At 36.6% G+C, this 72,089-nt stretch overlaps 1 protein-coding gene across 1 annotated transcript; it reads left to right on the top strand.

The window, feature by feature from the left end:
- The first annotated feature begins 2,294 nt into the window (after positions 1 to 2,294).
- LOC109254473 (uncharacterized) lies at positions 2,295 to 58,969 on the top strand. The gene is made up of 5 exons (XM_053901819.1): positions 2,295 to 2,434; positions 49,818 to 49,936; positions 54,746 to 54,826; positions 56,268 to 56,679; positions 57,505 to 58,969. Exons 1-5 carry the CDS (start codon positions 2,295 to 2,297, stop codon positions 58,967 to 58,969), a joined length of 2,217 nt encoding a protein of 738 aa, XP_053757794.1.
- The last annotated feature ends 13,120 nt before the right edge of the window (positions 58,970 to 72,089 follow it).

Genomic DNA, 72,089 nt, shown 5'->3' on the forward strand with positions numbered 1-72,089 from the left:
CTGAAGGTGCCTTTAGGTCTAAAGTGGGTTTCTTGTAAACAGCATATAGATGGATCTTGTTTTCTTATCCATTCTGTTACCCTGTGTCTTTTGATTGGAGCATTGAGTCTGTTGACGTTTACAGTGAGTACTGAAAGATATGAATTTATTGCCATTATGATGCTTGTGAGTTGGAGTTTCTGGTGGTGTTCTCTGGTCCTTTCTAATCTTTTGTTGCTTCTGGTATGTATGTATGTATGTATGTATGTATGTATTTATATATTTTTTCATCTTTTCTCCCTACAGAGAGTGCCCCTTCAAATTTCTTTCAGGGCTGGTTTAGTGGTCACAAACTCCTTTCATTTTTGTTTGTCTGGGAAACTTTTTCTCTCTCCTTCTATTTTGAATGACAGCCTTGTTGGATAAAGAATTCTTGGCTGCATATTTTTCTGATTCAGCACACTGAATATATCCTGCCACTCCTTTCTGGCCTGCCAAGTTTCTGTGGATAGGTCTGCTGCAAACCTGATCTGTCTTCCCTTGTAGGTTAGGGACTTTTTTTCCCTTGTTGCTTTCATGATTCTCTCCTTGCCTGAGTATTTTGTGAATTTGACTATGATATGCCTTGTTGATGCCTTGTTGAATCTAATGGGAGTCCTCTGTGCTTCCTGGATTTTGATGTCTGTGTCTTTCCCCAGGTTAGGAAAGTTTTCCGCTATGATTTGCTTACATAACCCTTCTACCCCTATTTGTCTCTCTTCCTCCTCTGGGACCCCTATGATTCTGATGTTGTTCCTTTTTAATGAGTCACTGATTTCTCTAATTCTTAAATAGTGCTCTTTTGCCTTAATCTCCCTCTTTTTTTTTTCTGCTTCGTTTATCTCTATAAGTTTGTCCTCTATATCGCTGATTCTCTGTTCTGCCTTGTCCATCCTTGCTGCTGCTGCATCCATCCATGATTGCATCTCAGTTATAGCATTTTTAATTTCATTCTGGCTATTTTTTACTTCTTTTATCTCTGCAGAAAGGAATTCTAATCTATTTTAGATTCCAGTTGTATTCTTATTATCATGATTCTAAATTCTGGTTCAGACATCTTGCTTGTGTCTGGGTTGGTTAAATCCTTGGCTGTCGTTTCTTTGTGCTCTTTCTTTTGGGGTGCATTCCTTCGTTTTGTCATTTTGAAGGAAGAAAAGGAATTAATGAGGTAGAGAAATTGAAATTAAAAAACTTAAAATTAAAAAAATACTAAAATAAAAATTAAACACACACACACACACACACACACACACACACAAATCGATTAGGTGATGCTAGATCCTAGGTGTGTTTTGGTCTGGGTGTAGAAAGTGGTTTGACAGATAAGAGAAACAAACAAGAAAAAAGCAGAAAATTTTTTTTAAAAAAGGGGGGGAGAGAAAAAAAGGAAATCGAGAATTTGAAGAAATGAATACACTAAAGTAGACTAAAATACACAAAAGTAGAGAATATAGTAGAAAAAAATTAAAGAAAAATATTTTTAATAAAAATTAAAAAGGAAATATGATTTTTTTTCATTTTCTGTATTTAAGAAAAAGAAAAGAAACAAAAACAAGAAAAAAGATTGAAAAAAGAAAAGAAAAAACAAAAAAAGAAATTGAGAATTTGAAAAAGTGAATACAATGTAGTAGACTGAAATAAAATGATGGGAGTAAGGTATAATTTGAAAAAAAATTACATAAAACAAAAAATATGGTAATAAAAATTAAATAAAAATATTTTTAAAAGAAATTGAAAGTAAAAATGAAGTTTTTCTCTTTTGGCATTCAAGGAAAAGAAAAGAAGTGAAAAAGAAAAAAAGAAAAAAAAAGGAAATTGTTTGAAAATTTGAAAAGGTGAGTAAACGGAAGTAGACTAAAATAAAATGATGGAAGTAAAGTAGAATTTGAAAAAAATTACACAAAAGGAAAAAATATAGTAATAAACATTAAAGACATATTTTTAATAAAAATTGAAAATAAAAATGAGTTTTTTCTCTTTCTGTATTCAAGAAAAAGAAAAGAATTGTAAAAGAGAAAAAAGAAAAAGAGAAAACAAAATTGAATAGATGAACCTGCTAACAGATTGAAGTAGGACTGAAATTGCTTCATTTACCCCTAGAGGTCAGTCCATGTAGTTCTTTATAGTCCATAAATTAAGCCGGCGGTGAGGTTTGTGTTCTTGAAGAGCGAAATTGGCCGGCCCAGTTGCGCAGGGCTCAGTGTAATGGCTCTGCTCTCCACTAGATGGCACTGCCAGCCTACTGGGGTGGATTGTTGCCGAGCTTGTAGGTGCGCATGCGCCGCGGGAGCCTTGAAAAATGGCACCATCCAGCCATCCAGTCTGTTCTCCCAGATCGGCAATTGAGCACTGGTCCTCCGTCTTCAGCTCTCGTCCACTCCCCGCTTTCCCACTCTCCGTGGCCAGGCCCCAGGCAGTACCTCTCTCCCGAGTGTTGTCTCAGATGCGGCTGTTTTCCCGGCTGTTTTGAAGGGCTGCGGCTTTGACCTGTTCTGCTCCTCTGCGGGAGGGTCTCACTGAGCAGTGGCCGAATGAGCAATGGCCGAATGTCAGCAGCACCCAGGAACGCTTGCTGGACCCTGCTGCTGCTGGTGCCCTGAGACTGCAGCCAGGTGCCAGCCCGCCCCAGAAAAAGTTCGCGAGACAGTGTAGCAGCAGCGTTTCAGGGATTATGGAAAATCACAAGCCACATCTGGCACCAGGCTTCACCCTCAACAACCTTGCCCCAGTACCAGCGAATGTGGCTGCCTTCCAGGGTCTGCTGGGACCAGGTGGCTTCAACAGTCTCTACCAAATGTCCTTCCAGCAGTGGAACCGCTTTTCCCCGCGTGGCCCAAGAACCTTCCGGACCCCACTCTGTTCCTGGGGATTCACCTTTCCCACCAGAGCACCACCAGGTATCGAGCTGTGGAGTTGCAGCCTTTGTGTTCCCCTTGTTTACAGTCTTAATGGAATTTAAGCCCTCTCCTTTGTCCCTTTTTAGTTTAGTCCCTGTGGCTGTTTCCAATTTTCCACTTTCTCTCCAGCTGCTTTTGGGGAGGGGTGCTTTTTCCGTATTCTCCCCTCTCCCCAGTCTCTGTCCTCTCTCTGCCCCCCAAAGCAGTTCCCTACCTTCTGCGTCTTCTCACTCCCCATGTTCAGCTCTTCGTGTCATGTACTTGCTGAATTCTGTAGTTCAGGTTGTGCAGATTGTTGTGTTAATCTTCCAATCAGTTTTCTAGGTGTGTAGGATGGTTTAGTGTTGGTCTGGCTGTATTTCATGGACGTGAGACACACAAAAAGCTTCCATGCTGTTCTGCCATCTTGGCTCGTCCTTGGCCTATCCTTTAAATGATGCTATTTTTAGAGTCTGATTTTAGCCCCATCTTTGCTTCATATTAAAAAAAAAAAAAAAACCCTGAAAGTAAAAATAAAATATATCCCTTGACAATCTCATCTATTTTTATAACAATTATTGTTTATGGTTAGATGATTACTGAGTATGCATCTACAGACCAGGAATTTTGAAGGTAAGGGTGATGATCTTATCTCTACTTTTATTGAAACTCTCTAAGTAAATGTTGTATGATATCATCAAAAAAATATGTAAACACAGACTTCATTCTTTAAAACCAGGGGCTCAAGAGATTTGAGATATTTGAAATGTGTGGGCAAGAAATTGTTTTAAAAGTTCCAAAACAAGAGAGGAAAATTAGGATTTTAAGGCGAGAAAAAGGAATTATGACCTCTTTGGACACGTATCAAATGGAAATTATAGAAATGGAAGATATAGCTATTGAAATATAAAAAGAAAGCAGAAACCTACTTTTAATAAGTGGGTTAAGTGGTAGATTCCACTCAGATGAAGATAGAATCAAAGATTTGAAAATAGACTTGATGAATTCACTCACAATCCAATATAAGTGTATAAAATATTAAATATATATATGAATACATATGTGTGAATGTATTTGGGTATATGTCATGTATTTGTAAACATATACGTATTTGCAGTATATATGTGATATAATATATTAATATAGAATATATGTTACATACATACATATAATACACACATATATTATGTATAATATAGATGTCCATTTAGGACATAGAAGTAGAGTATAAACAGCTAACAAATATGTAATAAGAGTTCCACAGAGAGAAAATAGAAATAATTTGGTAGAGAAATCTTTGAAAGATAATGGCAGAGGGATTTCTGTTGTCTGTCATAATGAAGTAATTGGTATTGAACATGTTCTCCTAACACAAATAAGTTTAGCACAAGATAAAATATGTGAAGCAACTTTTTTCAGACATTTATATGCAGGCATCTCAGAAAAGTGATCCTTGAGAAAAAAAAAATCCACATTCACCTCATTCAAAACGTGGGCACTTTCTGGACAACAGAACAGGAAGGTGGAGTCTCAGCTCTAACTTGCAGTTGTTGAAGTGGTTCATCAGGACACTGGAGAGGAGACATCTGTGAAGCAACATGACTCCATAAGTCTGTATAGCAGGTCTTGCATGTGTGGACCAAGGATTAGGAAGAAAATTAACAGACAAGGGGTCCAGAAGAGAGTGGCTTCTTTGGGGCTACAAGTTGAACAGAGATGCCATAGGGTGTTATGGCTGGAAGGTGTTGGAGTTGAGGTCTAGTCAGATTTGAGAGACCTCATTGAACAATTTAGTCATTCAGTTGGTACATCTCACAAGGTCACACTTTGTGAGGTATTTCCTAAGCTGTTTCATGGTCTACCACAGAGGACAAAAATATTCTAACATTGACAGATAATCTAAGCCTAATGGAGTCAAGAAGATAACCCTGCAATGTAAGTACTTATCAAATAAGAACATCAAACCCCTCGCAATTGTTCACAATATCAATCACACAATAAAAGCAGTAACAAAGAACCAGATGTTACAATACCAGATAAATGCCTTAGGACAAGTATTATAAGAATGCTCAAATGTAAAGAAAAACATTGCAAAAAATGGAAATTATAGAAAGAAATCAAATAGAAATGCAAGAACGAAAGAATAATAGCTAAAATTAAAATTAAAATATAATGCTTTAGTGTCAGCTAGGTTTTGAAAAAATTGAAATATGCATTATAGACAACTTCATTGGTGCACCACTGTGGAAAGTGGTTTAACCAATTTTTTTTTGTAATTAGTCACAGGGACACCTGAGTGGCTCAGTCAGTTAAGTGTCCAGCTTCGACTCAGGTAATGATCTCAGTTCATGAGTTTGAGCCCCGCATTGGGCTCCATGCTGACAGCTTGGAGCCTGGAGACTGTGTCTTCAGATTCTGGGTCTCTCTGTCTCTCTGCCCACTTGTGCTCACTCTCTGTCTTTCTCTTCTCTCTCTCTCTCTCTCTCTCTCTCTCTCTCTCAAAAATAAATAAACATTACAAAAATATTTAAAAAAGAAAGAAAAGTTAATCATATACCTACAGATTTTCCAGCAATTCTACTTCTAGATATTTACCCAGGAGTAATGAAAATGCATTTATACACAGAGACTTGCACACAAATATTCATAGATATTTTATTTGAAATAGCCCCAAACTAGAAACAATTTTAATGTCCATTAACAGGTGAATGAATAAACAAATCCTGCTATTTCAGTATCTATTGCTGAGGATACAATAATCCTCAGTAATAAAACAGGAATCAAGATACATACAACAGCTTATATCATTCTCAGAATTATTATGTTGAGCAAAAGAAACCAGACAGTAAAGAATACCTACTGCACCATTTTATTTGTACAAAAGTCCAGAAAATGCAAACTAATTTATAATGATGTAAAGCAGATCAGTGGTTTCAGGGGATGAGAGTGGAGAGAAAGATGTATTACAAAATGGCATGAAGAAACTTGGATGGAAGAAGGATATGTTTATCTTGATTGTGGTGATGATCATGCAATTTTATACTTATGTAAAATCTCATTAAGTTATAGTTTTAAAATATGAAAAATTCATTATACATCAGTTATAACTTAACCAAACTGTAAAGCAGAAACAAACAAAAAACGTATTGACTGGCTTAAGAGTAAAATAGGATACGTGAGAAAAAAAAGCTTAGTGACTTAAAGACAGATCAACAAACTGTATCCTAACTGAAGAACAGAGAGTGGGGAGATTTAAACAGAACCTCAGTGACTGGAGGACAACAATAGCAAGTAGTCTAGGAATCATGCAATTAGAGCTCCACAGGAAGAGACAGGTGATGGGGAAGAAAAGTATGTAAAAAAATAATGGCAGATAATTTTCTAAATCTATAAAAAAAAAAAAAACAACCCTGCAGAAGTCTAGCAAATCCCAAGGAAGATGGATACAAAGAACTTTCATAATCAAACACTGCAAAAACCAACCTAAATAGAAAATCTTATATCAAAGAAAAATGAGCCATTACATACAAGTAGTTTGTTCATGTGAACAATAGGCTACAACTATGAAGCAATACACTAATTTATAAGGCTTATTTTAGAAGGACATTTTACACAAAAGTGAGATTCAATATTTTCCCTACATATGATTCAAAAGCATTTCAATCAAAATAGTAATAGATTTTTGTAGAAGTACAAAAAAATTCTAAATTTTATGTAGCAATGCAAAGGACCTAGAAGAAACAATATAATCTTGTTTAAAAAGGGGGGAAAAATGGAGACTCGCACCAAATTGGCTTCAAAATTCGTTATAAAATTGGTAGCAGGAAAGACAGATTGATCAGTGACACTGAATAGAGAGTCCAGTAATAGGTCTAAGCATAAATAGTGAATTGATTTTTGACAAGGGTCCCTCATACCAATTTCATACAGTAATGTAAAACTCCATATTTTTTTCTGAACAACTGATTAAATGTATAGAAAAACTAACCTTGATTTTTAACAGAATGTACTGAAAAATTAATGCAAGATGTGTTAAAGACCTAAAACTAAAACAAAAAAAAATCTTTTAGAACAAAATAAATAAATTCCCCATTAATAAAATGGCCTGAATACAGGAAACCCACTGGCAGGTAAATTTTTGTAACAAGTTCTGAAATAAGGCATTGATATTAAAATTGGGATGGGCCCAATGTAGTCTCAAAGATCCTTATAAGTTAAAGAGAGAAGCAAGAGATTCGGAATCAGAATTATGCAATGTGGGAAAGACTCATCAGACCATTGCTGGCATTGACAATGGAAGGGGGCAACAGGGCAAGTAATGAGGGTACCCTCTGGAAGCTGGAAAAGGCAAAAAAAAAATGGGTTCTCCATCAGAGCCTGTCACAGAGCAAGGCCTTGATTTTAGACCCATGAGACCCATTTCAGACTTCTAATTTCCAGAAGTAAAAGGTAATAATTTGTGTTATGTTAAACCATTATGTTTGTGACCATTGTTTGTGGTAATTGTAAAGCAGCAGTAGCAAGCTAATACACTACAATTCTAGTTGTTATTCTCCTCATAGGCACTATTTTCCTAGATACAGTGTTGTTCTTTTTACACTATAGTCACACCGACTTGCTGGACTCCTCCTGGATAAGAGCTCTGTGCATTCAGAATTCCCAAATCTTTACTATTTCATTCCACCTTAGAGCTTAGTCTGCAGTATACACAGCACTAGTTCTTTTCTAAAACTATCCTTAAAATTATTCACTTTAGCTCTTGTGAAACTTTTCCCTACTCCAACATACCAAAGAACCAGTATTATTTAATATGGGAGTTAGGATAGACGGCAAAGGAAGCATTGTTTTTACTCATCAGGTGTTTGCTTATATCTACTGCTCATGCTCAGAATGAACTCCAATCATGATTTCAACAGTAACCATTTAACACTCAAAAGTTGAAAGTAGCTCCTATTTTTCTTTTTCGAGTGTCACAACCTCCTCCTAAGCAATAATTTGAGAATGTCAAAATGTTTGAATGTAAGAAAGGACATAGGCTGAAAAGACATAATTGGTAATTAATATTAAAAATATATTTTGTATGAAATTTTGTTAAAAAGTACACTTACATTTTTCTGAGAATAATTTTCAACATACGTGTACACATATTACTTAAATTTGATATTCGAGATTGTATTTTTCACACTCTCTTCTTTTAATACTATTGTTTTCTTCTTACTGATCTCTGAATGATGAAGAACAATGCACTCACAAGTGTTCTCACTTGAAGAAGTATAATGAGGGCTACATGCAAAAATCAACAGGTGAATGGTGTTAGCTTCTAATTCATGTATTTTCACATTTATAAAACTATAATTACTAATCACATCTAGCTTTAGAATAACATAATTTATGTCTTCCCTTTAGTTCTTCTATTTAAACCATTTTATTCTTCAAATATTACCATATTCAGCAATTGAAACATACCATCTAAATGTTAATAAATATTTTATTGGGCATAATCATGTTCACAATCAAATTAACGGAATTAAAAGCCCTCCCAGTATTCAGAGTATAAAATTAGCTTCCAAATACATATGTTGAAAATCAGAACACTTTCATATATTTTTTCCAAGTTACTAGTCTTCTAACATGCTATTCATTGTTTGCCAATTATTTCATTCCAGTTTTTATAAATTCATATCCCTGATGTTTATTCTGGATGGCTCATATGCCTTCTCTGTCTTTCTTAATTTTGGGTGGAAGTACTTTTTAATGTGACAAAGAGGATGTTAAGTGGTAGTCAACCATAACCCCATTTTCATTATTAAGATTTATTTCCAATAAGTTCAAGTGAGGGAAGCAAAAATCACCATGACACAAAAGTATTAACTGATAAACTGACCACAATATAAGCTAGTTTCTATTCAAACACAGGTCTTCTTTAATATCAGTACCCTTTTTTGGTCTCTCTAGGGAAAGTTTCAAAAACCAGTATCCTGTTAACTAACAAAAATGCAAATCAATTACAAACTGATATAGTTTATTTTTCAGCAGAAGAAACATTTCATAAAGTTAACTACAGTGGTTTTGAAAATATTCTCATAGCAAATCCAAGGCTGAAAATCAGCTGAAATGAACTGGTTCAGTATCTGCTCAGATGCTACAGCTCCATGTCATTCCAGCTATAAATATTTTGCATAAAACTATTTAAAAGAACCCTGGCAGAGATAGACTAGTGATCAACTGAAAACGAGAAAATGGACAAAGATGTTGATAGTAGATACGCTTCTAAAGAAAATCATTTTCTTATGAAAAGGTTAAGAGTGATCTTTGGAAAAAGTGATAAAGTTTCAGTTAGTTTGAAGTAAATGACCCTTTTATGATCATGTTTTGAGAGCCTCCTGTAAAGATGATTTATTTTGTAATTATATAATTTCTTCTGAAAAATTATCTACAAAATCAACTTACCTCATTTTTACTCACTCATTTGTTTATTTGTTCATTTACTCAGTACGTAATCTCAATTTGAAGAAATATTGTATTATTTATATACATTTACAGAAATGTTTTTAATCTCATTTAATTGTTTGTTTGCTTTATATTTACAATATAATTTTGACCTATGCCAAAGAATTTACTTTAAGTAGCCTTACTCAAGTAATAATTTCCCATGATTGGTAAGAACCTCTTCAAATGACAAACTGTGGTAAATAAAGATAAGGGAAATATTAAGAATTAATGGAGAAGATTTTTAGGGCAGTGAAACTATTTTAGGGCACCACTATAATGGTGGGTATATGTCATAAATTTGTCCAAACCCACAGAATGTATAACGCCGAGAGTGAACCTTCTTGTAAACTCTGAACCTTGGGTGATAATGATGTCAATGGAATTTCATCAATTGTGACAATTGTACCACTCTGGTAGGAGATGTCAATAATAGGGCAAACTATCCATGTGTGGGGCCAGAAGGTATATGGGAAACCTGGGCACCTTCTGCTCAATTTTACTGTGAACCTAAAACAGCTCTAATAAATAAATTCTATTAAAAAGAAAATCCATGGAAGCCTCCTACGGAGTAACCATTCTTAATCATAGACGATTGGGACACCTCACTGAGAACGTTTTCATTAGGCTAAAATATGTATGCTGAATAAAGCAGGAACACCATTCAGGAAGATGCAGCATGATCTTCAGAGAGATAGGAGCTTGTGGGAAAACCTGTTGGTAGGACTGAGCACAGTACATTTAGCAGATGGAAAGGAAACAACAACCTGGCCACAGCATGTAACACAAGAAGCACAATACAGAGAAGTACAAAGAAACCAGGTTTGAAGTGTACTTGTAAGTGACATTTTTAGTTAGTGTATTAGCTAGTGTAGAGAAAACAGAATCAATTATATAGCTGTATTGATAGATAAACATATAAATAAAGATTTTAAGGAATTGGTTCAACACAATTGTGGGGGCTGGCAAGTTTGAATTCTGCAGGTCAAGCTGGGAGCATGGATCCAGAAAAGAATTGATGTTTCAGCCTTGAGTCTAAAGCAATCTAGAGGCAGAATCTCTAGAGGATCTCATTCTTTTTTTTTCTAAGGCCTTCAACCAATTGGATAAAGCTCACCCGCATATGGAGGGTAATGTCTTTTTTTTTTTTTTTTTTTTTTTTTTTTTTCAGTAAGCTGCATGCCCAATGTAGGGCTTGAACTCAGGACCCTGAGATCAACAGTCACATGCTCCAACAGCAGAGTCAGCCAGGTGCTTCATGTAAGGTAATCTCTTTACTCAGTCGATTATTGATTTAAATATTAATCACTTCTAAAAAACACCTCCACACAGGGGCGCCTGGGTGGCTCAGTCGGTTAAGCGTCGACTTTGGCTCAAGTCATGATCTTGTAAGGTTTGTGAGTTCGAGCCCCGCTTTGGGCTCTGTGCTGACAGCTCGGAGCGTGGAGCCTGCTTCAGATTCTGTGTCTTCTCTCTCTGCCCCTCCCCCACTTGTGCTCTGTCTCTATCAAAAATAAATAAATGTAAAAAAACTTTTTTTAATTACCATCACAACCAGTAATGGAGAGGAGGAGCTATAATGTAATAATATAGGTCTACAATCTCAAATCTGAGTCCTGGGGTCATATGTGTTTAGGAATTCACACTGAGGGGGGTCGTGATTTAGAGAGATAATAAGTTGCATATACTACATATTTTATTTATTACATTGCAATCAGAGTCCAGGCATGGAAACTCATAAATATTCAAACTAAGTCAGAAAAATAAATAACATTGTGTCAGCTAAGATAAAGTTTCATTATTAATGGATTTTGGCAATCAACTTATAAAAAAATATTCCAGATCAAGATTATAAACAAAAATCCACATTATTAGGCTACATTTTTTCTTTCCCTCTCTCTTTCCTTTCAAATGTGTGTTTCTTCTCTGGCCATATTATGACCATAAATATTGAATTCTACATAACCACTACTCTACTCTTTTGAACTCTTGACACAATTAACATTTGGTAACTTGGTTTCTTCAAACTACCTCCATCATATGTCTCACTTTGCTGAGTGGAGTTCTGTTTACAATTGTGCCCTCTTTCACCTTCAATACATTATGTAGTGGCACTATTACTAAGTCAAGCAATTAATCAAAGTATTTTCCCCAAGTATTGACTTTTTTTTTCCATGTGAAATTCTGATTCAATTGGTACTTTAATTCAGTGTTCTTCTATTAAAGTGACTGGGGTACCTGGTAGTGGAGATAGAAATTAGAGGTGTATTTGTAATGTGAAACATGAAGGACCTAGGGTGTTGTAGTTAAAAGGGAAGGAAATTCTTTTCCTTTTCAAAGTATCACCGAGACCAACGTGAGAAAGTACCCCAGCCGGAAGCCCCAAAGCTCTGCTGTCCCTTTCAATACAACTTTAATAGATTCTTTCGTAATCTTAGTGAACTCACCCTGGTCTGCTGGAGCTGCTTCTATAGGCTGAATAATGGATAATGTTGCTTCAGATATAAGAAAAAATCTGCTCCAACAGTTTGACACTAACAGGGTTTCTCAATCAAGTTAGCAACAAAAGAAGATGCGTTCTTAGTATATCAGATTGGAATTCTGAATGCAATTTTCAAATGATTTATTCAGCAAATATTTTGAAATATCTATTGATATACTAGATCTATTCTAGGATACGGCATACTCCCCTGCTCATGTACCACTTACGTTGGTAGGGAGAAACAGGCAATAAATACTATACATGTTAAATGTGTAAACTGTATAGTACTTAAGGAGGTAACACATGCAAGAAAAGTTAAAAAGTAGAGCAGAACATATTACTCAGGATGCCCACAGGAAAAAGAAATGATGCATTCAGAAATGTGATTAAAGAGAAATTGATAAATGGGCTATTACAAAAGAGTGGACATGGTTATGGAATCATGTTAGGGACTAGCAATACTAGAAAGGCTTTTCCACATCCAGGACTAAAGTAGCCAGGGAAGACAGCCATAAAGCAGTATGTGTTGGACGCTATACCCATGGGAATATGGTTTACCCACAGAAACCACAGTGTTAAACTAAGAAAGCACCATTGCAAAACTAGGGTTTAGAGAGAAAGAAACCATGGGAATAAATATTCTGGCCTTTCTCTCTCTCTTTTTTTTCCTAATCTCCTGAGAGTCCCACATAGTAGCCAGCCTCAATATGGAGCTTTAAGAGAGCCTGAAATGCCAGAGCACAAGGCAATCCAGATATATGGAGAATGGAAGAGTAGGGTCTCACAAGGCTGGAGTTATTGAGAGAGTTAGTCATCGTGGTATGGGTAAATTACAAGTGTAAATAAGTAAGTCCAGGGCCATCTCACTATTGAATATGTTAGTCATGTTCCAAAGCATTGTTAGCAACACACAAATTAAGCACTATTATATATTGCATTGTTTACCATAAAACTTAGTAGACATGAAAAAAATGTTTCTAGTGGATAACAACTTCTGTTTATCAACACTTGTTTGTGCATACATTTTTATGATAAGCCATTAATAAGTTGGGTATTTAGGATATTTAAGCCCTAGAAATCAAATTATAAATTCTTATTTTTGATAAGCTATCAAATAAACAGTGTGTTTGTTTTGTTTCATTTTGTTTTTTTAGTTCACTCATAATATAACTGTGCAGTTTGGTGAAAGCTTTTCTAGCTTCAAGAGTTAATATATAGAGCAGGAAATATTGACAAAAGTGACCTAAATTAGATGTGACTAGTCCATCATAGACAATGTGATAAAAAAAAAGATTTTTTTTCTCATTTTCAGACTTTACTATCCTAAATTCAAACATTAAATTCAATATTTCAATATACTAATTTAACTATAAATTATGGCCAATTAAATGCACTATAATTTTGTGGCCCAATGAAGCTCGTCTACAAAGCTAAACTAAATTGTTGTTCATTTAGTATGTTCTACATTTATGCAGTAAATACCTGAAACATGGGGCAACACATTTAATACCAAACTGCCAAGAACAGTAGATTGGGATGATATCAGTGGTGGTGATTTGAATAATTCCCTGAAACCAACTTTGAATGTCCAACTTCCTGAAATATCACAAGAAACAATTAAATCTCTTCCTTCATTCAGGAAGTTTAGTTGGATTCTGTTGTTTTCAGTTAATGACAAAGCTAATGGATGCAACAAGCTTGGTCTAACAGGACAAAAGTACATAAAAGCAGATGAAGATAAAACACTTGCAATGATTTAACATGTAAAGGTATGGTAATATGGATTTGCTGATGATGGTACTAAAGCTTGGTTTTGAGAAGAAGAAAATTTTGTGTTAAAGTTACCTCATAGTACAGTTAGTTGGATAAACTAGAAAACAAAATTTTGGGGAAAGGAAACCATTTGAGCAATGCCAGAAAGGTGAAAAACCCAACTCTGATAAACCCAACAATTGGGTAGGGAACCCAATAAACGTTGTAATTGCTGGAGATGAATGTTAATAAAGAAATAAGCCTAGAATGCTAAGCAAAGGTAAAATCACAGGAGGCAGGAGCACCTGGGTGGCTCAGTTGGTTAAGCATCTGACCTTGGACTTTGGTTCAGGTCATGATCTTGAGGTTTGTGAGTTCCAGCCCCCACCCCGCGTCAGGCTCTGTGCTGACAGCTCCGAGCCTGGAGCCTGCTTCAGATTCTGTGTCTCCCTCTCTCTCTGCTTCTCCCTTGCTCTCGCTTTGTTTCTCGTTCTTAAAAAAAATGAATAAACGTTAAAAAAATTAAAGATCACAAGGAGCATTTTATGTTCTGTTAAATGGAAAAAAATATTTATCCTGTGGAATTTGGGAAATAATGAATATTTTTTTAAATTTTTAAAAAATGTTTATTTATTTTTGAGAGAGAGACAGAGCATGAGCAGGGGAGGGACAGAGAGAGAGGGAGACATAGAATACAAAGCAGGCTCCAGCCTCCAAGCTGTTAGCACAGAACCCAATGCTGTGAGGCTTGAACTCACAAACCACAAGATCATGACTTGAGACAAAGTGGGATGCTTAACCAACTGAGCCACCCAGGAGTCCCTAATGAATATATTTTTTTAATTGTCTTTGACCAATTATCCACATTTAAGAAATGGAATAAAAAGATATCAGGAAAAAAAGACAAAACACTTAAGGGTAATATGATAAGAATTAAGAGAGTTTAGTTACATAGCAGCCATTTAAGCAGGGGTTTCAATAATAATACAAATAACCGCTCTTAAATTTTTGTGTATAACTTTTTTAGTTTTATTTTTCTCCTGTACCTGCATTTTCTAGTAAGCACTCTGAAATCTACACTGAATACATTTAAAATTAGATTGCTAGGGATGCCTGGGTGGTCAGTGGGTTAAGCGTCCGACTTCAGCGTGGGCATGATCTCATGGTTTGTGAGTTTGACCCCAGCATTGGGCTCTGAGCTGACAGCTCTGAGCCTGGCACCTGCTTCGGATTCTGTGCCTCCCTCTGTCTCTGCCTGTCCCCCACTCATGCTCTGTCTCTCTCTAGCTCTCAAAAATAAATAAAAATGTTAAGAAAATAAATAAATAAATAATAAAACTAGATTGCTATTATAAAAACTTTGTGAAAAGATCTTTGCAAATAAATATTAATTACCTAAGTGTAATGATTTATTTTTAGCCCATTTTTATATACTAGGTATTTGAAGATCACCCTAAGTGAACGACTTAACTGTATATTGATAGATATGAGAAATGCTTTCTTTTCTAAACATTACCTAAATGTATTCCAGTTAGTATGCCTTTGGTCAACAATTATTTGATAGGACGGCAGTGTGTATGGAGTTTATCTGAATATATAACTTAAATCTAATCTCAATTACATAGAACAAAACTACATGGCAACATGATATTCATGGATTGTTTCCATAAGAAAAAGAAAAGGGTGATTCTACATTTTAAAAAATAAGGTCATAAAAAAAGAGAAAATATTCCATCTTGGTAAAAATATCAGTTATAGGTTTATAAATTTTGGTTTTTAAATCTTATATCAAATATTAGTGCAACTTTCAATCTGTCATGGATATGTATTTAAAAATTAACTTTGATCATTTTCTTTAAATTATCTTAAGGAGAAGGAAAATCTTAAAGTGTTTCGATTATTTCTAAGCCCTCTGATGAAGATATCTTTAATTGTAGAAATATATTCAGGGAATTGCTTTCAATATACTTTAAGGTATTGATTGATTCAAGAGAATGTCATTGTGAGATGTATGATTACATCATGCGATTATTGACTGATGGCTTTAACTATTTGATTTACATAAATGAATTGTGTTTTTTCTGATCCCATGCCAAGAAATTGTTTTGATGGTTCAAATGTAGCTTATTTAAAGTCACTAAACATATTTAAGTTTGTTAGAAATAAACCCAATTTACTGATATGGAAAACAACATATTTAAGTTTGTTAGGAATAAACCCACTTTACTGATATGGAAAACAATGCTATCGAATATGAAACCAATCCTTCTAATGCCATACAAGTATCATGTACTATTAATGATTTTTTAACTGCACACTTGCAATTTTTGAAATTTATCATGTCTCCAGGGAGATGATCTATTGGCTTCACCAGGTAAAGAACAGATAGCCATCTAAACATTTTTTAGCATTATATGTTTTTTATTAAATAAAAATTCTGACATGTGATATACAAATTTAAGGTGTGTATTACCTTGGTATATTTCTATGTTGTAATATGAGTCCTGGTGTTTATCACATTACATAATTATGCTATAATATTATTGTCTATATTCATTATAATGTGCATTAGATCTCTATGGCTTATTTACTACTTGGTACAAGTTTCTACCCTTAAACACCATCTCTCTTATCCCCTTCACGTTATCACCTGGTTACCACCATTTTACTCTTTCCTTTAAAAAGGTTTAACTTTTTTAGACTTCACATTTAAGTGATGTCATATAGTACTTATCTTTCTCTGTCTGACTTATCCCATTTAGCACAACATACTCAAGGTTTATCCATGTTGTTGCAAATGAAAGAATATCTTTCTCATGGCTGAATAATATTCCATTGTGTATATGTATACATCTGTTTTATTTACTTATCTCTTGACCGGCATTTGGGTTGTTTCCAATCTTGGCTACTGTGAATAATGCTGCAATAAACATGGGAGTACATATATTTCATCCAAAGCTTGTTTTCATTTCCTTTGATTATATAATCAGAAGTGATGTTGTTAGATTGTATGGTAGATCTATTTTGAATTTTCAGGGTAGTTGGGCCGATTTACATTCACACTAATAGTGTATAAGGTTTCCCTTTTACCATGTTCTTGCTAGCAACTCTTGTCCCTTGTCTTCTTGATAATAGCCATTCTAACAGGTATGAGGTGATATCTCATTGTGGTTTTGATTTTCATTTACCTGATCATTAGTGATGTTGAGCATATTTTCATTCAGTTTTTCTATTTTTTAAATCAAACTGTTTTTTTTATTACTGAGTTGACTGAGTTCTTTATGTATTTTAAATATTAACTCCTTATTTGATATGTGGTTTGTAATTTTTTCCGTAGGTTGTTTTTTCATTTTGTTAATTGTTTCTTTTACTGTGCAGAAACTTTTGAGTTCGATTTAGTCCCATTTGTTTATTTTGTTTGTTTGTTTGTTTTTGATGTTTGTACTTTTGGAAACATGCCCCCAAAAGTATTATCAAGACCAATACCAAGGAACATCTTCCATATATTTTCTTCTAGGAATTTTATGGGGTCAGGTCTTATTTTTAAGTCTTTAATTCATTTTGAGTTAATTTTTATGAATGGCATGAGATAGGAGTCCAGTTTCATTGTTGGTTTTTTGTTAAGTTTATTTATTTTGAGAGAGAGAACAAGTGTGAGTGGGGGAGGGGCAGAGAGAGAGGGTGAGATAGAGAAGCTCAAGCAGTCTCTGTGCTGTTAGCGTGGAGCCTGAAGTAGGGCTCAATCTGACAACCCATGAGATCATGAACTAAGACAAAATCGAGAATCAGAGGCTAAGCCAACTGAGCCACCTAGGTGTTCCAATTTCATTTCTTCTGCATGTTTCTTCAGTTTTCTCAGTACCATTCATTGAAGAAACTAACATTTCCCAACTGAGTGTTCTTGGCTCCCTTGCCAAATATTATTTGACCATGTATGCTTGGATTTAATTCTAGACTCTCTATTCTGTTCCACTGACCAATGTGTCTATTTTTTTGTGTTGGGACCATACTATTTTTATTACCACGGCTTTATAATATAGCTTGAAGTCCGGAAGTGGACATGTGCAGAATGTGGTGTTATAATACAAGTTTTTGGTTTCTCTCAACATAGCAGACTCACTAAGGTTGGCACTAAAAAAATAAATAAATAAAAAGGAAAGATTGGCAGCTGAGTAGGAGAAGGTGTACACATAGCACTTGGAGATTTGAGTGTGTCCACATCCAGGTAGGGGGGTCCTCAAGTGGGACGATCCCAGAGGTCTTTAGGCAGTCCTCTCATCTCCTGAAGTAGACAGCAGGAGATGCCATCCTTCAGTTCTCTTTGTCTGCCTACTTCCCTTTCCTTTCCCTCCCTCTAGTCTCTGCAGCCTATTTTCAGAGAAAGCAACTGGTCCCTCCACCTGCGGCACATGTGACTTGGCAGACCCTCATTGCTTTTACCCTCCACCTTCTTTACCAGAAAAGTCATTCTGACTCACTGCCTGGCTGGCCACTGCCTTCTCTGCTCTCACCACCTCTGCACTGAACCTCTACTGCCACCTCCCTCACTCTGTCTCCTCCATTAGCAGGAGGTACACGGATGGATAGATCTGTCAGGTGTCTCGGTATGCTGTACAGAAACACTTTTGTTTCTTTTATCTATGGATGCCTGATTAATTATAAATCAAAGGGGAGAAAAAATAGGCACAAGTCACACTGTCATAGTGCTGACCTATATATATATACATATATATATATACATATATATATACATATATATACATATATATACATATATATACACATATATATACATATATATATATATGTATATATATATATATATATAACTTTAAAAGTTGAGGTTTAAAATCCAATAAACAATTAGATTGACTTCTTATTAAATATGTCAAATTAAATATATGTATTCGCCCATGTTTCCTCCTAAAAATTTACTAAATTGACAGTAAATGTTCACCTAAATAAATAATACATGCTTCAGGAAAAAGTAATAAAAGAGGGATCTTTAGGAACACAATTTTGGATGTTGAGAAATGCATGGATTAGTGAAAACTGATTTAGCAAATTTGAGAAAGAGTACTTGAGTCATAGCAGAAGAAACCCAAAAGTAACTTATTTTCACTGTGAAAGCCATAAAATCCTCAGAAATGGGTAACTCTAAACATGGGGACAGAGTTAGCTTGTCCACCAAAAGGATTTGTTGACTTGTTGGTTTTTTCTCAAAAAATGAATAGATCTTCAGAGTCTTCCTTTACAATAGCAGAAAGCTGAAAATTTGGTCTTTGAAGAGGGTGATCCAGAGTATCTGTATGGAACACTCCAGGAACATCTAACTTCAGGAATGCAGTAGTGAAAACAATAAGATATGTTGAAAACCCAATATTTAGGTTTTTTAGAGGCTGCACATTCTGATTTAGTAATAACAGATATAGAACAATCATATACTATGAGACAGGATTCATTTCTAAAGGAAAAAAGAGAGTTGGATTCATCACCACTGAAAGAAACAGAGAGATTTATTATTTGGGGAGGGAACTTGGCTTTTAGAAGGAAGAAATCCATTTCACCCTCACAGTGGAGCTTGGTGGAATGATAATGGAAACTCTATGTTACAGTAGAGGGACAGTCGGCACTATGGCACATGGATAGCACCCCGGTGAATCATCTTTGGACCTCCTTTATTGGCAGCCAGGCTTGTATCCTTTTCACAGGGAATGGGAAGATTTTTATCTGAGTATTATAACCAGCCTGAATTATATCTCTGAAGATGCTTTTAGATTATTGATTTGAAGGCTTTACTTGATAAGCCTTGCCTAAATACACCAAGCTTCTGCTCAATTTAGTGCCTCCCTCTTAAACATGAATGTATAGCCACGACTCCCCAAATATTTGAGGAAAATTCATAAAAATCAGATTCTGAGACAAATCTTCAGGAAAAATAAGCTTGGATGACCAAAGACAATTTCCTCAGAAAGATGAAAAGGATATATTCTGTGAATAAAAGTACTCAGAGAATAAAACAGAAGTTGTTTGAATTAAATATATACAACAGAAAAATGCTTTAAAGTAATAAAATTTTTGGAAGATAAAATTGAAAACATTCCATTAAAAAGGAGAAAACTATGTGAGAAGTAATGGAGATAGGATAATGAAATTTGAGAAACACTTCAGGTGTCCAAAACCAAGTATTTGAAATTCCAGAAATAAAGACAAAATTTATGTCATGGTGCGTGCCTTCTTAAGCTGGAGAATAATGAATATTTGCAGGGTTGCATGTACTCTACTATTACCTGGTTGTAAATTTTCCTCAATAGTTTCTATTTTAAACCTGCATTTCTTGGTGCTATGATGGAGATCTCTATGCATGGTATCACTTTAATGGTTAGGACTTAGAAACCTCACCATCGTCATTTATTCGTTCCCTTTTTTATACATAATATTATTCATCCAAACTTAGCAAGTCCTTCTGTTTTGGCTGTCTGTTAAATATTGCTCAACTCTATCTTCTTTCCCATCACTCCGATGTTTGATTAAGATTTATTTATTTCTTGCCTTATTGTAGGAGACTGCAGAAATATATAATCTAATTTGGAATCTTTAAAATAAAAATCCTAAACATTTAACTGTTTGAATTCTTTGATTTGACTGACTTTAGTACTGAGAACTGTTTGCTTTCTGCCTCCTTTTTCAAGAAATGCTGGGTGTGAGAGGGTCTCCTCTTAATAAAAGCCAATAGAAAAATTCATATTGAGATTAATATTTTAAAAATTAACCTTCACAGGAATATATTGCTTATTTTATCACAGAAAATTGCTTCTACTTAGAGCTGAGGTTGGACTTTATCAATGTGTAGTAGGGGCAACACAAATCTACATTTGGAAACTAGAGAAAAGGACTTTTCAAAAGCACACGTTGTATACTATTGTTCTGCAATGAAGTGTCAGCAAAAATGCAGGATAAATCTTATTCAAGACATAGCAAGTAAAGGTTTCTTGTTGATTCCTCCCTAGACAAAGATTCGTCTGACTTCAAGAGAGGAGCAACAGCTCTGGGCTTTTGAAATCAAGCGGAGAGGGCATGTAGACATGCCCTTCAAAGGATCAATACCCCAACTGAATGAGAAGTAGAGGTGTATTTCAGGAAGTCCAATACCAAAAATCATGGATTAGGAGTTCTATTATACTTAAACTTTCAAACCCAAACAGAAAGGCTAAAGAATTCATAAGAGAACAAAAGAGACTCAATGGTCTTTAATAAATCACCCTGTGACTTTCTCCACCACCAATAAAGTTCCTGTTACAAAGACTAAATTAAGATCTAGGTCTCACAGCTTATTTTGAAGGTGTGTCCAGGGGAAGAGGCTGAGGCAGTCAATTTTCCTTTTAAAGGAATTATACTAGCAAATACTCATATGCCAAAAAGCTTGAATATCTTCCTGGATAAAACAGTCCTCGAGGCAAGAAAAATCAAACAAAAATCTGTCTTGAGCTTTGACGAGTCTTGATCTTTTAAAGTTTTATGTTTTAAGCTTGAGCAAGGTTTTGTGAAGTATGTGCCATATTTAGGGTTATTTTATCTAAAAGCAATGTATCATGTGCCTGTAATGGCCACCTTATATTTATATTAATTTTAATTGTTTAATTTTAATGTTAATCTAGTAGGAGATTAGGTTTTGTCATTTTTCTGAGTCTGGAATTCCTTTTTAAATCATGGACTGTTTCCCTTGTTCAGTTCCAATTACATTTCTCCCCTAAATTCTTCCATTAATTTCCAAATATGATAAATCATTCCAGTCAGCTAGGGATTAATCATAGGATTACGGAGGAAGGACATAGGGGTTCAATATAAATGTCAGTGACACAAGCTGTCTCAAGAAAGAAAACAGGATCCCCTTTTTTAATTTACATTTTGGGATTATATGATTATGTTCTTTAAAAATACTTTTTAAAGCAGTTTTCCATCCCATTTTCATAAAGAATCCAAACACACACACACACAAACATACACAGTTATAATATTTTTTAAGTTTACAAAAAGGTAATGTATTTTTTTACATTTATTTATTTTTGAGAGACAGAGACAGACAGCGTGAACTGGGGGGGGGGGGGGGCGGGGAGAGAGAGGGAGACAGGATCTGAAGCAGGCTTCAGACTCTGAGCTGTCAGCACAGAGCCTGACTGGGCTCGAACCCACAAACCGTGAGATTCGTCACGACCTGAGACAAAGTCGGGCGCTTAACCAACTGAGCCACCCAGGCGCCCCACAAAAAGATAATTTAAAAGTAATCATTGATAGATACTATATCTATGATTACTGCATGTATAAAATTTGCCTAAGAATTCCTTTAATTTGAATTAAACAAATTTTTAATGTTTATCTATTCTTGAGAGAGAGAGACAGAGACAGAGTGTGAGCAGGGGAGAGGAAGAGAGAGACAGAAACAGAAAATCCAAAGCAGGCTCTAGGCTCTGCACTGACAGCACGAGACCAATGCAGGGCTCAAACCCATCAACCAGGAGATCATGACCTCCTCCAAAGTCAAACGTTTGACTGACTAAGCCACCCAGGGCCCCTAGAATCCCCCTAATTTGAAGTAATAATGCCAACTAGCAAGTCAATTACTATTTTCCAGATTCATGGATTCAAGTTAAAGAGATAATTTCATTTTTAATTTTTGCATGCCAAACTGGTTTGTGATGAAAAGAATATAAATTTATCAAATTTTTGAAATTTGTGATCCTTGCTTTAAAAAAATTGTTATACATTCCCTTTCCATGTCTAGTATTCTAGATTCCATATCCAAATTATTTTTCATCTGATAATATGTTGTAGTAATATGAATAAAAGCTTTTATTTTATAAATATTTACCTGTCAGATACTGGGATAATCTCTTTGCATTATCCTATTTAATCTTGATAACAACCGTATAAGCTATGAAACAGATTAGATAGTTCATGGAAAAAAATCTAAGAAACAGGCCCAATATCATATATAGTAGAAAATATGAGAGATCTGTGTTTAATGCCAAAACCAAACCCTTTAACACTATCCTATACTGAAATTATTGCTCCTGTTCTATGGACAAATTGTGCCTCAAAATTTACAGTTAAATATTGACAATCTGTCCCCTCTGCTTTAACCTTCATTATCCTGGGGGTGGAAATACAAGCCAATTGATTCCTTCTCCCTTTCTTTCTTTCTTTCTTTCTTTCTTTCTTTCTTTCTTTCTTTCTTTCTTTTTCATTTTCTATATCCAGTTTTGCAAGATTTCCAGCCTCGTTTTTATAATTACCTGGTTTCTAACAAAACTGAGGACAATGGTGACTAGCTATCTAAAGATATCCCAGAAATTTTCTTATTCTAGACTAATACTTCCTGCCCTCACTATATGACAGGCTGAAAGCCAATTTCCCACTTGGTGCTAGGAATCAGTCACCATAGCCATTACACCAACCTCTTTTTCTGTTCTATTTTTTTGGCATGAGATGCCACCAATAGCTAAGTAGTAAATTTCCCTCTTCAATTCAATGTGAATATTACATCTTTCAGTGGAAACATGCTTTTCAGCCAGACTAAAGTTTCAGACAGAGGGGTAAAAATATATTTTAGTGGGACTTTAGGTCTATTTGTGATAAGGACCACTCTCACACCTTGATTCCTAGACCTATGTATTCTGGCTACAGGAAAATGAGGCTCATATATAGTACTCACTGTTTCAAAGCTTAGGGTGTACTTTGTAAAAATAGCACAACAGGTTTTCAGGGTATTATCTCCAAGATAATAACACGGTAAGTGTTAGCAAGTATTTTTCAAACTGATAATAATTTGTTTAACTAATTTAAACTGATTCATAAAATTCCTAAGTTACATCTGGCCTGGTAGAGCTAGTGCTATTCAAACTACCTCATATTTTGATGTCATTTGGTATTCACGGCACAGGTACAAGTTAGGTATACAATAGGAGCCAAAATATTGTGTGCTCCTTGAAACCATTAACTGGGGATATCCTACACAAGACCTTAGTCGGGTGTACCATAAGTCTTCTGACAAGTATTAAAGGACAGGCATTGGTGGGATGAGGCAACCATATCATCCCTGTGTCCATGGCTCTCAAACAAACCAGGTTCTCTTGTCTCTTTCCTTAAAGGTATTCCATCCAATTTATACTCAGTGTAGATGAAAGAGCAAATCAAATGATATTTCAGGTATGTGGTACCAATCATCTCCCTTCACAGACAGCTGTCTTAGCAATGTGTCATCTTGATTCATAGTCACCCAAACTGTAGGTGACTGAATGTTCAGCAATTTCCACCCTGTGCCAATCAAAGGTAATCTCTCAGGTTATCAGAAAAAGAAATAAATTAGTAAATATAGCCCAGAATTTTGAACCAAATGGTAGGTCTAACTTGGTACCTGTCAGTTGAATGATCAGGGGATTCTGTGTCAAACCTTTTCTCCAAATTATCCAGATTCAGTCTTTAGACAGTCCATAAATCTTCAGGAGTCCTTTTTCCCTCCTATCAGCACCAGCTGTCTATCAGCAAGAGATTGACAGAAATAGCTAAGAGTATTATTTTCTTGCTCTGGGACACTCTCATTGGAAATAAGGTACTGAATTCCTTTCATTACCCAGCTGGTTATAACCTACTTTTTGTGCCCTCTTTCCTCTCACTGTAATCTCTTCCCTTGTCCCTGTTTTAACTCACACCCTTCCTCCCCCAGCAGCATTTGCTGGTTTACAAAACAGGTGCATCTATTTCATTAGGGCTTTCTCTTCAGCCTAATCTTAGGAAGATTCTGGGGGATGTGACAGGAAAATAATTAAAGATCTGACCCTGCCACTTAGTAACATGGCCATATTCATTTTTTTTTAATCTTTATTTATTCTTGAGAGAGAGGGTGTGAGCAGGGGAGGAGCATAGAGAGAGGGAGACACAGAATGTGAAGCAGGCCTCAGGCTCTGAGCCATCAGCACAGAGTCCTACGAGGGGCTCAAACTCACAGACTGCGAGATCATGACCTGAGCCAAAGTAGGACCCTCAACCAACTGAGCCATCCAGGCACCTTTAAAATGGCCATATTCAAATTTAATGACATGGAGAAGTTATAATGCACTCTGATAATCCACTAGAAATACATACATACAATCAAATTCAGTAGTATGGGTACCTCTCTTTCTCTAACGGTAATGAAACAGGTGAGATGAAAAAAAAATTTGAGGATGGAATGTTATAAAGGTGTGTGGCTGCAGCATTGTTACCCTCTCATTCCTAAATATTAAAAACATTTCCAGTGGAATCTTTCTATACTGCCTCTCATTTGTGAAAACATTCATGTAGTCAATTTAGGCAGTCATGTCAAGCCTTTTACACCACTTAAATAGCAAGTGTTCAATTGTCTGTTTGATTTTCAATGAGACCAATGGGACTGATGTTCTGAAGGTGATAGGGACTGTGATATTTTTATGTAATATTGTGTTACCTTGCCTGTGCACACTACTTGCCTTTGTACAATAGTAAAATAAAGTACATACCTTGATCTTGGGGAATACGTGCATGTAAGCAAATTGGTAGCTTATTTGCAGCTACATTCCTTTAATTATGTTCACTGTGGTTAGTTCTGTTACAGAATAAGGAAAACCTAGAATAGAGTAGAAGACAACCCATAGAGAAGAGAATATATTTGAAATGTATATATCTGAGAAAGGTCTTTTATCCAGAATATATAAAAAGTAATCAAATCCAATATTTTTTTAAACTAGTAAAGGTTTTGAACACATATTTTACCAAAGAAGATACGAAAATGATAAACACATGAAGGGGTATTAAAGAAATAGAAATTAATTTGTATGATTTGATTCCTACCAAATTTGTAGAGATTATTTTTATGAACAAGAATATGGTCTATTTTAGGAAATATTTTGTGTACATTTGAAATGAGTGTGTGTTCCGCTACTATTTGCTGCCTTTTCCAATATGTCACTTGGGTCAAGTTGGTTGTGTCTTTCAGATATTCTATACCATTACTGATTTTTTTCTACTTATCCTATCAATTATTGAGAGAGGCACCTTAAACTCTCTGAATGTAATTGTGGATTTGTTTACTTTCATGTTTGGTTTAGATCTAGATCAGCTTTTGCTCCACTTATTTTGAAGTTATGTTATTAGATGGAAACATATTTGGGATTATTGCATTCTCTTGAGGAATTTATTTCTTTGCTATTACGAAACGTCATTCTATATCACTGGTAATACCCTTTGCTCTGAAACCTACTTTCGGTTTTCTGAATTGTTTTTTTATGTTCTCAATATTACTGATTTCTATTCTGATCTTTATTATTTTCTTCCTTCTACTTTGGATTTAATTGGCTCTTCCATCTCTAGTTTCTTAAGGGAAAGCACAGGTTACTTATTGTCAATATTTTTTGTTTTCTTATATAAACATTTCTTGCTATAAATTTTCCTCTGAGCATTGCTTTAGCTGTACTTCACTATATATGTATATATTATATACACACATAAACACACATGTATATTTCAGTTAGCTCAAAGGATATAATTTCCTTTAAAACTTCCTGTGACTCATGGTTTACATACTAATATGCTGTTGAATTTCTTAATTATTAGGCATTGGTTTCAATCTATCTTCCTATTATTGATTTCTAGTTTATTTATTTTATATAGTTTTATTTTAAATTATTGTAAATGTGTTAATATTTGTTTTATAGACCAGTACATGCTCATCTTGGTGGTTGTTCTAGACACACATAAGAATAATCTGTATTTTGACGTTGAGTGGACTGTTTTCTAACATCAATTAGGTCAACCGGGTTGACAGTGCAGATCATGTTATTTATATCTTACTGATTCTCTGTTTTTTTTAATTCTGTTACTGAGGAAAGCATGTTACATTTCCACGTAAAATTGCAAATTTTCCCATTTCTACTTTTAGCTTTGTCAGTTTTTGTCTCATGTATATTGCAGCTCTGTTTTTAGGCACGTAAGTATTTATCGTTGTTATGGTTATGTCTCCTTGGAAAATTGACCCTTTAGTCACTACGCGAGGCCTCTCTTTATCCATGATAGTATTTTTTGTTCGGAAACCTATCTTGTCAGAAGTTATAGCTTCTCCAGCTCTCTTTTGGTTAGAGTTTGCAAACTACGCCTTTGTCTCTCCTTTTACTTTTAACTGATCTATGTCATTATGTTTAGAATAGGTTCTTGTAGATGAAAAATTTGAGGTTATGCTTTCTTATTGAATCTGACTCTTTCTCTTAACTTGTACTTTTAGACCATTCATATTTAAGGTGATTATTAATATATTTGGATTGAAATCTATCACCTTGCTGGCTGTTTTTTATATTTTCCATGGATTACTTCTTCTTTTATTATTTTATTTTCTTTGCTTTCTCTGGGTTTAACTGGACATTTATATAATTCTATTTTATCTCCTGTACTGACTTAAAATTGAAAAACAGTGGTTGCTCTAGTGATTACAAATATGTTTTTAAATATCTTAGTGCACAGCAGCAAATTACCAATTCCTCACTCCTTGAGCCATGCATTTCATTTTCAATAATGCTATGAACACATTATAAATTTGCTTTAAACACTCAGGTCTCTTTTAGACCAATTAAAACAAGAAAAATCATCATCTTATTTATTTCATCTTAACACCTTTATTCTTTTGTGTAGATCATGACTAGATCATATTCCTCCGCTTGCAGAACATCCTTTACATTTTCGTATAGCCTGGCATTGCTAGAATTGTATCTCCTCACTTTCTGTTTGAGAAACTCTTAACTTCTTTTTCATTTAAAAGCACTTTTAGTTGGTATAGAATTCTTGCTGGCAAAGTTTTTAGTTGTTGTTGTCGTTCCTTCTTTCATCGGTTTCGAGATTTTTTTGCCTGCGTGTTTTTGGATAAGACATGTGTTATGATTATTATCTTTGTTCCTCTGTAAGTGAACCCTATTCTCTGGTTGCCTTCAAGATATTTTCTTTCCCTTTGTTTTTAGAAGTTTGAATCTTTTATGCCCAGATATTTTTGTGGAAGGGGAAGTGAGTAATGGAAGCGTTTATCCTGCTTGACGTGTATCTGAGATCTGGTGCCTACCACTAATTTTTGGAAATTCTCAACAAATATTTCTTAAATTATTTCTTCTGTTCTACTTTATCTTTCTTCTCCTTCTGAGATTCCAATTACATCTCGGTCTATATTGAGCCCATTGATGTTGTACCTCAGCTCATGTATGATCTGTTCTGTTTTCTTTATTATTTTTCTTTCCGGGATGCAGTTTGGGTAATTTCTTTTGACTTATATTCAAATCCACTGATTCTTCCCTGAGATTCTGCAAATGAGCCCTTCAAAGACATTCTTGGATCTCCGTTACCATATTTTTCTTTTTAATTTTTTTTTTTTAGTTTCATTTAAATCCAAGTTAGTTAATATATAGTGTAATAATGGTTTCAGGAGTAGAATTTAATAATTCATCACTTACGCATAACACCCAGTGCTCATCCCAACAAGTGCCCTCCTTGATGCCCATCACCCATTTCATCCATTCCCCATCCAACACCCCTCCAGCAACCCTCAGTTTGTTCCCTGTATGTAACAGTCTCTGATAGTTTGCCTCCCTCTCTGTTTTTATCTGATTTTTCCTTCCCTTCCCATATGTTCATCTGTTTTGTTTCTTAAATTCCACATATGAATGAAATCATATAATATTTATCTTTTATTTATACAATTTTTATTTCGCTTGTTCTTTCGATCTTCATCTCTCAGCATTACTTTTGTGATCCTTCATATTGTTTACCTTTACTATGAGAGCCTTTAGCATATTAATTAGAGTCATTTTAAATTCCAAGCCTGATAGTTACATCATCTTTTTTCATATATCGGGGTGGGGAGGTCTGATTCTGGTATATATTTTGTTTGAAGTGTGTTTTCTCTTGCCTTTTTGTATACTTTATTTTTTGTTGTTGCATTTGAAAGCCAAATGTATTCTTTGGTGCAGCAAAAACTAATTTCAGAACTTTTATGTTTGGGGACAACACACTTTTCCTTCTCCTGGGCCTTTAGTGTGGGGTTTTATGTTAATCTTGTTAGGTTTGGACCAAGTTTGAAGCTTCTTATTATTATGGTTTCCTTCTTCACACCAAGGCTTCTAATTCCTCTAGTGACAGCTTGTGTTTATGGTGTGGGCTAGTTAACCAGAGTGTTTCTCAGTGTCTCCTCCCCACTTGCCTTCAGGTCTTCCCACTTGTCTTTGCCTCTTTTCTTTGCACAGTTTGCCAGAAGGAATCTATGCCTTACAGCATTCTCTGGTGCATCTTTCCCATTTATTTTTACCTGATGTTTGTCAGCATTGTGATGTGGGGTGGCGGAAAGCAGCATTCACTGATACCCTGATTAAGGCTCAGTGTTAGGCCAGGACTGGATCCCTGGGGTCTGGATTCCCCATGTACTTCTGCTCTCTTGTAGATGTAGCTCTGGGCCTAACAGTATTCCTGGTCCTCCTCCATGAGGAAGTTCTCTTTCCTTTCCCTTCCCTTCCCTTCTCTTCCCTTTCCCTTTCCCTTCCCCTTCCCCTTCTCCTTCTCCTTCCCCTTTCCCTCCCCTTGCCTTTTCTTTTCTTTTCTTTTCTTTTCTTTTCTTTTCTTCTTTTTTCTTTTCTTCCTCCTTCAAAGAAATAAGTCTCTAATTGTGGCTTTCCCCTAATTCTCTTAGGATATAGCCTTTATTGCTCTGCCACCTGCAGATCGAGATGGCTGTTTTGTGGGAAAGAGAAGGGAGACAGATTTGAGTAGGTTTCCTACAATGACCACTATTCCCTCCTCTCAGCTGCAATCATTTTCCACCAGTTCATTCTATTCACTGTTACCATTTCCCAAAACCAAAAGTTTTGTTCAGTAGAAGAAATGAGAGAAATAGTTGATGGCATTGACAAGTGGCTGCCATTCTTCCCCACCAACCCCCAGGGGGGTAATTTTTCTCTCTCTGGATGTCCAGTGAGGTTCCTGGAGAAAAATCCTGCATAAGGCTGTGAATCCCTTTATGTCTGCAGTCTAGTGGCTTGACATTCTCAGTCCTGATGAAGGACTTGCTTAAAACTGGCTGGTGAGTGGTCTTATTGGCTTTATGGATGAGTCAGCCTCCTCTGTCTCCTTCTATCTCCCCATCCACCTCCCACCATGTTAATCAAATGTTGCGCCACATTTTTCCCTTTAAGCACCTCTCTCTCCATATTTCAGGTTAGTTGTTTGGCCTGACACCTTACTCTCTAACGGAGTCAAGACAATCATTAATTTACAGTTTGCTCAGGATTTTTCTTGATTTAATTGTACAAACATTCTTTCCAACTTTCTAAGTCTCCAATCTAAATCTGCAAGTCTCTTTCTGAAAAAAATTTGGGGGGCTATTTTTAATTTATGTTTAATTTTTAGTTTTAGCTTTTCTCATTGCTGTGTACATCCATAGTCCTCACTACGTTTGCCACAGAATCAGTTCTCCATTGAAACCCATATTTTTATTTTTAATTTTATGTGTTTTGCTTGATTCCTGTGTTTATGTCATAGCTTCTCATATTTCGTTTTCACATATTTTTCCCGAATTCTCATGATTTATACATGTGTTTTTTCCTACACATGGGCATTTTTAAAAATAGTTTAATTCTTGACAAAATGTTTAAACACTTTCCTTTCTATTTGGTGGCAATAATTTTCTTGTAAAACTTTCTTCTTCATCAGTGGGGTGCTGCTGTTTATTTCTTCACTTATTTATAAAATCTATACCAATACATTGCAGTTTTTTCTATTTATTTATTTTTTAAAAAGCTAGAGTTTTCAGGGCATGGTATTTGCAGGAAATTTCCAATACAAGTTGGTAAAGGTAATAGTATCTTAGTTTTCCAGACCATCTAATTTTTGCAACTCAAAGATTCTCTTTTTCCCTGCTGACATAAAGATTTACTTGTTCATGCAAATGTAGGTCCCCTTCTTTGAACCAAGCAAGATGCAGGGGAGCTATAGCTGTCAGCCCTTCTAAACTCAGTTCCCAATCCCATTGTTGTAAATAAAAGGCAAATGTATTGCTTTTGAGTTCCTGTTGCCTTTGTTGAGATCTGCTAGATATGGGCCCTTTCAATATTCTATGACTGCTACTTCTCACTTCTTGTCTGTGGTTTCTGCTTAATCACAGGTGATTTGGGAAACTCTCCTATGTATTTTTGGAATGTGAAAATATTTTTGTCTCCAAGTAAATATGGAAATGTATATTTTATACAAATGTGTGCTTATATATTTTCCATGACAAAATTGTTCCATAATAAAAAAAAAGATTTACATATTTTTAATATCCAGTAACTACAAATACTGTAATTTAGGCACATGTTACATTAAAGGTAGGTGTTATTTTCCATTAAGAACAGACACATTATATATTTTGGATGACCATAAACACCCTAGTAACATGGAGCAGACATGATCTATGTAGGAGAGATTACATATGGTTCATTATATATACCTGCATCTAATATTTCATAATATATTTAATATCACATAACAAGGTATGAAAAGTGATTGTTTTATTTTATTTTATTAAAATGTTTTTAATGTTTATTTATTTTTGAAACAGAGAGAGCACAAGCAGGGGAGGGACAGATAGAGAGGGAGACACAGAATCTGAAGCAGGTTCCAGGCTCTGAGCTGTCAGCACAGAGCCTGATATGGGGCCGGAACCACAGCGAGATCATGATCTGAGCCAAAGTCTGATGCTCAACTGACTTAGCCACCCAGGCGGCCCAAAAAGTAACTATTTTGATCTAGATAAGATTTATTTAAAATGTTTGGACCTTGGTAGTAAAAGGAAAATAATCATTTCAATGCTATCACATTTCTGTTAGTAAATATTTCTTATTGTGCATGTATTCCTTCAACTTCTAATGCTCAATAACTTGAAAATCCTTATTAAGAACTTGCAGTGAAATATTATCTTGGGTTGTGAGTAATATATTTGTCCACATTTTATTTACAGGAAACTTTCAGAATGTAATCTTGCCTATTTCAGGTTGCTTCAGATTAAAACTTGGCTCATGACTCTAAGTTTTTATGCATATTTTATTTACAAATTATTTAAATTTGTATGTCTGACTTTGATTTAGAGATCAGTAAAATGAAACCTCATGATTTGGTTGATTTTTAGTATTCTCTAGATAGGACCTGTTTAGGGGATAAAAACACAATTTTGTGAGTGTTTGGGTTTTAATGTTGGTATATTGAAGTAAAAGTGCCTCTAAAATCTGTTCGTACTTTTAAATATCAAAATTTATTGCTGAGCATATGCAGTGGGTAATTTTATTTGTTCTCTCAAACCACCATTGGCAGCATATTAGAATCTTGTAATGGCATAATTAATCAGATTATTTTCTCAATTTTACATTTTGACTATTCCTAAATAACTTCAAATAAAATATTTAAATATATGGACACAGTGATATATTAAGTGAGTTTTTAAAAAAAGTCATAACGGTCTAACACTATAAATCCCATGTGTTAAAAACAAAACACATTGCTATATCATATATAATATGACTTTTAAGTGGAATATATTATGTTAATATGTAGATGTACTTTCTTCCACAGTGTTACAGAAGCCATTTATATGTGATTATTTATATCCATATTTTCTGAGCAGCCCACATTTATATTGGCAGAAAAAAACCACACTTCTTGTCTTTCCTTATAACTTAGAATGACTCTCCCATAAATATTTTCCCCACTGTATCATATCCTTGGCCTTATTTCATGCCTCTATGTCTCCTTCAGGTGGGTCTTTGGCTTCAGGGGGAAAATGGAGTGCAGCAATCTCCATCAGCCAACCCAGGTGCTGGGGGTACGTCAAAAGTTGCTGGCTATTGCTGGTTTGCTACCTCAAGGTTTGCCCCAATGTTGATGCAGCATAAATATAGCTTGCAAAGAAAGTGACAATAATATGAACTTTTATTTATATTTTAAGCCATGTATTTTAAGATCTAATAGAAAATTATATTGATTTCATTTCAGTGATAGCCTCATTTACTTTGTGAATAAAGAAACATAACATGATGTTTCCTTATGGGAGTTTGCTGTAAACAAAAATGGGGATACACTGACATAATGGGATAATCATGGGGATATAACTGAGGCATAAGGAATCATATTATATTACTGAGAGAGCCAATCGCCAAATTGTCCCTAGTTCCTGATAGTAACCAATCTAGAATTGACTCCCTTTTTTTTATTCCCTTCAAAAACCTTCTGTAGAAACAAAATCTTTTAAGAAGATTCCTCTTTTTTATTTTAAAGTTTTTATTTTAATTCCAGTAGTTAACAGATTGTTACATTGGTTTCGGGTATACAATTCAACACTTCCATGCAGCACCCAGTGGTCATCACAACAACTGCACTCCTTAATCCCCATCACCTATTTCACCCATCCTCCTGCCCAGCTCCCCTCTGGTAACCATCACTTTGTTCTCTATAGTTAAGAATCTGTTACTTGGTTAATCTCTCTCCATTTTTTTCCCTTTATTTGTTTTCTTTTCCCAAAATTTTATGTAAATTCTAGCTAGTTAACATGTGGTCTAATATTAGTTTCAGGAGTAGAATCTAATGATTTATCACTTACATATAACACCTAATGCTCATCATAACAAATGTCCACCTTAATACCCATTACCCATTTAGCCCATTCCTCCATCCATCTCCCTCCATCAACTTTCACTTTGTTCTCTATCATTAAGAGTCTCTTATGGTTTGCTTCCCTCTCTTTTATCTTTTTCCTTTCCATATGTTCCTCTGTTTTGTTTCCTAAATTCTACATATGAGTGAAGTCATGGTATTTGTCTTTCTCTGACTTATTTCACTTAGCATAATACTCTTTAGCTCCATCAGTGTCCTTGCAAATGGCAAGATTTCCTTATTTTTATGACTAAATAATATCCATTTTATATATATAACAAAGTGATATATATATCACTTCACATATATATATATATACATATATATATATGTATATATATATATATGTTTATAGCAGCATTATTTACAATAGCCAAATTATGGAAATAGCCCAAGTGTCAATCGATTGATGAATGGATAAAGAAGATATATATATATATATATATATATATATATATATATATATATATAGAGAGAGAGAGAGAGAGAGAGAGAGAGAGAGATGTGTATGTATATTACTTGTGTTATTGATTTTAGCCATTCTGACAGGTATGGGGTGATATTGCATTGTTTTATTTGAATTTCCCTGATGGTGAGTGATGTTGAGCATCTTTTCATGTGTCTGTTAGCCATCTGGATGTCTTCTTTGGAGAAATGTCTGTTTATGTCTTCTGCCCATTTTTAATTGGATGATTTGTTTTTTGGGTGTTGACTTTGATAACTTCTTTATATATTTTGGATACTAACCCTTTATCCGGTATATCATTTGCAAATTAAGAATATCCCTTTTGTTCCTCTAAGTACATTGCTCTTAAAGACCTCTTCAGGTTCCTTCTCTTTTACTTCAGTATGATAAATAAATCTAACTTTTTCTTTCATCTAGGTAAAAGTTTATTCTTTTTAAAAAAAATTTTAATGTTTATTTATTTTTGAGAGAGCAAGAGAGACAAAGAGCGAGTGGAGGAGGACCAGAAGGAGAGGGAGACACAGAATCCCAGAATCTGAAGCAGACTCCAGGCTCTGAGCAGTTGGCACCAGAGCCAGATGTGGGGCTCAAACCCATAAACCACGAGGCCATGACCTAAGCCAAAGTCAGATGCTTAACCTGAAAACTGAGCCAGTGAAGCACCCCGGTAAAAGTTTCTTCTTGATGGTCCTTGTTGTTGAGCTTTGACAATCTTGGAGCTTCTACTGAGATTTTGTTAAGGCTCTTTTTGCCACAGATTAATACCTACAACTTGGAAGTAGTGTACTTGCCTTGTCTCTAAACCCACTAGAGGCAAATTTGCCCATACTAGTAAGAAAAGTTAATGTGAAATCTGTACTCCAAGTATTTCACTGACCTGTTCAAGATTCTTTTTGTTTCCTCCTCAAGATTGAAGGACCCAGAAATTTTTGCTTATCTGATCTGTTTATACCCATTTTCCTTGATGAAAGACTGACAAATCATTAGCCAATAACCATCCTGTTTGTTTGTTTGTTTGTTTGGTTGGTTTTTGGTACTGCAGTATTTATTAAAGGATGTTCAAGACCACTATTGGTATGAAAAATGTCTTTCCAACTGAATTTGAAGAGTAAAAGCTCTCATTAGACATTGTCTCTTTAGGACAAACTTTGCCTTGTGTCATTAACACAATATCAACACTTTCCTGGGTCTTGTTTATTATGTATGCAAAGCTGGCTTTTAAAGATATTTTCTCTCCACAAATTCCACCTGCCAGGGAATTCTGCGGATTTCTCAGGTCAGCAGACAGAAGCAGCTTGACTTGAAGTTTGAGGATCAAAGATATGCACAAGAGATACTTTTATTTTTGACTCTCGGCCATCCTATAATGGGTTGTCTCCTGGTAAATTTGTTACCTCTTGGCACCTGTTTCTGTATTATCCTTCCTGTATGTATTTTTCTGAAGGGCACGACTGTGCCAAGGACAATTTAAAATGGCTGCAGTCACTTTGGAGAACTTTAGATAGAACCAAAATTGTGTATTTGAAATGCACTCACTTGAAGAAAAACACAAAAACACACAAAAAACAAAACAAATAGATCCTGAGACCACAAAATAATTCCACTGAAATCATTACACCATTGTCATTGGAACCAAGCTCATCAGTAATTAAAGCGGATACTGTTGCAATCCTGCAGCAGTTGTCAGTCTGTTTCCTTCAGATTGTTTTCAAGAATAATTCAGTTCAACATAGGAAAAGTTTCTACCTGGAGAGACCAAGAGTCCTTAGGAATTGGTATGGAAATTCAGAAGCGGTTTGTTTTAATATGGCAAAAAGAAGAGGATACTTTTACTTTCTTGTCCAGAGCTATGTGAACTCTTCTGTACTTTGTCTTAATATTGTCTCCAGAGACATTTGTCATCTTGAGATAGTGCAGATCTATCATGTTGATCTATTGTACTATTGACCTTACTACTGACCAGAGAGTAGAAGCACCCTATATTCCTTGATACGAGATATATGTGCCAGAGAATGCAAGATAAATCTTGTGAACATTGAAGGGCCTGGTTTGGGGCATGCAGAGTTATCCCCTTTGTAATGAGAGACAAAATACTGCACATTACACTACTCACCATGAAAGCAGAATAAAAAATACACTGCGGCCTCTTTGGATTTCAGAGGTAACATATATCATATATGCTTTAACCTTTTTATTGGTAACTCCTGGAGCTGCCAGTTTCAAGTGGTATCTAGAGCAAAAAGATGGCCTTGCATCACTGGCTCTGTTGCTGTTCTCCCTATAACTTTGACTTTATGACCCAGCAGACCGATGGAATCAGAAGTGGCTCTTGCAGACAGAGATGATGCACGGATCCTCAAGGAAGCCCCATGAGCTGGGAAATCTCAACTGAGACTACTAAGATTTTGGATAAATCTTTGCCAGTATCTGATGAAAAATCTTTGAAAAGTTGTTCTGGGATTGCTGCTAGACCCTGGTAGAGACTGAAACCTTGACCATGTGACCATTAACACATAATATTGGACATTCACAAAATCATTCCATCATAAAAGGGAAATAGTTTATTCCAGACTAGGTCAAGTTGCTCAAAATCTTTATAAAATGTGATCTTACACTTTTAGTGCTTCTCTCTTAATCCCTAACAAATGCTGTTTGGTGAAATTGCTGTGATTGTTTAATAAAGGAAAAAGTGAAGGTTCAGTCATGTTTGCATTGGTAGGATATGCCACAGACTGTCAACATGAATGGCTTTTATACTATAACCTCACTTAAGAGTGACCTTCAAAACACTGATATAATGAAATACTTTCTATGCGTGGTTTGGAGGCAATGCATCTCCTTGTCTACTTCATGGGGACTGGGGTATGGTTCTAAAATGACTTGTGGGTAGTGTCTAAAGGATTAGCTTGCTACTCAGGGCTTAGGAAGAACAAAATTGGAAGTAAATGGTGACAAAATTATGTGGCTGAGCCTTTCACAATGTGCAGAGTATGAAGATTTTTATGTCTTCCTTAAATGTCCGCTTAACAGCATCCATGAAGAAAAACATTCTTAATATTTAGATAGAAATACTGATTAGTCCTTTTCGCAGCTACCCCAGTATTTATTCAGAAAACGTATATGAAGTAGGCATGTGAAAGTGATGTTGCGTAGCATGGATTCAACTACCTGTTTTTCCCCAGATCAAGGCTAATCTGGCCATTCTTTCCAATAAATACTAACATGGTACTATTTCCTCGTCAGTCAGAAAACTACCTGGTAGCAGATAAATTTTATTATACTTCTCCTATAATGAACTGTACAAACCTCTGTCCTCTTAGAGTTGGCCATATATTTCAGATATGGATTTGCATTCCCTGGCTAGAATACTCTGCCAGCTTCATTATTAATAAATTTATAGAATGCCTCATTCAGCTCTGTAGTGCTGTACATACATTGTGTCCAGAAAACAAAGTTGAATCTACTAGGCAACACAATCTATCACTGGGCCATTTTGTGTCCCTCAGGGCATTGAACCAATAGACTTGAGAGGAAAGTGGTCACCAAATTGTTTTGAAAGATAAATCTCAATTACAAGTGGTAAATTGGGTTGCTGCCCTACAATGATGATAAAATGTACTCTATTTGGAATTAAGAGGATTAATTGGAGTACTTTTATTTTTAAGATCTTTCTCAAATGTACTTGTGGATAGTAAATTGTCATAGCCAGACTTGGTTGAAGGACTCAGATTCTGAAGTATTTAAGACTTGGACAAAAAGCCCCATGCACCTGAGACGCTGGCAGAGGTGAAGAGAACAATGAATGGGCAGTATAAAAAGATGGCCATGATAATTCTCTGAAGCCTTAAGACCAGTACTTTAACTTTCTTTGAAATCGGTTTTCCCTCTTCTTTCCCTCTATAAATTATATGAAGAACATCAGTGATGGCAAATATTTTAGGTAGGTATATAAGTGACTGTCTTTGTATGTCCTCATATGCCTTCTATGTCCATTTATATGATGGATGATGGAATGTGATTGTGTTGGGACAACTGGGTGAAGGGAATACCAATGGACTGTGACAGATATCTTTTATTTGTCCTTCCTACCCCTACTTTCTAGTTTAAGAGGCTGGCTTGTACAGGTAACAAAAATATCTCCTGTGTATTCTGGTTTCCAGTTAAGTAGGGCCATTGGGAAATAAGGGTAAGAAATAAAAGGAAGGGAGGAATATAAGATCAGGAATCTATTCCCCTGGTTCTTTACCTGTGAGATCAGCAGGGACTCACCATGCCTTTTGACACAAGTTCACTGATTCTGTCAAGGAGGTTTATTCTATAAAAGTCACTCTTATTCTGATAATCACTCTCTCCACTTATACCTTCAGGCCATGGATGAAAAGAGCTTTGCTTCTCTTTGCCATGGGTTGCTCTATTAAACCATCTGGTTACCCTTCACATCTTTCCAAATGACTCTTTGTAAATAAACCTTCCTCTCAGTTTCTAATTTGAGTGTTCCATATCATTTTAGATGGGAACTAGGGGTTTACAGGGTGGCCTATTTTGAAATGCAGTATTAAGTTATTTCATTGATAAATTAGTCTTAAAATTATATCTATGAAATTAGAGACAAGGATTTAAATTTTTTGTTTAATGTTTATTCATTTTTGATATATATATATACAATGATATATATACATATATATACATATATATATGTATATATATATAGAGAGAGAGAGAGAGAGGGGGGGGGCATGAGCAGAGGAGGGATAGAGAGAGAGGGAGACACAGAACTCAAAGCAGGCTCCAGGCTCTGAGCTATTAGCACAGAGCCTGACGTGGGGCTCAAACTCATGAACCATGAGATCATGACCTGAGCCAAAGTTGGATGCTTAACCAACTGAGCCACCCAGGCACCCTGAGACAATGATCTGAATAAGCTATAGAGACCTACTATTGTAAAAGGATCCCTAAAGGCCATTATATCTAACAAAAATATTACTTTGGAGATATGCTGTAGAAATAACAGGGAAAAGTCTAACAAGGGAAATTTGCTAAGAAAGAAAAAGAAGAATTATAGTAAACATAGAGACAGAGAATTTACATAGGGACTTTGATGAAGAGAATATCTTATATATGGAAGAGACAGGGTGAATGTAGTACTCATGGCAAATTATAATAATGAGAGGGAGGAATAAATTACACATATGTAAAATAAGAGTTATATAAGCTGTTGATTCACCTGCAAGGCATATTCTTAGGTGAAAATGATTTCTTATGTATTGTTAAAAACAAATGAGGAGGCTACATATGCATTGTTAGAATTAAATAAATTCATGCTTCAATGTATATCCATAAAAGAAGCTAGGAACATATTCAAAAAGCTCATAGTCACTATTTCAAATTCTCATTTCTGGGTAGAAATATATAAATAATTAGACTGATAATGAAATTTAAGCAAAACTGATGCATATATAACTTCAGGCAAATGCTTACTCTCTGAGTGTCAGTCAATGAACAGTTAACAAAAACAAGAATACAAATTCTCATGTGACTACAAAAAGCAGAAGCTGCTTGTGAGGAAGTTAAAATCATGAGATTAGGATCATGAACAAAATGCAGGTACTTTGGGGATCGTTCATGATCAGACATTCTTAAGGAACTGTTAAGGGTTGATATCTGCTAATACCCTAAATGTATCTTAGCAAGATTCTTCTATCAGAATTAAGTAGGAAAAAGTAACATTTATATATATCATCACATTGTGGAATATTTTTCACAATGTTGTTTTATTTAAACTTTACACAATCTGTGATGTAAGTATTAGGTTTAAGTTATCCATATATATATATTATGCATTATAAATATTTATATATTTATTATATATTATACATTTCATATATATTATATATTATATTTATGTTATATATATGCATATATATGTGTGTGTGTGTGTATATATATATACATATATAAATGTGGGAACCAGATAAAAAAGTGAAATTAATTGCCAAATATATCTGGCAAAATAGGTTATTGATATATATGTATATATATATACATATATAAATGTGGGAACCAGATAAAAAAGTGAAATTAATTGCCAAATATATCTGGCAAAATAGGTTATTGAGCTAAAAACAGAATTGTTTCCTTTATATAATTTTTCATAATAAGATTTTTTCCATATGAAGTTTTTGCTTTTTTGGAAGCACAATAGAAACTGAATGGCTGATTTTTCTGACTTAAGATTTTGTCTTTAAGATATCCTCCAGTTGCACTAAAACCACTCCCAAACATCATCAAGTTGACTCAAACTATATCACCTGTCATGAGAACACCCTCATGTTTTCTTGTGTCAGTAAATAATTGTTGACTTCAATGCAGACTGGGTATAATACAATTTAGGTTAATGCCAATGATTTCATATGGCCTAAATTATGAGACCTCTCTAGATCAAAGGAAAAAAAAACTCTACATTTCTTAGTGGCAGATGCATTTTTAGTTGCTTTTCAATTAAACAGACAGGATTGAACTTGAAGATCTGACTTTACCTAAATAATCAAAGTTATTAGTTCATTACTAGAGGCATAGTTGTGAATTTAGAACACAATCAGGAGCATCAGTCAAGCATAACAGGAAGAGTTCTGTTCACATATGTTCTGTTTTAAAATGGAACATCCATAACAGTTCAGTGGAGCTCAAAATTACAGCTGAGAAGTGATCAGTTAACCACCCCAAAAAACTGCATATGGGAAATAGACTGAAAAATTAGTTTCTTAACATTGACATGTTGCTGCAACATTATATTCATGGAAAGATCTAAAGAACATTCTCCTCAAAATAAACCATATGTATTCAAAATATATTAAAACTTTAAAGGAAAAATAAAAAAATATATATTTAGAATAAGCATACATTTTTAAGATCACTTTTTTTTAAGATCACATTTTAAAAAACAAATTCTAACAGCAACACTAGAAAGATAAACTAAGTAAATGTATGACATCTTACTTATCATCGTGATAGGTACTGATGGCAAGAAAGATGATTTAGAAAGTGGTTTCATTTTTACAAGAAAAATATTTCATATATGTTTACATTTTGGAGTTTCCTATTTATTGATTTTCAAAAAAATAGTTAGATGTTCATAGTCGTACAGACACAGAGCTTTGTGCCAGGCAAAGAAACTGTGCCATGTAATCTCACACTTTTACAACACTTTCCCTCATAGCAGGCATCATTTCAGCAGAGCTGGTTGGTGCCAGTGCTGGTTGGGTGTTCCAGTTAACGGGAAGGTACACAATCTGTGGAGAAAAAGCAGATAATTGTAGAAATGAGGACCATGGTCTAGCAACCTCTTTTTGTAATTGCCCATCAACAGCAACAAAAATAACTGTGAAGTAAATTCATAAGGTAGAGAAACAGTGGAGTAAATTGGTGTGGAATACAGACTCTATACTAGAGTAATCCTACACCAACCATTTACTGAATGACTATGAACAAGCTAATTATCTGTGCTTCAGATTCCCCTTTATAAATTGAGATTAATAAAAAAAAATTGAGGATAATACTCGTGCCTGATTCATGGGGCTGTGGTAAAAAACCAAATATTGGTTAATATAAAATGTACTAAGGAAGTGATTGGCATGTTGTAAGTATTACATAGATATCGATGTGTTATTTAAAAAAAAATTAATGTGTATTTATCTTTGTGAGACAGAGACCAAGCATGAGCAGGGGAGAGGCAGAAAGTGAGGGAGGCACAGCATCCAAAGGGCATCTAGGCTCTGAGCTGTCAGCACAGAGCCCAATACAGGGATTGAACTCACAAACTGTGAGATCATGACCTGAGCTGAAGTCAGACACTTAACTGACTGAGCCACTCAGGTACCCCTTGATGTATTATTTTTATTCCATTAAAATATACATCTCCAAACAAAGAACATTTTTCTTTGAACAGACATACTAAAATATCCCACTCACAACATAATGGGCTCTGACTGAAATACAAATTGTATTCTGAATTAATTCCTACACTCCTCTCCTAGCTCAATAGAGCTGGATCCCATAGAGGTCTTTATATTATATGGAGAAAGTCCCCAGGAACAGAGTTGCCTGAATGCCATTGCCTTTGGCCTTGGCAAATGTTATTTGTATTAGATTCTTAGATCATGAAGTTTCCTCTTTAACCTTTCTGATTAAAAATTGGCCTTTAATTGAGGCCTACTTTGATACCCCATTTAAGATTTTTTCTCTCTCCCTCATCTCTGAAATGTCTTTCCCCCAAAACACCCTGATTCATTTAATGGAGAATAATACTTCCAATGAACTCACTGCCAATAGTCTGTCATTGCTTCTACTCCATTTTGATCCAATATCATATGCTGCAGCCTAGACTTTGTGCTTTCTGTATTTCTAACTGCCTTCTACAACAGTGCAAAATAGGACTTTTATCATCCTCAATGCACTTATTCATTTGTTCAGATCTAGAATTTGTAGATATTAGTTTAATAATTGTTACCCTATATCATTGTGAAAATCAAAGCTTTTAGCTAGAATTCAATATAGATTTACAGTATGGTTTTTTAAGGTAAAATCTACATATAGGGAAATATACAGATCTTAAGAATACAATTTGATGTGTTTTGACAAATACAGATATTGACTTAACCACACCCCCATTAATGTATATATTCACATTCTCAGAAAGTCCCTCAAGCTCCCTAATCAATTCACTTAAGAGGCAATCATTTATTTAAAAAATATTTTTCATGTTTAGTTATTTTCTATTCTGTAGCCACAGATCAATGGAATCACATGGTATGAGCTCTTCTGGGTCTGAATTCTGTCATTCAGTGTTATGTTCAACAGACATATCATTTAACATATTATTTCAAAGGTTGCACGATTTACAAGATGTGTGCAAAAAGAAATCAGTCAAAGCCATGTTTTGTATCTGTCTATGAGGAGTTACATGATGAAAGTACCCCTGAGGCCAACAGTGCTTCCTCTGGCTCACATGCCCTCTGTCCCTTTTGAACCAAGTTTTCCACACAGATTGGCAGTTTAAGTCCATGGATATCATCTAATGAAATGTACCTACTGTTGCCAAATAAACATTTCAGGCAATGTTTTGCTTTTAAGGATATAATGATATAAGTCGTATCCTAAAAAAAAAAAAAAGACAAAAATTAGGAAAATGAATTAATTTTGTATTTTTCATGTAAAGGAGAAGACAGTAGAAGAAAATAACAACATTGAAAATGCTTTTACATATTTAAGGGGAAAATTATAATTTAATTTGAGAGCTTATTACAATTAATGGAGATGTTTTTTAAAAAGTACTATTTGAGAACCTGAAAGAAGTGTATAAAAATTGGCATTTTAAGTAGCTGTTTGGGGTTCATAGTCAGAGGTCCCTAAAGACAGTAATGGTATTTCTTGAAACAATGACTTTTTAATTTGACTAAATCATTTTTACCAATATGTCCAGTTAAGATCAAATGTTTTCTGATTCTGTATCTATTTCTTCTGTCACTAAATAAGAAGATAATACAAGTACCATTAATAAATGAAAGTGAGATTATTGTTTTCATAATATTAGAGCTGCTGTAAATTTTGAGGCTGTGAGATTCAAAATATTAACGATTGGGTGTCCTAATTGAAGCTGAGCCAATCTTTGAGTTTCAACATTTCATGATGATGATTTAAAAAGACATGTTAGAAGAAGCTGAAGCTGCTGGTCACACAGATAAATCCCTGAAGAAATTGATTATACAAAGCCCTATACACAAGTTCTGAAACCTGTAGAGTTTGTTCTTTCACCTTTCAAACAATTTATCTTCAAAATTAACTATTTTTTGCTTTATGAAGATGGTGGCGTAGGAGGACGCTGGGCTCACCCCGTCCTGCTGATCACTTAGATTCCACCCATATCTGCCTAAATAACCCAGAAAACCGCCAGAAGATTAGCAGAACAGACTCTCCTGAGCCAAGCATAGACAAGAGGCCCACAGAAGAGGGTAGGAAGGGCGGAGAGGCAGTGCATGCTACACAGACTGGCGGAAGGGAGCTAGGGTGGTGGAGGGGCAGCCAGCTTGCCCAGCAAGGCAGAGCCCCGAGTCTGGCTTGCAAAAGCAGAGGCGCCGGACTGTGTGAGTTCTGACAGCCAGCAGGACTTAACATCTAGAATGTTAAAAGTGAACAGCTCTGCTCTGGGAGAGCGGGGAGGGTGAGAGGACACTGGGAGGGAGAGGTGTTGAGCCCTGGAAGACAGAGCTCAGCTCAGCAGGGAACAAAGGCGCTGGCCAGCGCCATCTCCTTCTCCCATCCCCAGCCGAAATCCCAAAGGGAACCAGTTCCCATCACTGAACTTGCTTGCACCACGCAAACACGCAACTCTGTGCTTCTGTGGATCCATCCCTCAGACCGGTCTGCCTCCCTCCCGGTGCTGCAGGGCTCCTCCCACAGGGGATCACCTATGGCAAAGGGAGCTAACCTGCCCCTTCCACCCCTGTGCACCTTGTCGATCCACCCCGGCCATTATGCCAGTTCCCATCAAAGCAGCACCACAAACCTGGCAGTGTGCAAGTAGGCCAGACAGGGGACACACCACTCCACAGTGAGTCTTGACCCTGGGAGAGGGGAAGATAAGGTACACCCAGTCTGACTGTAGCCCCAGCAGTGGGCTGGGGGCAGACATCAGGTCTGACTGTGGCCCCAGCCACCAACACAAGCTACTCTGGACAATAGAGGGGAAGTGCCCTGCAATTTGGAGCCCCCCCAGGGAATACCCAAATACACAAAACGGAAGAATTCTCCTCAAATTCCAGGAAGTAGCAACAGCTAATGAATTTATCAAAAATGATTTAAGTAATACAATGGAACAAGCATTTAGAATAGTAGTCATAAAATTAATCGCTAGGCTTGAAAAAAGTATAGAAGACAGCAGAGAATCTATTGCTACAGAGATCAAGAGACGAAGAAATAGTCATGAGGAGCTGAAAAATGCTATAAATGATGTGCAGAATAAAATGGAGGCGACCACAGCTCGCATTGAAGAGCAGAGGAGAGAATAGGTGAATTAAAAGATAAAACTATGGAAAAAGAGGAAGCTGAGAAAAAGATAAAAAAAAATCCAGGAGTATGAGGGGAGAATTAGAGAACTAAGTGATGCAATCAAATGGAACAATATCCGTATCATAGGAATTCCTGAAGAGGAAGAGAGAGAGAAAGGGGCTGAAGGTGTACTTGAACAAATCATAGCTGAGAATTTCCCTGATCTGGGGAAGGGAAAAGGCATTGAAATCCAAGAGGCACAGAGAACTCCCTTCAGATGTAACTTGAAACGATCTTCTACACAACATACCATAGTGAAACTGGCAAAATACAAGGATAAAGAGAGAATTCTGAAAACAGCTAGGGATAAACAGGTTCTAACCTACAAAGGGAGACCCATAAGACTAGGGGCAGACCTATCTACTGAAACTTGGTAGGCCAGAAAGGAATGGCAGGAAATCTTCAATGTGATGAACAGAAAAAAAAATATGCAGCCGAGAATCCTTTATCCAGTAAGTCTGTCATTCAGAACAGGAGGAAAGATAAAAGTCTTCCCAAACAAACAAAAACTGAAGGAATTCATCACCACTAAATCAGGGTTACAAGAGATCCTAAGGGGGATTCTGTGAGTGAAATGTTGCAAGGACCACAAAGTACCAGAGACACCACTACAAGCGTGAAACCTACAGACATCGCAATGACTCGAAACCCATATCTTTCTATAATAACACTGAATGTAAATGGACTAAATGCTCCAACCAAAAGACATAGGGTATCAGAATGGATAAAAAAAACAAGACCCATCTATTTGCTGTCTACAAGAGACTCATTTTAGACCTGAAGACACCTTCAGATTGAAAGTGAGAGGATGGGGAACTATCTATCATGCCACTGGAAGTCAAAAGAAAGCTGGAGTAGCCATACTTATATCACACAAACTGGACTTTAAACTAAAGGCTGTAACAAGAGATGAAGAAGGGCATTATATAATAATTACAGGGACTATCCATCAGGAAAAGCTAACAATTATAAATGTCTATTTGCCAAATACAGGAGCCCCCAAATATATAAAACAATTAATCACAAGTGTAAGCAACCTTATAGATAAGAATGTGGTAATTGCAGGGGACTTTAATACTCCACTTACAACAATGGATAGATCATCTAGACACAAGATCAATAAAGAAACAAGGGCCTTGAATGATACATTGGATCAGATGGACTTGACAGATATATTTAGAACTCTGCATCCCAAAGCAACAGAATATACTTTCTTCTCTAGTGCACATGGAACATTCTCCAAGATAGATCACATACTGGGTCACAAAACAGCCCTTCATAAGTATACAAGAATTGAGATCATACCATGCACACTTTCAGACCACATTGCTATGAAACTTGAAGTCAACCACAGGAAAGAGTCTGGAAAACCTCCAAAGGTATGGAGGTTAAAGAACACCCTACTAAAGAATGAATGGGTCAACCAGGCAATTAGAGAAGAAATTTAAAAATATATGGAAACAAATGAAAATGAAAATACAACAATCCCAATGCTTTGGGATGCAGCGAAGGCAGTCCTGAGAGGAAAATACATTGCAATCCAGGCCTATCTCAAGAAACAAGAAAAATCCCAAATACAAAATCTAACAGCACACCTGAAGGAAATAGAAGCAGAACAGAAAAGACCGCCTAACCCCAGCAGAAGAAGAGAAATAATAAAGATCAGAGCAGAAATAAACAATATAGAATCTAAAAAAACTGTAGAGCAGATCGATGAAACCAAGAGTTGGTTTTTTGAAAAAAATAAACAAAATTGATAAATCTCTAGCCAGGCTTCTCAAAAAGAAAAGGGAGATGACCCAAATAGATGAAATCATGAATGAAAATGGAATTATTACAACCAATCCCTCAGAGATACAAGCAATTATCAGGGAATACTATGAAAAATTATATGCCAACAAACTGGACAACCTGGAAGAAATGGATAAATTCCTAAACACCCAATACACTTCCAAACTCAAACAGGAAGAAATAGAAAACTTGGACAGACCCATAACCAGCAAAGAAATTGAATCAGATATCAAAAATCTCCCAACAAATAAGAGTCCAGGACCAGATAGCTTCCCTGGGGAGTTCTACCAGACATTTAAAGCAGAGATAATACCTATCCTTCTCAAGCTGTTCCAAAAAATAGAAAGGGAAGGAAAACTTCCAGACTCATTCTATGAAGCCAGCATTACTTTGATTCCTAAACCAGACAGAGACCAAGCAAAAAAAGAGAACTACAGGCCAATATCCCTGATGACTATGGATGCAAAAATTCTCAATAAGATACTAGCAAATCGAATTCAACAGCTTATAAAGAGAATTATTCACCATGATCAAGTGAGATTCATTCCTGGCCTGTAAGTCTGGTTCAATATCGCAAATCAATCAACGTGATACATCACATTAATAAAAGAAAATAAAAACACCATATGATCCTGTCAATTGATGCAGAAAAAGCATTTGACAAAATTCAGCAACGTTTCTTAATAAAAACTCTGGAGAAATTCGGGACAGAAGGAACATACTTAAACATCATAAAAGCCATTTATGAAAATCCCACACCTAATATCATCCTCAATGGGGAAAAACTGAGAGCTTTCCCCCTGAGATCAGGAACACGACAAGGATGTCCACTCTCACCGCTGTTGTTTAACATAGTGTTGGAAGTTCTAGCATCAGCAATCAGACAACAAAAGGAAATCAAAGGCATCAAAATTGGCAAAGATGAAGTTAAGCTTTCACTTTTTGCAGAAGACATGATATTATACATGGAAAACCTGATAGACTCCACCACAAGTCTGCTAGAACTGATACATGAATTCAGCAAAGTCGCAGGGTATAAAATCACTGTACAGAAATCAGTTGCATTCTTAAATACTCATAATGAAGCAACAGAAAGACAAATAAAGAAACATCCCATTCACAATTGCACCAAGAAGCATAAAATACCTAGGTAAAGATGTAAAAGATCTGCATGCTGAAAACTATAGAAATCTTATGCAGGAAATTGAAGAAGATACAAAGAAATGGAAAAAACATTCAGTGCTCATGGATTGGAAGAATAAATTTTGTTCAAATGTCAATACTACCCAAAGCTATCTACATATTCAATGCAATCCCAATTGAAATTGCCCAGCATACTTCTCGAAGCTAGAACAAGCAATCCTGAAATTTCTATGGAACCATAAAAGGCCCCGAATAGCCAAAGTAATTTTGAAGAAGAAGACCAAAGCACGAGGCATCACACTCCCAGACTTTAACTTCTACTACAAAGTGTAATCATTAAGACAGCATGGTATTGGCACAAAAACAGACACATAGACCAATGGAATAGAATAGAGACTCCAGAATTGGACCCACAAAAGTATGGCCAACTAATCTCTGACAAAGCAGGAAAGAATATCCAATGGAAAAAAGACAGTCTCTTTAACAAATGGTGCTGGGAGAACTGGACAGCAACATGCAGAAGAATGAAACGAGACCACTTTCTTGCACCATTCACAAAAATAAACTCAAAATGGATAAAGGACCTGAATGTGAGACAAGAAACCATCAAAACACTAGAGGAAAAAGCAGGAAAAAACCTCTCTGACCTCAGCCGCAGCAATTTCTTAATTGACACATCTCCAAAGGCAAGGGAATTAAAAGCAAAAATGAACTATTGGGACCTCATGAAGATAAAATGTTTCTGCACTGCAAAGGAAACAACCAACAAAACTAAAAGACAACCAACAGAATGGGAAAAGATATTTGCAAATATCTTTTGGACATATTGGACAAAGGGCTAGTATCCAAAATCTATAAAAAACTCACCAAACTCCACACCTGAAAAACAAATAATCCAGCGAAGAAATGGGCAAAAAACATGAATAGACCCTTCTCTACAGAAGACATCCAGGTGGCCAACAGGCACATGAAAAGATGGTCAACATCACTCCTCATCAGGGAAATACAAATCAAAACCACACTGAGATACCACCTCATGCCAGTCAGAGTGGCTAAAGTGAACAAATCGGATACTATAGATGCTGGAGAGGATGTGGAGAAATGGGAACTCTCTTGCACAGTTGGTGGGAATGCAAACTGGTGCAGCCACTCTGGAAAACAGTGTGGAGGTTCCTCAAAAAATTAAAAATAGACCTACCCTATGACCCAGCAATAGCACTTCTAGGAATTTACCCAAGGGATACAGGAGTGCTGATGCATAGGGGCATTTGTACCCCAATGTTTATAGCGGCAACAATAGCCAAATTATGGAAAGAGCCTAAATGTGCATCAAATGATGAATGGATAAAGAAATTTTGGTTTATATACACAATGGAATACTACGTGGCAATGAGAAAGAATGAAATCTGGCCTTTTGTAGCAACATGGATGGAACTGGAGAGTGTTATGCTAAGTGAAATAAGTCATACAGAGAGAGACAGATACCGTATGTTTTCACTCTTATGTGGATCCTGAGAAACTTAACAGAAACCCACAGGGGAGCGGAAGGAGAAAAAAAAAAGTTAGGGAGGGAGCCAAACCATAAGAGACTCTTAAAAATTGAGAACAAACTGAGGGTTGATGGGGGATGGGAGGGGGGAGGGTGGGTGATGATTAGTGAGGAGGGCATCTGTTGGGATGAGCACTGGATGTTGTATGGAAACCAATTTGACAATAAATTTCATATTAAAAAAAAACAAAATTAACTATTTTTTTTGACTGGCACCCTGTAGGACTCTACATCCAGACAAATTAATGATATTGCCTATTAAATTACTACACTTTCCTCTATTTGGCCCTGCTTCTTCTAAACTTCCAACATTTACATATGCTAAAGTTTTCAATATTCTGCAGTTTATTCTTACCTTTGAAACACAACCAAATCATTTACATGTAAACTTAAATGGTAAATTATAATCATTCCTCCAATAATGTGAAGTTGCTGGATGCCTACTGTCTGGAAGGTGTGTCTACTGCTCTTACATCCAGCAGTGGTGCTCCAAATGTCTGTGGACCATGAAGAGGTCCTCAAACCATTAGCTCTCCGTCAAGGAGAAGGTTAGGAGTTTGAGCCAGAAATTTAATCTACCACATGACTAAACACATGATTCAGGTGGCCCTCTTTTTTTTTTTTTTTTAATAGGAAGACTTCTAAATAGAAAGTAGTACATTAACTCACATACCGACACAAGCTTCTGAACTTGTTGCGGACTGGCACTTTGAATAGTATTTCTTAAAACTAGGGTTCATCAAATTTTTCTGTAAAGGCCCAGATAATAAACATTTTAGACCTGGGCACCATAGGTTCTGCTACAAATACTCAACTCTGTCATATAGCATAACAGTAACCATAGACAATATGGAAGTGAATATGGAATATGGTTGGTTGTGTTCTAATAAAGCTTTTTAATGGACAATGCCATTTGAATATCATAATTTTTTACATGTTACAAAATATTATGAAATAATGTTTTTTCAACCATTTTAACATGTGAAAATCAGGCTTAGCTTGTGAACCATTGAAAGATAAGTAGTTTAATTCCTGCTTTAAGCCATGCTTTAAGTATCAGTTAAATTATTACTTGTAACATAAAACTTTCTGTGACTTAATCAGATTTAGTATTTCTTCTACACATTGTTTAGAATTCATGGCATCTGTGTAGGTTTATTATGTTTCATTCGTGTGACTTTTTCTTTTAGAAGATTGAAGTAACTTTTCTAAGGTTCTATGTCTATTAAGTGTGACTGGAATTTGAACCCAATAGCCTTGCAGCAGAGAGTGTAAGTCACAATAGCAAATGTCAGTTCGTAAACTATCTCTTTGCTATCTAGTTCAAAGTAGGGGATGAGGAACAGAATTGGAAAGGTGGAGAAGGAAGCAGATTTTGGGGATTCAGTGAGTAACATTTAGGATATCAGTATATCCAGTGGCTTTGTTGGACTCCGGATAATTTATTCATTATTTGAGTTTCCGTTTCTTCATCTGGAAATTTAAAGGCTATGATATATTCTCTAAGTTTCTCTCATTTTTTCCATTTTCATTATGCTAGATTATCAGGACACCGTAGACTCAGGGAATGGTTTATATAAGTGAGTATCCAAAATATACTCATTTGCATATTGAAAGGACAAGGGAAGGAGAATGTTAAAGAGGTTACGCCAGAAAAACAATATTTTTTAATGGCTCATTAATCAATGTGAGTACTGGAAATAATTCAGTAAACACATTAGTACATGTTACACTGATTTTACCATCAAATTAATGAAGCTGGATTCTGATGCCGTGCTGGATTGCAGCATTTACAGATAGAGCCTCTGCAAACTTGAGAATTATCCATGCACCAATCTCAGCATTTTCAGACAAAGCCTACAGTCATGTGATTCTCTGCCTGAGCTAATTTATAACATCAAGAGATCAGAACAACAACAACAAATCTAGTTTTGCCAGATCTCTGACAGTAACTCTCTGACTTCACTTTACATTATTATTAACAGTGCCACTCCAGCAGAATTCTGTTTGGAGTTTTGAAGTCTGTTTATCACATCTTGCCTAATATTCCTGTCATGATTGGTTACAATCCACAATAAACGCCGCCCCCCCCCCCCCCGACTCCTATTCTTATGTGCATGCTACTTGGAGACTAACTAATTCAAGTTCCCCACTAGCCTCCTCCAAAATTTTTCCTCTGAGGTCTCTGCAATCCTTAGCTTAATAGTCACCTAGGATATCAAACCATTCAAAGAAAATCTAGGAATAAGTGAACTTCAAACTTCCTTCACAGGAAGTATAGACGTTGAGAAATTCCCTAGCTACCATATTCTTTGAGATGGGAGATAAAGTTGGCTTCCTTTTAGTTCTTCAAAAAACATGCTCCCATATTTTTTCACCTGATACCATTTAAAAAAAATTCTATTTCACTTCATTGCACTATTCACATGCTATATATTGCCTTCCTGAGCATAGAGACATTCCCTAATGATTTTAATATTTGATTAAATTTTCACTGCCCCATTTGCTATGGACCAGATAAATCACTGGAATAATACTATATGCTATTGCCTCCCTAGTATATAGAATACATAGGTTGCCAGAATTATAAAATAAAATACATAATACCCAATTAAAGTTGGGTTTCAGATAAAAAGCATTTTTTAAAGTATAAGTACCCCTGTGCAATATTAGGGATATACATACACTAAAATAATTATTTGCTGTTTATCTGAAATTCAAATTTAACTGTTTTTGCGTTCTATATGGTAACCTCAATATATGGCATATAAGGCATATTTGAAATCAAATGTATATATATTTAGTAAGGGAAATTAATTACATGTATGTGCACATGTGCATGTGTTTTGAGAGCAAGGTGTATGCCATTTTTATTTTCCATTCCCAAATGGTGTGAATCCCATGGTTATATACCTGCTGCTGTATTTCCTTTATTATAAAATGAGTTCATTAGTTTGAGGCAATATCATGTTGAATATTATGTTAATAAATCAAACATACTGTGAACCCTCAAATAGTGATGCTGATGCAAGTTCTGTTAGCAGGAAAGAAAATTCATACTCAGAATACATGTTAATGATAAAGATGAATTATTGTCCTTCCCAGGATGAGATGGGTATTAAGGAATCAACTCCACATCAAATGGCTGGTTGGCTTCTGTGACAGATCATGGTATACAGGGGCCTCAGAGTCATTAGCGTCCACTGCTGCCAGATTGGATATTTAGCACCTCTAGTGGCTAGATCAGCTTTATTGAGAAAGAGACCTGTAGTTTGGTCTATGCACAGTCTTTCTATCTGTTGCCATGGCTTTTCCATTTATGTGCAACCACTGGAGTGATGAGTGGAAGAGGTTAAGTTGATATCTACTGCACATCATCCTTACCACCTGGTTACTGAGCGCTACTCATGTGGTAGAGGCTGTCTTGGGTGTATGAATGGGTGCTGGAGAGATCCTCACATTTTCTGCCTACTCCTATTGGTACATTCCCATATCTATTTTTCAAACCTCTTTGTCTATGGACTTCTAATCTCTCTCAATACATGTCCTGACCAAAATTGTCCTTACTACCCAAGGGTCTACCTGTATGCTCTTCCTTCAAACCACGTGTTCTCACATAGGTGGGTGGCTAGATACATAACCTTTGTCCCAGGAGTATGTCTTTTACTACTGTTTTTTCCAAAATAGCTTGAGAGGGAATGTCATGAAACAGCAACAGATTTTTGGCTCAAAAATATTTTGAATTAACCAATTAATCCAATAAACCCAGCCCCCCACCCCACCCCACTTCTCTGTTGATTATCTGTAAGATACCACATAAGAGATCATAGATGTCAGCTGAGGGAGAAGCATTAGAACAACAGAGACAAGACCCTGGGGGTGGGGCATGGTGAGGTGCAGAATTAAACTTCCAGGCAGTTCTGATTCTGCATATGTATGGAGCATATGGTTCTAGTAGTCTGATGGCAGCCCTCCAAAATAGTCATGGGTGCCTGCTGTTGAAAGCAAAAGCACATAGGAGTCAGAGGAGGGATGCATAGAAAGGGTAAAATGGATCTGAGAGGGATCAGAGGGGAGGGCTGACAAGCGTCTGCACGTTTTGTAACCCTGTTCTTCCTTAACGTCTGTTTAGCAATCATCCACAGAAATTTAATAAGTTCTCTACTCCATGGAGCTCAGCAAGCTGGAGAAAAATGACTGAACTATCTAGAAAGATGTTTTACAACTTTATGTATCTCACCTGGGTCTTCACTGTAACTGTTCTTGGTCAACAGTCACATGATAAACATTCCAAATCCACAATCATTACCTTAAGTCCTGCCTCCAACATTCTCAATAGACAACTTAAAAAACTAAGGTGATCATGGGTGCTCTTCTCAACTTGCTGTGCCCAAGTTCAAATATTTACTTACTACCATTCCTCTGGTTTCAGATAGTGAGTTATTCTTACTTGGGATTAACCCCATATTTTACCCCTTAGTTATACAGTATCTCCCTCTTTTCTCTTACTTTTTTTTTAGCCTAAACTTATGAAAATATCTTTTTATTAAGAAAAAAATTCTTTGGCCCTACAAACATGCTAGTCATTGTCTAATATTCCTGTTTGTGTTTATGTTAAAATTACTTTTAAAAACTCATCAAATAGTCGTTTTATCCACTTTGACACACTTCAGTCCCCAATCTGTTATAGTCTTGTGTTATTGCTCTTTCAAGTCCTAAAGCTGCCATGGTTAAGATTCTAGTTATTTATTAGCCAAAATAAAGAATATATTTCAGTGACTGCCTACCTGTATATCACCCAATCATCATCACAGTTATACACCTCATCCTAGATATAAGTATTACTTTGAAAGGAACAGCTTTGAATCCAAATGACAGCCCCGCCTTAGTTTAAAGCTAGGTTCTCTTTTCTGCTTATTATGGATCTTTGATAAGAAATACAATTGCTGAGAAGTTTGTTTTGCTTGCTGTTTGCTACGAGCATTGTGAGACCTTTCCTGATTTGTAACCCACTGTAGAATGGGCTGTAAAACTTCCTAAATGTAGTCTGATATGTAATGGAATGAGTGATTGTATACAAACTAACCGGCATTTCTCGCTTCTGTAAACCTGCTTGCTTAGCACATTCCTCACCTACCCCCTTCCCCCTTTCTTCCTCCCGCCACAAGTAAAAAAAACCTCCCCTGTGCTATTTGTCTCTGTCTATAAAAACGCTATACCAACCCTAATCGTGGCCTCTTGTGTCACCGGCGACGAGTGCGCAGAGGACCAGGTTCGAACCTGCAATAAACGACCCTTGCCGCTTGGCTTTGACTTACGACTCTGGTGGTCTTTTGTGGGAGGTTTTGGAACTTCAGGCATTACATTTGGAGGTTCCACCGAGATCTCCCCCGAGCCCACCAGACTTCTGGTCAACGGGTCGTATTTGATTCCGATCGGTAAGTAAGCCGGCTCTAACGTTCTTCCTTTTCTCTCTGATCTGTGTTTCTTCTCTGGAGAACCGGTTCTGTCTGGAAGCTGGTGTGACCCTGGCGGACGCGCTATAGGGCACCCAGCCGGGGTCAGTTGGAGACGTCCACTGACATCTGGGGGCCTTCTTGGCCCATCTGGGGGCCTTCTTGGCCCATCTGGGGACCTTCTTGGCCCATCTGGGGGCCTTCTTGGTCCATCTGGGGACCTTCTTGGTCCATCTGGGGGCCTTCTTGGTCCATCTGGGGACCTTCTTGGTCCATCTGGGGGCCTTCTTGGCCCATCTGGGGGCCTTCTTGGCCCATCTGGGGACCTTCTTGGTCCATCAGGGGACCTTCCTGGTCCATCGGGGGGCCTTTTTGGCCCATCAGGATTCTTTTCTGTGGGCTGCTTATGCCCAACGCGCCTGCGAACTAAATACTTTCATTTTCTCTATGAACTTCCAGAGTGCTAAGAAATATCTCTAGGCGTCTAAAAGAAAAAAAAAAAAAAACCATCTAGGCATGCCAATTGTTACCCGTATTTTGATGTGATGTGTGTCTGTGTGTCTGTCTGTTAAATCGACTGGAATGATTGTTGGGAGTCAGGGGCACGCGCCTGACTTACCCTATGTGTAGTCCCACGGCATAAGCTACGGGATTCGAGTGGGCTCTAACCCGATTTCCGCGGTGATCCTCATACGGCTTAAGGCGGTCAAAATTTATTTTGATCCAAGCAGGGGGTTTATACCTGCCCGCCCATGCTAAGAGGCACCTAAGTTCCCGCGAGGGACGCGGACGGGCGAGTACGCGAGTGCTTCTATGTCAGTCTAAATGTATTGTCACCCCTGGGCCCTTGTAATAACCGCCGTCCTAGCCATAACCCTTTCTGTTGGGCTGGCCGAGACGGCCCCAGAAAGTTGAAACCACTGTCAGAGATTCTTGTTGGCTCTTGTTTTTCTTTCGTGCGTGGGATGTTTTATTGGAATTAAGTGTTTTTTCGGCTGATCAGAATTAATTATTCCATCCTTTGTTCCTCTTTCCTCCTTCCTCAGCTGCCTGCCGCTTTCCCTCCCACCCCTCCCCCCGGGGCCCAGCCAGGCTGCCAGGGGTCTCACCCTCGGAGGTCGCCTGTGCGAACTCCATCGCTGATTTCAGCCGCTTCAGGGCCCCCTCCGTGCCGCCCCCTTCTCTTCTCCTCTTCCTCAGAATCATAACATGGGCCAAACGCAGAGCACCCCTCTCTCCCTCCTTCTCGCCAACTTCAGGGATGTAAAAGCTAGAGGACACAACTTAAGCCTAGACATTTGCAAAAGGAAGTTGATCACCTATTGCCGCTCTGCATGGCCCACCTTTGGGGTCAATTGGCCTACAGAGGGAACCTTCTGCCTCCCTGTGGTCCTTAAAGTAAAATAAAAAATTTTCCTACCAGGGAAAGAAGGTCACTCGGATCAGATTCCCTATATTCTGGTGTGGCAAGATTTAGTAGAAAACCCACCTCCTTGGATGGCCACTTCCTTAATAGCAGAGTCATGCCAAATCCTAGCGGCTAAACCTATCAACCCTCCCAAGCCGCCAACTCCATCTGCACCCCCTGTTCTCCCCGACAACCAAGATTTACTTTCCCTTGACCCTCCCCCTTACCAGGTTCCTCCTCTTATTCCGCAAGCTGCCCCTATCCCTGCTGCGCCGGCAGAGCCTCCCGTAGCCCAGCCCATAGGAGAACTAGAGAATAGGGAGGCTCAACCCGCGCCCAAGCCTAGTGGGGGCAAAGTCCAAGGGCCGCCGGACATACCCGTAGGCGGGCCCCACATGAGCCAGGACTCCGCCTTCCTGACTCCACCGTAGCTTTACCCTTACGGGAAAAAGGGCCTCCCGATGAGACGGGGAACCCCCGACTTCAATACTGGCCCTTCTCTACCAGTGACCTATATAACTGGAAAACCCAGAATGCCCGATTTTCTGACAACCCTAAAGATTTAATAAGTCTCTTAGACAGCGTTATGTTTACCCACCAACCCACCTGGGATGATTGTCAGCAGCTCCTCCGAATCCTGTTCACCACTGAGGAGCGAGAAAGAATTCAATTGGAAGCAAGAAAGCTGGTTCCTGGAGATGACGGCCAACCCACTGCTAACCTTGATCTCATTAATGCAGCTTTTCCCTTGACCCGACCCCCACAGGATGGCTGGGACTACAACACGGCAGAAGGTAGGGGACGGCTACGCATTTATCGCCAGACTCTAGTGGCGGGTCTCCGGGCTGCTGCACGCAAGCCCACTAATTTGGCAAAAGTGTATTCAGTGATACAAGGTAAGACAGAGAGCCCTGCCGCTTATTTAGAAAGATTAATGGAAACCTTCAGACAGTATACCCCCATGAACCCCGAGGCCCCCGAAAATCAAGCTGCTGTTGTAATGGCCTTTGTAAATCAGGCAGCCACTGATATTAAAAAGAAACTCCAGAAACTAGAGGACCTGGAGGGAAAACAGATTCAGGACTTAGTCCGCATTGCCCAGCGTGTCTTTAATAATAGAGAGACTCCAGAGGACAGGCAACTTAAAGCCACGTCATGATCAAAAACCGTGGCAGCCAAAAACCAAACCCGCCCTCTTCACTCAAGATGCAGAATAGGGGGGACGGGGTTCGGATCCCCTCCCCGAACCTAGGGTAACGCTACAAGTGGAGGGGAACCCAGTTCAATTTCTAGTTGACACAGGAGCACAACATTCGGTCTTGATCAGGCCCCATGGAAAAATTTCTAAAAAATCTTCCTGGGTCCAAGGGGCTACCGGAATAAAAAAATATCCCTGGACCACCCAGAGGACTATGGATCTAGGAAATGGAAAGGTCACCCATTCCTTCCTAGTCATCCCCGACAGCCCATGCCCCTTATTAGGAAGAGACTTACTCACTAAAATGGAGGCCCAAATTCATTTTACGCCAGGGGGCCCCCAAGTGACTGGCCCTCACAACCAGCCCATTACCACACTTACTCTAAGATTAGAAGATGAATATCGACTCCAGCAGGGGCCACCCTCACAAAGTCAAAACATAGAGCCCTGGCTCCAACAGTTTCCAGGAGCATGGGCTGAAACCGGGGGTATGGGGTTGGCTAAACATCGCCCAGCTCTATTCATAGAGCTGAAACCGGGGGCAGATCCAGTTCGGGTCCGACAATACCCGATGTCAATGCAGGCCAGAAATGGCATCACGCCACATATCCGTCGCCTCCTAGACTTAGGCATCTTGTGTCCCTGCCATTCAGCCTGGAACACCCCCCTGCTGCCTGTACGAAAACCTAACAGTGCGGACTATCGTCCGGTACAAGATCTGAGAAAAGTTAACCGCCGAGTCATGGACATACACCCAACAGTACCCAACCCCTATACCCTCCTAAGTGCCCTCAGCCCAGAAAGACAATGGTATACTGTCCTTGATTTAAAAGATGCTTTTTTCAGCCTGCCTCTGGCCCCCAAAAGTCAAGAGCTCTTCGCCTTCGAGTGGTCCAATCCTGAGAGAGGCATAAATGGGCAACTCACCTGGACCCGGCTCCCCCAAGGATTTAAAAACTCACCCACCTTGTTCGATGAGGCACTTCACGAGGATCTGGGTGAGTACCGAAATCAAAACCCCAAAGTGACTCTCTTGCAGTACGTTGACGATCTTTTAATTGCCGCTGAGACTGCCGAAGCTTGCTTGCAAGGCACCAAAAATCTCCTCCGGACACTTGGTGCCCTGGGGTACCGGGCTTCAGCAAAGAAAGCCCAAATTTGCAGATCCGAGGTAACCTACTTGGGGTATCTGTTAAGAGAAGGCCAACGATGGCTCACTGATGCACAGAAGGAAACCGTCCTCCGCATCCCCCGACCCACAACGCGAAGGCAGACCCGGACTTGGATACCCCCCTCCATGACTGCGCTGAGATATTGGCACAGGTTCATGGAGTTCGGGAAGATTTACAGGATCACCCGCTGCCAGACGCCGAGGTTACCTGGTTCACTGACGGCAGCAGCTTTGTACATCAAAGTCAAAGGTACGTGGGGGCAGCAGTCACAACTGAAACTGAGACTGTTTGGGCAGAGCCTTTGCCAGCTGGCACCTCTGCCCAACGAGCTGAACTTGTGGCCTTAACCAAGGCAATGACTTTGGGAAAAGACAAAAAACTAAACGTGTATACCGATAGCAGATATGCTTTTGCTATGGCCCACACACATGGAGCTATATACAGAGAGAGGGGACTGTTAACTGTAGAGGGGAAAACTATCAAAAACAAAGAAGAAATATTGGCTCTTTTAAAGGCACTCTGGCTGCCTAAACGACTAGCCATCATACATTGCCCAGGCCACCAAAAACTGGTCACACCGGTGGCCAGAGGAAATAATTTGGCCGACCAGGTGGCCTGAGAGGCAGCCTTACAGGTGGACTGTGCTTTAATGACCACCCTACCAGACCCCGGTTCAGCTAGTTTACCAGAAAATCCCGCCTACACTAAAGAAGACCTAAACTGGATCCAAAAATTACCTTTAACTCAGTGCCTTAACGGATGGTGGAGAGCAGCAGACTGTAGCATAATCAACCCAGAAGAAATGGGAAATAAAGTCTTATCCAAGATGCACCGAGCCACTCATATGGGCACAAGAAAAATGCAAGACTTAATAAGACATGCTAGGATCACCATTAAAGATTCCAGGACAAAAATTGAGCAGATAGTTACTAGCTGTAAAGCTTGTCAATTAACTAACGCCACCAACCACGGGAAAAACCCTGGCTCCAGAACCTGCGAAACCAGGCCGGAAGCCTATTGGGAAGTAGACTTCACCGAGGTAAAGCCTAAAAAATATAAATATAAATATTTGTTAGTGTTTATAGATACCTTTTCAGGATGGACAGAGGCCTTCCCCACCAAGCATGAGACTGCGCAGGTAGTAGCAAAAAAAATGTTAAAAGACATCATGCCCAGGTATGGATTCCCTACCCTAATAGGATCAGACAACGGACCAGCATTCATTTCAAAGGTAATACAAGGGATAGCACAGTTTATTGGGGCTGATTGGAAACTATATTGTGCATATAGACCCCAAAGCTCAGGACAGGTAGAAAGAATAAATAGAACTCTAAAAGAGACCTTAACTAAATTAACCATAGAGACTGGCGCTAATTGGGTAGTCTTACTCCCCTATGTTCTGTTCAGGGTGCGGAACTCCCCTTACAAACTGGGATTAACCCCCTTTAAAATCATGTATGGAGTGCCCCCCCCCCCCATAATTCCCAACCTACAGTCTAATGTGTTAACTGAATTTGATGATCATAAACTTCTTATTTCCCTGAGGGAACTCCAGCACACCCACCAGGAAGTTTGGCCCAGATTGAGAGCCATTTATGAAAACGGGCCCCCTCCTGAGCCGCATCACTACCGACCCGGAGATTGGGTATACGTGCAGGGAACACAAGCAAGAGACCCTCCAACCACGGTGGAAGGGACCCTATATTGTGATCCTAACCACACCCACTGCTCTCAAAGTCGATAAGATTGCTACCTGGATCCATTACACCCACGCCCGACCAGCTGATCCCTTTGCGGTTTAAGAAGACTTCGTGCCGGAAGCCAACACCGCCTGGACGGTTGACCAGAGTAAGACCCATCCTTTAAAATTGACTCTGCGTCGAAAACCTGACCCCGAAAACCAGCTGAGACCAAAGGCCTGGGTGTCCCATACCAAGACTGTTGCAGCAGCTCTGGACCCACAATAATCGGAGGAACACTCATTAGCGTGCTCCTGTTCACCTCCTACGGACTCATAAGTATTGCAGGCAACCCCCACATACCCTATACTTTAACTTGGGAGGTTTCTAATTTAAAAACCCAGAAAGTCTATAATACTATCCTGCTCTCCGCTTTACTCGGGCCTCTGGCCATTCTACTTCTCGCTCTCACGTTAGGCCTCTGCATCATAAACAAAATTATTAATTTTATCCAAGACAGGTTCAATGCTGTACAATTAATGGTCTTACGAACTCAGTACCAACCACTCGAGACATTACAAATAAAAAACTGAAGATCCAAGATTGGCTCTTTAGGCACAAGGAAAAGGGGGGAATGAAAGGAACAGCTTTGAATCCAAATGACAGCCCCGCCTTAGTTTAAAGCTAGGTTCTCTTTTCTGCTTATTATGGATCTTTGATAAGAAATACAATTGCTGAGAAGTTTGTTTTGCTTGCTGTTTGCTACGAGCATTGTGAGACCTTTCCTGATTTGTAACCCACTGTAGAATGGGCTGTAAAACTTCCTAAATGTAGTCTGATATGTAATGGAATGAGTGATTGTATACAAACTAACCGGCATTTCTCGCTTCTGTAAACCTGCTTGCTTAGCACATTCCTCACCTACCCCCTTCCCCCTTTCTTCCTCCCGCCACAAGTAAAAAAAACCTCCCCTGTGCTATTTGTCTCTGTCTATAAAAACGCTATACCAACCCTAATCGTGGCCTCTTGTGTCACCGGCGACGAGTGCGCAGAGGACCAGGTTCGAACCTGCAATAAACGACCCTTGCCGCTTGGCTTTGACTTACGACTCTGGTGGTCTTTTGTGGGAGGTTTTGGAACTTCAGGCATTACAACTTCTTCAAATATGACACTGCATTTTCTTTGATTCTTTCCTATGACTACTTAGACAATGTATTTTACATGACTTCTCATTCCCTCCCTAAGGGATAACACAAATTGCCCCCTGACAAACCCATTTACTATAAAGGTATTGAACTCCATTAATATCTGTATTTTAGACTGGTGGGTTTCAGGCTCACATATACAACTTCCTCTTGTAAACAGTTAATTTATACTTATAGCTTAATTATTCAAAACTGAAATCATAATTTCTCTTTTTAGTTATCATTTAGTTATGACCTAGTAATGAAGACGTCATCCTTGACTCCTTTTTTTAATTCCACTACACACATTCAGTTTCTGTAGCTACGTTCAATTAATTGTCAAGTCCTGCTGAGTTTCTTTCTTATGCATTTCTCACACTTATCCTAACTTATCCATTCCAACTGCAACTACTCTCATTCAAACTTTCACCGTTTCTTACTTAAATTACTACAACACCCAATAACTCTTTCCTAAGTTTCTAGCTCCATGATGCTAATGTGTTTTTTCTATGTCTCTGCTTGAAAGATTTATCTTAAACATAAACCTAACTGTCTTTGACTTTCACCAGATGCAGACCAGGAACAAGGTTTTGAGTACAAGTAGTTTACATGAGAAGTGATCCTTGGAAGTACCATTATGAAGTGAAGTGAGACAGGAGATGGAGGAAGGTCAATAAAGGTCAAAAAAGGAGGAAGGTCAAAAAAATTAAAAAGCAAGTTATCATGTTGGGAAACTGGGGTTCAATCCCCTTGAGGGCCCTGTAAAAGAATTGTGTATCATGCCTCAGAATTACTCTACTGAGGGTTAAGAAAGTTGGAAGTTCATTCACAAATTTCCATAACTCACCGTTGAGGATCACTTCTATGGTGAGTTAACTTCCTGGCACTTCCATCTGCCCCTTGGGAAGGCTAAGTTTTATATCCAGGGCAAGTGTCCAACAAAGAGAAGCAGGTGCTTGATATAGGAAGCCATTACTAGGAATGGGAACTTAACTCAAACCGTAGGTGACCTCCAGTTTGGGCTAAGGGCATGGCAATGAGGCATTGGCAGACTCTGCTACCATTCCCACATTACTTTTTTTATTTCAAACCCTCTTGCATCTTACTATTACATACAATGTGAATTCTGAACCTCATGCAAGGTTATACAAGGACTTCCACAGATTTCTCTAAGATGCAGCAGATCAGTTTTTACCACTCCCCACTTCATTTTTTTTGTTTTTGTTTTTACTCTAGCACAATCAATTTGCTTGTAGATATTAAACACATGTCTCTGTTGCTTGTAGATATTAAACACTTACTTTTGTATTGTCCCAAACTCATTTTCAACTTTTACCTGGCTAATAATCATTGTTCATGATGTAGGTAAAGATTTGCCTCTTCCAGGATACCAAACTAGAAACTCTCATCCTTAGATAGTACTTCTTTTCTTCCTCCAATACTATTCCCACAGTCATGTAACATGTTTTCCCCCACAACATGTCCATTATACTTAATTTATCTGTGCTTGTTTTTTTTTTTATCTTATCTCTACTTAACTTTGAGCTCTTCGAGGAAAAAAAGTCTCTCTCTTATTTATTAACTTTTTTTGCAGTCCTAGTATATGGCTCAGTGTCTGACATAGCAAATTGTTCATACTTACTGAATAAAACATTAACTTCTTGGTGTCTCATATTTAGAGGAGTAATTCAATCGGAGCAAGTCACTTTTTAGAGCACAATGGGCCATAACTCAAAGGTATATTAATTTTTTGTGTGAAAATTTTTTATGGTTTAGTTCCATTTATGTCAAAACATCTCTTCTATATTCAATCTTAGAATAAAGTATGCATTGTATAAACATTTCAAGTGTTCATCTAAGATATAGGAATAAATCAATGCTACTTTAGCTGTCAGAGAAAAAAAGTATTAAAGGAAGAAGATTTCTACACTACTTATTGGCTCACTTGTTGGATGAGGTGACACTAGAAGATAAAATGTAGAATTTGAATACCTGTGGCACATTATCATTTATTTTCTTGGAATTGAAGGAAATTCTTTCAGCTTAATTTCCCAGATACCTATTTTTCTGAATTCCTTCTAATAGCACTTTCAGAGTGAATAGCTTTATTTTTCATGTATGATGGATATGCAAATATTAAATTTAATTCATATCTTAAAAGCCTATTCTTCTTTTACATGAAGCACTATTGAGGAACAATACTGCACTTCCCTGTATCTCTACCAAATAATAAGTTTGTTCTAATGACTGAAAACAATTTTACTGAAGATTCATAGTTATTAAATAAAAGTGCACATTTCTACACATATTTGAAATATATATTAGTTAATATGAAGAAGTTTAGAAGAATAAGATCATTTAAGAAAATAAGAGTGAAATGTTGAAAGCATTTTGTATAAAATGTAATATGGCCAGGTAGAATATGTATCAGTAACACATAACAGGAAGAAAGCAGGTCCTCCTAATTTTATTTCTCTTGCTAGCTAGTAAAAGGATGTTTCTTGAATTACCAGAATCTAGTCTTTGTTCTTTCTGTTGAGATCTGACAGATGCAAGCTCAGTAGCAACCACACAGAATGTTGCTGGATGTGACATGTGTATAGATCAGATAATACCTTCTTTCGTGGGGGGCTCACTTAGTCCTTTTCCACATCTTTGACCCATTTCATCCAATACATCCTCACAACAAAAAAATTCTCAAGTATTTGTGGATTTTTTTGTGTGTGAATAAGAATAAGCCTAGGCCATGCATCATTGTGGTTTTTTTTTTTTTTTTTTTTTTGGATCCCTATATTAAATATGAATAAAAACACATTTTCCCAAATAAACATTACTTAATTTTTTTCATTAAGATTGATGATCATTTTTTCTTTAAATTTATCATTAAATAAAAATCTCTTTCTGTAAGGCATTTGGGCTATGTAGTCGATGACAGATATACAAACCCAGTTAAATTGAAAATATATTCAAAATATGCTGACTGATTCATTTTTAGGTAGAGTTTTATCTTTAGGTAGGGTTTTAAATTTTAATAATCATTAATATTGGCTTATTTTAAACTCACTAATGAAGAAATAGTGACTTTGAAAATCATTCAAATGTTTTGTTTTGAAAAGGAATTTGGATAGCAATCCCTGATGTTTCCTCCTGCGACTTCTTACTAAATGAAAACAGAGGAAAATATAATGAAACACAAACAAAAGACTCAGAACGCTAAAAATCAAGACTGGCAGAAAGTCTTATGCTGGAATTGATAGTACTTTTAAAGCAATCAAAGCTGGATTTGGAAAGGCTTAACCAGAGTTAACAAATTATAGTTTCACATCATGAAAAAAGAAAGCCTGAAAAAAGATAGTTCATTCCTTTGTGCCCTCTGACTCAAGGGATTAGGACTGGCCACAGACACTGAGCACCTATCCTACTGCACCTGCCACTCAGTGCTTTGTTCCACAGGTGGCAGTACTGAGTTGTGTCACCATCTGCCTTATGAATCCGGTCAGATTGAACCTACTAGAACATTCTGGCAAGTTATAAAGGCACATGGTCCTCTGAATTTAAGGATAAGGAGATGGGGTGCAAAAACAGTTTATTTCATAAGAAGAAAGGAAGAATCCATAATTAAGAAACAATAAAAGTTATTCCATGAAATACTATTATTAATTAATACTATTATTGTGCTAGATGTTTTTTCTTGTAACAGTTTTATTTACATCTAACTTATGTGTCATACAATTCATCCATTTAAAATGCACAATTTGGGACAACTGGGTGGCTCAGTCGGTTAAGCGTCTGACTTCGGCTCAGGTCATGATCTCACAGTTCATATGTTTAAGCCCCACATTTGGGTCTGTGCTGACAGCTCAGAGCCTGGGGCCTGCTTCAGATTCTGAGTCTCCCTCTCTCTCTGCCCTTCCCCCGCTCATGCTCTCTCTCTCTCTCTCTCTCTCTCTCTCTCTCAAAAATAAATAAACATTAAATTTTTTTTAAAAATTGCATTAAAATGTATAATTTAATGGTTTATATTCATAGAGTTGTGCACACATCAGCATAATTTTAGAACCAACACATTACTTCAGAAAGAAACACTGTACCTTTTAGCAATTATTCCCAAACCCCATTATTTCTTCCAGGCTTAGGCTACCACTAATCTACTTTCTATTAAATTCTTTTTAATAAAAAATGTATATGTTTAAGGTGTACCATATGATGATTTCATATACATACTAAAATTGTTACTATAGTCAAACTAATTAACATAGCATCTCCTCACATAGTTATAATTTTTTTATATGTGATGAGAACACCTGATACTTTTTAAACAGATTTCAAGTATTCAATACAGTGTTGCTAATCCTAGTTAACATGTTGTACATTAAATCTCTAGATTTATTCATCTTACATATCTGCAACTTTTTGCCTTTTGACTAACATCTAATTTCCTTGAACTCCCTGCTTTTAACAACCATTGTTCTACTCTCCACTTTTATGTATTTGGCTTTGTCTTAAAGTTTATTTATTTGAGAGAGAACATGGGTGGGGAAGGGGCCAAGAGAGAGGGAGCGAGAGAGAATTCCAAGCAGACTCTGGGTTTCGAGCTGAGCCCATCGTGGGGCTCAATCTGATGACCATAAGATCATGACCTGATATGAAATAAAAAATTTGACACTCAACAGACTGAGCCACCCAGATGCCCCTACGTATTTGTCGTTTTAAAAAAGATTCCACATATAAGTGACATCATGTTTTGTTTTGGTTTTTCTCTATGTTCCCGGTTTATTTCACTCAGCATAATGCCATCTGGATCCATCCATGTTGTTGTAAATAACAGGGTTTCCTGTCTCATGATGGAATAATACTATGTATATATTACATATATCACATCTTCTTTATCCACTCGTCTGTTGAAAGACATGTAGTTTGTGTCCATATCTTGGCTATGTGAATAATGCTGCAACACACATAGGATTTCAAATATCTTTTTTGTATTCTGTTTTATTTCCTTTGGATGTATACTCAGAAGTATAGTTGCTGGATGATGTGGTACTTCTATTTTTAATTGTTGGAGGAACACTTTAGTATTTTCCTTAGTGGCTGAACCAGTTTATATCGCCACCAATAATATACAAATATTTACTTTTCTGTGAATTCTTACCAACACAATTTATTTCTTGTTTTTATTTATTTATTTATTTATTTATTTATTTATTTATTTATTTGATGATAGCTATTCTAACAGGTGTGAGGTGATATCTCATTGTAAAATACAAAGGGTAGCTTTTGATTTGCATTTCCCTGATGATTAGTGATGTTGAGCATCTTTTTCATGTACCTGTTGACAATTTGTATGGCTTCTTTGAAAAATGCCTATTTTGGATCATTTTAGATTCTTTACAAGCATAATCTTATTTATGAGATTTATAGTCTTTGAACAATTGTATGAGGAATGATTACGACTCCCATTTTATCAATCAGAAAGAAGACTGTCAGGTATAAATAATCTGCGTAATTTCATACCTCTGTCCCTGACTCTGTGACATAACTGATTCAAATTTCATAACTTAGCCCCTGACTCTGTGACACAATTAATTCAAACTCCATGGAAACTTTGTCTAGACTGTGCCAATCTGATTTGCTTTCTTTGGAATTCTGAACTTAGTAACGGAGCTAGTTAATTTCTATATGTTAATCGATTATACGATAGCTGAGTGGCCATATCCTGCTAGATAGCAATAGGGACAATAAAAAGAGCAAAAGAGGAAAGTAATAGCAATAAGATGAAAGAAGAGAGCAGCAGGAATAAGAAAATGAGTCCTGATCTATTTCCAATCTCATTACTGCACCTACCTGACACCAAGATGCATTCTAGACCCTGCTTTGTGATTATATACTTTATTTTAGCTAAATTTAGATAGAGTTGTTTTATATAATAGTTATATATGTTAATAAAAAACAAACTGAGAGATAATATTGGTTATTATTTTGATATGGGATTTGTTAATTCATATTTTCTTATTTATTTTTTATATATTTGCCAAATATTCTATTGCTCTAATGAAGTAAATTAAGCATAGATCAAATAAAGAAAAATTTAACTACTATAGCTGGTAAATACACATTCAATTATATGTTAAAATTAGGAATTTACAAAACATGTTTGATAGTGATGGAGAAATACTGAACTCAGATCGGAAATGTTCAGGGAAGCATTTGTACTAATACCAATCTTTTTAATGTATGCCTGTTTTTAAGAAAGAACTTTTCAGAAATAATTATTTATGTTTGTGCATATATATGTGTATGTATACACATGTATATTCAAATTTAATTGAAAACATACAATTTTATATAATTACTTTTTTTCTTAAAGGAAAAGCAAAACAATTCATAACAAGCAATGCAAAAAGATGATATTCTAATATTAGTGGACAATTAAGAAAATACAAAGGGTAGTTTTAGGTCTAGACATATCTAAATATAAATAGAATAATATTCAGTGAAGATCAAGTGTAAGGCTGTAGACTTATTTGAACCTTCCATTTTTTATATTCTTAATTTTTAACTATTAAAAATTAAACATAATTCTTCAAACATTATTTCACACTTTCTACTGTAATGCAATAATCAGCCTAAGTCCTGTCATTAAAAGTATAATATCTGATTATAAGGTTCAGTTTTTCTAAATTAGTAGAGATACATATTTACTGTCTTAGAGAAATGTAATGGTTGGAATTAATATAATATGTATTTTCAGGACAGAACAATTATCTGTTTCAATTTCCAAGCTGTCATTACTTAATGTCTCCAGAATAAAGATATAATTTTTATTTTACATTTAAGGGCAAAATCTTAATGCACTGGTTGCACTGACTTTCAGAAAGAGTAACTGATATATTATTTTAGAAATCAAGCTATATGTTATTATAACTTGTCTTTAATCTCAATAAAAATGAATAAAATGTCTTTCTTTTCTTCTTTTAACTATCTCAAAGTATCTATTTCATGTATATCAATATTTCCTACATGAAATTTCAAATTTGATCTCTTTTTAAATATATTATTTTATATACTTGAATCTTGTTTCTGAATGGATAGCAATTGTAAGTTTAAAATCCACTGCATGTAAAATTTCCTTCTTGAGAAAGAATTTATAGGCAGTCTTTTGCATGTTCTTCTCAATTAGCAATTGCAAAGTGAGACACTATCTTTTAGTCTACATTTCACTTATTGGAAATATGACACAGGCAGATTGGCTCCTGGCTTCCTTGATATAAGTCAAGGCAAAATCATCAGTTCTGTCCCATGTGAGCCAATTAATTTCACATAGAAAAACACCTATTTTTTTTTTTTTTGCCCTAGAGTAAAACTATGTTTCCATAGACTTATTGGAAATATCATATGCCATTAGGTTCAAAGTGTAAATGGCTCAAATGCCATCTCTGAGTACCTGACAGTGTGCTGTTTATTAGGTTCAGTCCAATGATTCATCATGCAGTGAAGGCACACACCTATGAATTAAGTGGGGTGCAAAACCACATTTATGAAGGCTTGGGTTCTCAAACCATTTGAGTTTGCTAAGATTTTTATTGACTAAGTTTCTTTAGTCCTAACTGTTTTACCTTCCTCGAGTAAGACATAATTACCTCTACTCCTGGAAATGAAATATTCTAGCTTTTTATATGGGGGATAACACAGTTTGACAACATAAAATACCATTACCCAAGTTACTTTGAGAAAAATTATTAGGCTAATAAATCAGTGTTTGTTTATTTGTATAAAATGCATTGCATGTCACCCTGTTCCCTATACATAGGTGGAAATACTTCATCTTCCCTGGCATGCCTTCTGTGAATTTGCAGTAATTGGTCTGAGAATATTTAGGAAAAAAACAAACTAGCTCCCATAATTAGCATAAATATAATTCATATATTCCTATTGGAAGCTATATCCAGGCTTTGAAACCTGAAATTCTGCTTAATTTCTAAAATTAAGAAAAAAATCACAACTTATAGTTACATGCAACCTGATATTTATAGGAGCGTTATCTACAATAACCTAATTATGGAAAGAGCCCAAATGTCCATTGACTGATGAATGGATAAAGAAGATGTGGTGTGTGTGTGTGCGTGTGTATGTGTGTGTGTGTAGTGTAATATTACTCACCCATAAAAATAATAAAATCTTGCCATTTGCAACAACATGGGTGGAGCTAAAGAGTATCATGCTAAGTGAAATAAGTCAGTCAGAGAAAGACAAATACCCTATGATTTCATTCATATGTGGAATTTAAGAAACAAAGAAAACTAACATTGGGTGGGGTGAAGAGAGAAAAACCAAGAAACAGACTCTTAATAATAGAGAACAAACTGATGGTTATCAGAGGGGAGGTGGGTGCGTGACAGGTTAAATGGCTAATGGGGATTAAGGAGGGAACTTGTAATGAGCACTGGATGTTGTATATAAGTCTTGAATCACCAAATTCTACATCTGAAACTATTATTACACAGTATGTTAACCAACTGGAATTTAAACAAACACTTAGAGAAACAAAACCAAACAAACAAACAAAAAAACCAAACAAGCAAAAAAGAAATCATATGAAACATTTGCCGCACACACACACACACACACACACACACACAATCACGCTCTATAATATGAGTGCCAACTAAGCTAAGTTTAAGACAAAGAAAGAGAATAACATAGACAGGAACAATTATAAGCAGGATAAATAAAATTGTAAGTAGAAAACAACAGAGAAAAATCTATGAAATCAAAAGCTTGATTTTGGAAAAAAAATTAAAATTTATAAACTTCTACAGATATGGATCAGGAAAAAAAAAGAATGTACAATTTACCAACACAGGAATGGAACAGTGGGAATCACAACAGATTTTATAGACATTAACAGAATAATAAAGGGACGTTATGAACAACTGTATGCCAATCAGTTTAATATGTTATGTGAAATTGATACATTTCTTGAAAGATAAAAACTGAGAAGCTATCTTAAGAGGATATAGGTACTCTCAGGGTGCCTGGGTATCTCAGTCAGTTAAGTGTCTGACTTTGGCTCAGGTCATGATCTCACAGTTTGAGAGTTTGAGCCCTGCATTGGGCTCTGTGCTGACAACTCAGAGCCTGGAGCCTGCTTCAGATTCTGTGTCTCCCTCTCTCTCTGCCCTTCACCCACTCACACTCTGTCTCTCTCTCTCTCTCTCTCTCTGTCTCTCAAAAATAAGCATTTAAAAATTTAAAAAGAAGAAGAAATAGATACTCTAAATAGTCCTGTAGCTATTAAAGACAGTGAATTCATAGTTAAAAACTTTGCAACAAATCTAAGCCCCAGGCCCAAATGGCCTCACTAGAGAAATCTACCAAACAGAATAAATAACACTAATTCCACACACATATTTCCAGAAAATAGAAGAGGAGGAAGTATTTTCTAATTCATTTCAAGGGGTCTGCATTATGCAGATACTAAAACCAGAAACAAACTTTCCAAGCCCTCATGGATATAGAAAAAAGTATTGTCATCATCATTATCATCCCTCTATCTCTCTCTCTTACTCTTTCTATCAAATAAATCCTATCAAAGTAGAATTGACATTAGAGATTTGTTCAACTCCCAATAATTAATGTAATATAATATAACTGAATTAATGTAACCTAAAACCAATAATAATAATAAAAACAATATAGATTCATTTTGACACATGCAGCGATGCAATTGATAAAGTTCAGGATCCGTATATTATAAAAAATATCTGTACAAGCTAATAAAAGGATAACTTCCTCAAATTGATAAAGAGTGTCTCATATAAAACTACATTTAATATTATATTAAATGCTCAAAGATTGAATGTGCCCCCCCAAGACCAGAAACAAGTCAAGGATGTCTATTTTTATCACTCCTATTTAAAATTGTACTGGAGATTCTTGCCAGTAAAATCAGAGAAAAATTCAATTGAAAAGGATTCATTTGGAAAAGAAGAAATAAAATGTCTCTATTTGCAGATGGCTTACTTGTCTATGTAGAAAATTTCAGAATCCAAAATGAGCCATCAGCCCTAACAAGTGTGTTGAGTGAGGTCACAGGATGCAAGGCCAATAAATAAAAATGAATTGTTTTTCTATGTAGTGGCAATCAACAATTGGAAATTGGAATTTTAAATAGAACTACTTAAAATAATACCAAATGGCTTGAAATATTTATTGATTATTCTCCCAAAATATGTGGAATATTTTTAAATTAAAAATCATAAGACCTTTGGCGAGAGAAGTCAAGTAAGACCAAAGTTTATGGAGAGATATGTACTTATAGATTGAATGATAAAAATAGGCAAAATATCAATTCTCCCAAATTATCTATAAACACAAGGTAATCTCAACCAAACTTCAGCAGACATTTTAATGTAGAAATTAAAAAGCTAATTCTAAAATATATATGGAGAACAAGAGATATAGAATATAAAAAATAATTTTGAAAAGAAAGAGCAAATTTGCATTATCCGATTGTAAGAATGACTACAAATCTCTAATGATCATGATAATGTAATGCTGCCAAAAATATAAACAAAGAGATTAATCGAACAGAATACAAATGC

Source organism: Panthera pardus, unplaced genomic scaffold (assembly GCF_024362965.1).
Source record: "Panthera pardus isolate Hobbes unplaced genomic scaffold, ASM2436296v1 HiC_scaffold_10, whole genome shotgun sequence".
Lineage (NCBI taxonomy): Eukaryota > Metazoa > Chordata > Mammalia > Carnivora > Felidae > Panthera > Panthera pardus.

Bases quoted from the DNA above. Each gene is read 5' to 3' on its own strand.
- LOC109254473 (XM_053901819.1), top strand. From the start codon at position 2,295: ATGCGCCGCGGGAGCCTTGAAAAATGGCACCATCCAGCCATCCAGTCT. The intron at 54,827-56,267 runs GTAAGTAAGCCG...TTTTCCTACCAG, and splicing joins GTCGTATTTGATTCCGATCG to GGAAAGAAGGTCACTCGGAT. The intron at 56,680-57,504 runs GTAGCTTTACCC...CCCCGAACCTAG, and splicing joins TCCGCCTTCCTGACTCCACC to GGTAACGCTACAAGTGGAGG.